Source organism: Carassius carassius, chromosome 24, assembly GCF_963082965.1.
Source record: "Carassius carassius chromosome 24, fCarCar2.1, whole genome shotgun sequence".
Classification (NCBI taxonomy): Eukaryota; Metazoa; Chordata; class Actinopteri; order Cypriniformes; family Cyprinidae; genus Carassius; species Carassius carassius.
Window position 1 is genome coordinate 31,611,129 of NC_081778.1, and position 58,859 is coordinate 31,669,987.

General features: G+C 33.0%; 1 protein-coding gene across 2 annotated transcripts; it reads left to right on the forward strand.

Annotated features, from left to right (window-relative positions):
- The first annotated feature begins 15,410 nt into the window (after positions 1-15,410).
- zgc:158766 (uncharacterized protein LOC100009641 homolog) lies at positions 15,411-58,641 on the forward strand. 2 transcript variants are annotated; one of them, XM_059508577.1, is made up of 22 exons: positions 15,420-15,830; positions 23,349-23,546; positions 25,575-26,733; positions 32,548-32,742; positions 34,509-34,632; positions 34,742-34,835; positions 37,364-37,450; positions 37,538-37,654; positions 40,503-40,601; positions 40,858-41,000; positions 41,159-41,297; positions 41,568-41,690; positions 42,409-42,564; positions 43,050-43,323; positions 44,268-44,768; positions 46,395-46,669; positions 47,663-47,752; positions 47,831-48,055; positions 49,371-49,541; positions 49,624-49,801; positions 52,987-53,098; positions 58,433-58,641. In XM_059508577.1, exons 1-22 carry the CDS (start codon positions 15,762-15,764, stop codon positions 58,488-58,490), a joined length of 4,587 nt encoding a protein of 1,528 aa, XP_059364560.1. In that variant the 5' UTR covers positions 15,420-15,761; the 3' UTR covers positions 58,491-58,641. The 2 variants fall into 2 exon arrangements, with proteins under 2 accessions (XP_059364561.1, XP_059364560.1); XM_059508578.1 differs by lacking the exons at positions 49,371-49,541; positions 49,624-49,801; positions 52,987-53,098; positions 58,433-58,641 and having other exon boundaries at positions 15,411-15,830; positions 47,663-47,762; positions 47,840-48,006.
- The last annotated feature ends 218 nt before the right edge of the window (positions 58,642-58,859 follow it).

Below are 58,859 nucleotides of genomic sequence, written 5' to 3' on the forward strand. Positions count from 1 at the left end.
TCTGTTTTAGTTTATATTTCCTGTTTTCATTTAAATTGTATCTTACATTTTGTAATTTTGTTCTGTTTTCGTCATCAAGTTAAATTTTATTTTTAAATACATTTTTGTTTCAGTTTTAGCTTAAATATTTTTTTTTCTTCATTTAAATTTTAGCCCTAATTTTTTGCAGTTTTCTTGAGTGTTTTTGTCAGTGTTTTTTATTAGCTTATTTATTTATTTAAAATATGTAGTTTTTATAAATTTTTATTTCAGTTTTAGTTTTATTTCGTCAAGTTAAACTAAATGAAAATTAGAAACTGCTTTTATTTTATATATATATATATATATATATATATAATTATATATATATATATATATATATAAATTATGTGTTATGGGTTTTCTATGAATTTTCTATGAATTTAAAATGTGTTTTTTTTAGGTTTGTATGCTTATTTTGATAACTTAACCATCTGTAAACATTGTTATGTATTTTGGAACCACATTTTACTGTACACAAAAGGAAATTGCTGTTTCACATTACAAGTTTAAAAAATTGCAGCTGATTCGAATGTATTAATTTGGGCTGCAATTAGTCTAACAAAAAATTCTCGTAGCATTGAGTACATACTCTTCATAGATGTTCATTTTGTGACCATGGACTGCGTTTACTGACCTTTAACCTCATCGTTTAGAGGCTTGAACTGTGTGTTTGGGTCAAGTTTTTCTTCTCCATGTGCTCAGCTGATATCACAGGAGTGTGTGTGTGTGTGTGTGTGTGTGTGTAACGCGAACCCTCGCTTCTCCAGCCACCTGTGCCTATAGAGAAGACAGCGGATTTGTGTTCACAGCTCTGTGTGTCTGAACACACACTCGACAGGTGCCAGTCAACTCTGGAGCGGAATCACTACCGTTTTTTTTTATACTGTTTTTGAAAGATGTTTCTTCTGCTCATCAAGGGTGCATTTATTTGATAAAAATATTAACAGTAAAATTGTGGAATATCTGATAATATGTAATTTATTTCTATGATCAAAGCTGAATTTTCAGCATCATTCCTCCAGTCTTCAGTGTCACATGTTCCTCAGAAATCATTCTAATATGATGATTTACTGCTCTTTTCTGATTATTATCAATGTTGGAAACAATTGTGTTGCTTTATATGTTTTTGGAAACTGTGACGCATTTTATTTTTCAGGATTCACAAATGAATAGAAAGTTTGAAAAATAATGATTTCTGAAGATCATGTGACAGAGAAGACTTGAAGACTGGATTAATGATGCTGAAAATTCAGCTGCGCATCACAGAAATAAATTACATTCGAATAGATATTCATGTAGAACTCGCTTATTTTTTAATTATAATAATATTTACTATTTTTTACTGTATTTACTGTATTTTTAATCAAATAAATGCAGCCTTGGTGAGCAAGAGACTTTCAAAAACATAAAAAAGTCTTGTGTATATATATCAAGGAGATCTATTCCTTTACATGGCAAATTTTGAAAAGCCATCAGATAAAATAAAAAAACACCGAATCACAGTTTGTTTTGTTTTTGTGCGTCGTTTAGGAGTGGGTTCATCTGAAATAGTTATTATCCCAATAATAGACTGGTGTGAACAAATACAAAACTATAAACAAAGCAGAATATAGAGATTTGCAGCCGGCTGCAATAAACCACTAAAGTTCAGAAACCCATTAGTGATAATACACACAATTAAGGTATTAAGATCTTTCCTAGCTTGAGCGGCTTGTTGTTGTTTACTTATTTACAAACAAGCGACAAGTCATTAAAATTAAGCAATGCTGTAACGAATAGTTGGCCATTTTTAACTAGATTTTGTCCTTTATTAGTTTCTAAACTAAACATTTGATTCAGTTTAGGAGTTTAAAATTATTTCATCCATTCAAAAAAAAAAATATTAGAGCAAATCTAGAAATACTGTGTAAATATCCTGATTTCTTCTGCCATGTGGTCCAGCTGCTCTGTTTTTAATGACCGTCAGTTAGCCGTTTTGTTTGGACTGAGATTGATGAATGTTTGAGTCTGTCCTCACCAAACACTGAAAGTGTGGTTAAATATAAAGCCTTGTCCATTATCTCCTTGTGCTTTAAACAGGGTTTGACCGAAAGGTCGAGTCGTTCCCGTAGAAGGACATACTGCGGCTCGTGTCTGTGTTTTCTGTGTGAATCTATACCCTCATCCTCGACATTTCTGCTTCCTAAAATACTCAATACACACTTGGAAATCTCCAATGCAGTCTCTAGTGTTTCCTAGAGAGATTAAACACAGCAAATGGAGTCTTCTCAGATGTTTCTGCTGCAAATCTCTCAAAATTGTCTTGCAACTGACTCCATTTATTTCTCATAAGGATTTAAGCTTCTGAGACGCCCAAAAGAAATCTGTTAAGTCCCTTGAGCTACAGAAGATCAACATTTAAGCAAGTCTTTTCTGATAGAAATGTGTTTAAATACAGCAAACTGAGTCTTCTCAGAAGAAAAAAAAGCTGTGGGAATGCCTCATTTACACTGTAAGAAATAGTTATTGGAGTATGTTTTACAAGAAAATACAGGCTTATTACTTTTAAATATCGCATTTGGTTCAACGTGTTATTTGCATTTCTTTGTAATTAATGAGTAATTAATTTCAGTTTCTGGAAATATCTCACCTGACTCTATTTGTTTCTGTTTTTATTTCTCCTAAGAATTTTGTAGGACGAACATATGAGACACTTAAATTAACTAATTAATTAAATGTTGTTGTTTACTTATTTACAAACATGCGACACAGTCATTAAAATTAAGCAATGCTGTAACGAATAGTTGGCCATTTTTAACTAGAATTTGTCATTTTTTAAGTAATAATTTTTTTCTGGTAGATATTCTGAGTCTCCTCCGGTTTTTCTCCTAAAAAGACAATTTAAAAAAAAATTATTATTAGTTTTATTAAGATTAGATTAGATACAATGTCAGTTTTTCTAATTCAGAATTTAACATTTAGTTCAATGTGTCCTTTTAATTTCTTGTGAAATTTCTGCATGATTTTCTTTTTCTTTCTTTCTGTGTGCAGTTTTAGGAAATATCTAACATTTTTCATGCAGTTGACTTAATTTGTTTCTATTTTTCTAAGTGTAGAATAAACATCTGAAACACTGAATTTATGCTGAACTCTATTTTAAGTGTTTCCCAAAAAACACACTCATATCTAGGAAAAATCACAAATGCAATCTAGAAATGTAGAAATGTGATTACATGCAGATGTAAAAAAATGCAGGGAAAAAAAGTCTCAGTAATCTCTAACGATTGCAGGAAATATCTCAACATTTTCATGCAGTTTACTTCATTGGTTTCTATTTTTATTTCTCCAAAGGAACTGTAGAATAAACATCGGAGACACTAAATTTATACTGAACTCTATTGTCTGTAATAATGAGTCTGTTTCCCAAAATACACTCGCATCAAGGAAGGAAACATCACCTTTTTATTTTTGATTTCTTATCTCATTTTTATTTCTCAGTAGTTGTAGGAGAAACATCAGACTCCATTAGCTATGGAAGAGCAACTTCTGAGCAATAATGATAATGATTGTTTACTGAGTCTGTTTTCCAAAATACACAATACCGTTATACTCATATCGTATAGTATCATATCGTATAGTATCATATTGCTTCTTATCATATAGTATAGTATAGTATAGTACCGTATCGTATAGTATTGTGACATTTCGCACAGTAACATTTTGTATAATATCTTATAGGATAGTATAGTATAGAATCAGAATCAGAATGAGCTTTATTGCCATCTATGTTTACACATACAAGGAATTTGTTTTCGTGATAGAAGCTCCACAGCACAACAGCATGACAGCGACAGAACATAAAACACATAATAAAAGAATAAAAAAGACAAAAAATACAAATAAGTAGGTAAGGAATGACAATATACAAATTGACAATTGTAGGCAGGTATATTACAAAAAGCAGTTATGTATGTACAGGTATATTATGTGCAAAAATTTAAGTGTACACTAAGAATGTGTCTTAGATAAATAATGAATGTGTATATAAATATAAAAGTGTAGTGTGTTCCACAGTTAATATGGTGTCGTATCGTATAGTATCATATAGTATCGTATCATATCATATTGTAAAGTATCGTATGGTATAGTATAGTATAGTATAGTATAGTATAGTATAATACCGTATCGTATAGTATTGTAACATTTTGTACAGTATCATATTGTATAGTATCGTATAGTATAGTACTGTATCGTATTGTATGATATCGTATCATATCATATTGTAAAGTATAGTATAGTATCGTATGGTATTGTAACATTTAGCACAGTAACATTTCATATAGTATAGTACAGTATAATACCATATTGTATCGTATGGTATTATAACATTTCGTACAGTATCATATTGTATAGTATCATATAGCATAGTATAGTATAGTACTGTGTCGTATCGTATAGTATCATATAGTATTGTATCATATTGTATAAAGTATTGTTTAGTATAGTATAGTACAATACCGTATCGTATAGTATTGTAACATTTCATTCAGTATCATATTGTATAGTATCGTATAGCATAGCATAGTATAGTATAGTACTAGTATAGTATAGTACTGGAGAGACACAGTCACACAATCACCCAATGTTGTTCTTTTGGGTTCTGACTAAGTGACAATGATGGCGCCTGTGTTTGGCGATGCGTCTGTCACTTCTGTCACTTCTCTGCTCTCACGTACATTTGTAATCCTCCTTGTAATATTACTTGTGTCAACCCTATCAACCACCAGCTATGTCTCTGCAATCATACGATACGATCGGGCCGCGTTGTTCCGCATTAAGGCACATATGCAGGACTTGTGTATTACCTGGGACAGATATTATGGAATACCTTCTGCTTACTCGGCGCCGTGGCAGGAGAAGGAAGCGGGGATCCAGGGCTGGGGTTCAAGTCTGGAGGAGAAAGTGGCGATCCCGTGGATTTTCTCCCGGGCCGAACGGATCCAGAGCCCCCGGGAGTGAGCGGTGCCTGAGGCCGGTTCCGGTCTGCGAGTCAGATCGGGACGCGATCTGTGCATCGTCACCTGTGTGGTGCACCTCTGACCGGATCTTCCCCACCCGTCCCGCTTGCCATCGTGCACGCCGTCAGCGTGCCCTGTGCCCGGTTACCTGTCGGACGGATCATGCCATCCAGCCTGCCCCAGGACAGCCCTTGTCATGCACGCGCACTACCAGGATTACACTTATCAACGCGCGCTCCATTGCGAACAAGGCTTTTACTTTGAATGACCATTTCACTAATGAGAACTTGGATTTTATGTTTATTACGGAGACTTGGCAGCGGGAGAACGAACACTTTCATCTTAAAGAACTATGCCCCCCGGACTGCTCCGTGTTTGGGACTCCTCGGCTCGCGCGACGTGGAGGCGGTCTTGCGCTGGTCTTTCGGGACTCTTTCTGCTGCAGCTTGACGGACACAGCTTCGTTCGACTCATTTGAGATGCAGATGTGTAAGGTTGGGAAAACACAGTCCTATTACTGTGTTTTAGTTTACCGACCTCCTGGTCCTGCACGCACATTTCTTGATGATTTCACTGAGTTTTTAACGTCTATCATAAAACTACATCGCGTTTTAGTCCTTGGGGACTTTAATTTGCATATTGATGATCCCACTTGTTTGAATGCAGCTGAATTGTTGACTACCATGGACTCGTTTAATTTTGTACAGCACGTTTCTGCCCCCACCCATAAAAAAGGTCACACATTAGATTTGGTCTTCTCTTGTGGCCTAACCATTGATAAACTGAGTGTGGAGGATTTTCTAATTAGTGACCATTGTTGTATATCTTTTAATTTGTCACTTATCACGATGCCTACTGTCTGCAATGTTGTAACACAAAAACGCATCATTAGTGAGACAACACTTAGTGATTTCTCTGCCTCCTTTGACTCTCGCTCCTTTGTTGATTGTGATGATGTTGATTCATTTGTGCAAAGTTTCAACAACCACTGTCTGTCGATTTTGGATATGGTAGCGCCTGTTAAAAACATTTCAGGGTCACATAAAAAAGCCCTCCCATGGATGAATGATAACATTTGTGGTTTTAGGAGAAAATGTCGTAAGACTGAGCGTCTGTGGAAAGCAACTAAATTGGAGGTACACAGACTCCATTTAAAAGATATGATACTGGATCTGAATGAACTGATAAGGCAGGCTCGCTCGGCTTATTTTTCCAATCTTATTTCAGGTAATAAGAAAAAACCTAAGGTCTTGTTTGACACCATCGAAAATCTAACTGCACCTTCAGCTCCTCTTGTGCCTGTGTACACTCACGAGGACTGTAACAACTTTTTGTCGTTTTTTGTGAACAAAGTACAAGACATTAGGGCCAGTGTTAAAGTTCCCATAATCACTGTGTGTTCTACTGAATTTTCAATGGTGTTGTCTTGGTCGTCCTTCACTCCTGTCAGCCTACAGGAGGTGAAGACCTTAATAGGAAATATGAAACCGTCTTCAAGCCCTGCTGATATTGTCCCAACACCTCTATTGTTGAAAATGTTTGATATTGTTGGCCCCTGTATGGTAAAAATAATTAACCTGTCACTTGCATCTGGCTCAGTCCCCAACTACTTCAAACACGCTGTGGTAAACCCGATCCTTAAAAAGCCGAATCTTGACCCCTCAGAACCTCATAACTATAGGCCCATATCAAAACTTCCATTTATTTCAAAAATTTTGGAAAAAGTGGTGGCAAGCCAGCTGACCTCCTTTATGGAGCAGCACAACTTGTTTGATATTTTTCAATCTGGTTTTAGAAAATTGCACTCCACTGAAACAGCTCTTATTAAAGTCTCTAGTGATGTGATGATGGCAGCGGACACTGGCCGCTACACTGTACTTGTACTTCTCGATTTGACTTCCGCTTTTGACACGGTAGATCACAGTATACTGATCAAACGGCTTCACAATGAGATGGGACTATCTGGATCTGTCCTCCAGTGGTTCTCTTCCTATATTCATGACAGAACCTTTAATGTCGCTATAAACAATGTACAGTCAGATGTGACCAATTTGACCTGCGGAGTGGCACAAGGGTCAGTTTTGGGCCCTATTTTGTTTTTACTGTACATTTTGCCACTTGGTCATATTATGGGTTGTTTTAAGGATGTTTCATATCATCTCTATGCCGACGATGTCCAGTTGTACTGTTCTTTCAATGATGCTGAGTTCCATCGTTTATCACTGTTTTTAGAGTGTGTGTCCTCCATCAAAGACTGGCTGGCCTCTAACTTTCTGCAGATAAATGCAAGTAAAACTGAAACACTGATCTTTGCTCCAGACCACAAGATCCCACTGATCAAACAGCACCTTGGCTCTCTTGGCTCTTCTGTTAAATCCAGCCTCAGAAACCTGGGGGTTGTGTTTGACCAGGCCATGTCTTTGGAGATACACTCAAAACAGCTTGTCCGAAACTGCTTTTATCACCTTAGGAATATCTCTAAAATACGCAAAATGTTGTCAAAGAAGGATCTGGAAATTATTATTCATGCTTTTATATCAACTAGACTTGATTATTGCAACTCTGTTTTTACCTTCTTGAATAAGTCAGCCTTGAACAAACTGCAAATGGTTCAAAATTCTGCTGCTAGACTTCTAACTGGTGCCCCCAGAAGGTCTCATATCACTCCCGTTTTATTAGCTCTCCATTGGCTCCCTGTAAAATTCAGGATTGATTTTAAGATTTTAGTGTTGACTTATAGGGCATTAAACAGTCAGGCCCCACAATACATCAAGGACCTTTTGACCCCGTACTCCTCAAGCCGCACTCTTCGGTCCTCTGGCCAGAACCTGCTTATGGTCCCAAAAACTCGCTATAAGACCCGAGGGGACCTGTCTTTTCAGTCTGTTGCCCCCAGACTGTGGAATGCCCTGCCTCTGTCTCTGCGTCTGGCAGACTCTGTTGTCTCTTTTAAAAAAGATTTGAAGACTTGTTTATTTAAGAAAGCTTTTGGTTGATGGGTTTTTTCAGTAGTGTTACTTTGATTTGACTTATGTATATACATTTTTATTGTTTTGTTCTACTTTTCTTGTGTACAGCACTTTGTGATTTTATCTGTGAAAAGCGCTTTAGAAATAAACTTTACTTACTTACTTACTTACTTACTGTATCGTATCGTATCATATCTTATCATAGCATATCGTATCATATCGTACAGTATCGTATAATGTAATATAATATTGTATCGTATAGTATAGTATAGTATAATACTGTATCGTATAGTATTGTAACATTTCGTACAGTATCATATCGTATAGTATAGTATCATATAGCATAGTATAGTTTAGTATAGTACTGTATCATATCTTATCGTATCATACCGTACAGTATCGTATCGTATCATATCATATCATACCGTATCGTATTGTATTGTATAGTATATTATAGTTTAGTATCATAGCGTATCGTATCATATTGTACAGTAGTATATCATACTGTATCGTATAGTATCGTATCGTATCTGTCTGATATCAGGCTTCTGTCTGTGCTTTACACTCCCACTGCCGAGGAGACTGGATTCCCAGACTGTGTGTGGGGGGGGTTTATGTGTGTGCGTGTGTGTTTTCTCAAGGCCATGTGAGCTGCTCAGAGCACTAATGTGGGTTTCTCTGCCTGACGTCTGCAGACTCACCTCCACAGGATCTAGAGAGGATTCACACTGACCGCTGGACCTAGAGATTCACCCTTGTGTAGTGAGTATTGTGCTTTATATTACAGAATCATTGCATAGGCTATAAGATCAGATATGGATTAAAATATTGTGTTTAAAATACAGAAGAGTAGTGTTCACCGTTGTTGTAAAATGCTCTGGATGACAATCGAGACCATAATGAACCAGTTTGCTGCATAACATAAATCTCATATGTGGCTAATGAGTTATGTATTTAGATTATTAATACTAATACTTTTAATGATTTTTTATTTGGACATTGGTGACATATTTGTCTCCTCTGTTGGTGTACAGAAAGAGTGTTGAGGTAAAAAAAAATTATGCTCATTTTTAATAATGTTTTAAAGTCTCTTCTGCTCTCCATTCAGTAAAATAATACAGTCAATAGTGAAATATTATTACAATTTAGAATAATGGTTTTCTATGTTAATATCTGTTAAAGTGAAATTTATTTCTGTGAAACGCAGCTGAATTTTCAGCATCATTCCTCCAGTCTTCAGTGTCACATGATCTTCAGAAATCATTCCAATATGATGATTTGCTGCTCATGAAACATATCTGATTATTATCAATGTTGAAAACATTGCATTTGGTGATGCATTTGATGATTCATGATGATTTTCATGATTTTCATGATTCACAGATGAACAAAAAGTTCAGAAGAACAGCATTTATTTGACATGGAATCTTCTGTAGCATTATAAATGTTTTACTGATCTCAAATTTGATCGATTTAACGAATCCTTACCGAAAACAAAAAACTAGCTTATACTTGGTCTCTATTTAAATTATATTGCATTTTAATAGAAAAAGCATCTCCTGTGAGCTGTGCTGCATTCAGACGCATGTAACTGTAGGATGATGACTGACAGCAGCTTCGAGTGTGGAAGCTCAGGAAGGGTGCAGTAAAGTGTGGGTGGCCCACAGTGAGATCAGGGCGTCACATTCCTCAGCTGGGTGAGCGTTTGTGTGTGGGACAGACCCTCCTCAGCACACACTGATGTCAGACTGACCCATACGTCAGCACACTCCACTCCTGTCAATCACACACTGTCTCATTCAGGTCCAAATATGTGACCGTGATGTTATGGTTATTTAATGCACGCTGCTGCAATTATGTTCTTTCAGTGTAGTTAGAGCAATTTTTATTTTTTACATTTATGCATTAAGCACATGCTTTTAAACATGCCTGTGTAAATGCATTTATGGTAATAGTAAACATAGTTATCAGCATTGGGCTTTAACTCTTTCTGTTAGCAGCAGAGCATCGGCAAACATGAGTTAAATTTGCAGCATTTTCTAGTTGGTAGTTCTGAATTTAAGAGATGCTGTTTCAATATGATGTATTGTAAGCGGAAAAAGGTTATTATCGTAAACTAAAACCTATTAAAAAATGTTAATTGATATACATTTGAAATTAGTGGAAAAAAACTTTAACTAAACAAAATGTTGAAATTTCGCCTTGGCTACATATGAAATATCATAAAATAAATTGAATTAATTAATAAACTAAACAAAAAAAAATGTTTCCTTGGCTACTAACTGAAATAAGTTTAATTTGAAGCACTAAAATTACTAATAAAAAAATTTAATGTATAAAAAACTAAATCTGAATTAAAAGTAAATTAAATCTAAATAGTAATATTTAAAAAAGACAAAACTAATAAAAATGACAAAAGTACATTCGAATATTTAGCTGTAAATTAAACTATAATGTAAACTTTAATTAAATAACTAAAAACTTAAAATACAAAAATATACCTAATTAAAAATGTTTTAAAGAATGCCAAAACTACACTGAAGCAGCAACCATACGTTTCATATGATTTTCTTTCATATAAATATTTTCTTTCATAGTCAACAGATTAAATTAAACAAAACAAATGATATTTAAAAATATATATGAAACAAAAATACATTTTTAAATTGCTACAACATTGCCTTTTGACCATTGATTATAAGTATAAAATAACACACATATTAATATATATATGCATGTTAATAGTCACATCTGACTGATTCTCTCGAGTTGTTTTAAAGATGATGTTGGACGGAGAGTTGTTTTCTGCTTCTGTAGGTCATGACTCATGATGATTATCACACACATGAGTTATGATTATGGGAAAGTGCGCAGGGCTGCTGTGGCTGTCATCTGACTTATTTATGTTAGATGTGTTATCAGATGCTGCTGTCACCGGGGAGGCCCTTATCTGTTTTTCTGCATCTCACAAAATGAGCTTTCTAAGTTTAAAGAACATACTTTGAGATATTTTCAGCAGCTCCTTTTGAAAATCAGGAAATAATGTGAACGATGTTGATGGCAGATGCCAATTAAATTAAAACTCGACTTTGTAAAATAGGAAGTTGATTTGTGAAGGTAATTTTGACTTTGCGAAGAACAGCCCTCTAGTGGAGAACAGGATGAATTATGGCTTTCGACTGGATTCCTGAAGAGATATGAGATCGGTGTTTATTAAAAACCTTAAATACCTCCATCAGATTACAGAGGCATTTCCTGTGTCCTGTTTTATTGTGTGTGTGTGTGTGTGTGTGTGTGTGTGTGTGTACATAAATTCAACTAGTGCCATGTAAAAATGGTGCTTTTCTCATTGCATTTACATTTATGCATTTGGCAAATACTTTCATTCAAAACAACTTGCATTGTATTCATAGACATCAGTTCATGCATTCCCTGGGAATCGAACCCATGACCTACTGTTTGTACTGGCCATTACTTAAAGGAATAGTTCACCATTATTTACTCAAACCTGAAATCTGTAAGTGTGCTCATGGAGGTCCTATAGCTCAAATAGTGGCACAAGGTTGTGATTTTGATACTAAAGTAATGCATGTAATGATAAATGCATGCATCAAATGCAATGTAAGTTGCTTCAGATAAAAGCATTCCAAATGCATGTATGTGTGTGAATGCTTTTTTTCTATGCAGTATATCAGCAGTTCATTGTGTCAGTTAATAAAAAAACAGAACATCATAACAGTTGACCATATCACTTGTGCACAATACAGCATTACTGTAGTTAATTAAACTGAAATTAAAATAAAAAAACGACTGAAACGATTCCTCGAGTAACTCGATTACAAAAAATGATCGAGGCAAATTCCTCTGCCTCGAAGCCTCTTTTAATTTATTTTAAATCTCACGTCAGGTTCTTTCGCAATTATTATTATATGAATCCTGCATGTTCTGCGTGTCTCTGTTAATGAATGGAGCAGAAGCACGTCTTCCTTTATTAACACACACTGAAGCGCGCGTGACGCTCCGGTGATTTCAGCGTCTTTCCTCTCACTCAATAAAGACGTAAACACATGAACAACATCTCCAGAACTGCTCTGACAGTCACTTCACGAGCATTTGACCGTTTGATTTGAGTAAAACTAGCGTCACATCACATACACAGAACTGTAAAGGTACGCCAACCCGTCAAAATAAAAGTCCTGTGTTACTAGTGTTCAGCAGAATATACAGTCTACTACAAAAAAAATTATAATAATAAAACATTATTTTTTAAAGGTTTAATCACACAACATTTCTTTCATGTTTTATTTTTAATAGTAAATCCCTTTTGTTTACCAATCATTCCTTGTATGTGCAAATCACCTTAATTTTCAATAATTAAAAGATAAATTAAATTAATGTTTTATGTGTTTAATGTGCATCTCAGAAAATGCTTTGTTTAAAACCCCAACTGAATGGCACTTAAATGCACTTAATTAATCTGTCAACTTTCTTGTCATTGTTCACAGTTCAAGTACTGACAGAGAAACAATGGGTAATAATTAAATGTTTATTTTTGATGTATGCATTGCATTCTATGCATTTAAAAAGTAAAAAAAGAAATATTTCTAAAAAAGGAAACTTAGTTGTTCATTTTAAGAGACCCAGGAGTCTTATTTTCTCTTGCATAATTAATATTGCACTTTAATTAAGCAAAAACACATTTTATCTGATTACTTTTGGTAGAATACTCGATTATTAAAATATTCGATAGCTACAGCCCTAATATAAACAAATAAAATAAACTATTAAAAATGTAATAAAATTAATTTAAATAAAATATAAAAACGTATTTTACTGTTGCTAAAACATAATATCACAGTTAGTTTAACTTTAAATACTAACAAAAACTAAAATAAAATAAAAAATATAAAAAAAAAATTGTCACTTTAAATAATATAAACAAATAAAATAAACTATTACAATTTTATAAAATTAACTGAAATAAAATATAAAAACGTATTTTATTTGTTGCTAAAACAACATTTCTCAGTTAGTTTAACTTTAAATACTAACTAAAACTGAAATAAAAATAAAAATATAAAACATTTTTTGTCACTTTAAATAATGTAAACAAATAAAGTTAACTATTAAAAAAAATTAACTGACAAAATATAAAAAACTTTTTTTTACTGAAATAAAATATAAAAACATTTTGTTGTTGCTAAAACAACATTTCTTCTCAGTTAGTTTAACTAAAACTAAAACATTAAATAATATAATATAATATAATATAATATAATATAATATAATATAATATAATATAATATAATATAATATAATATAATATAATATAATATAATATAATATAATATAATATAATATATTAAACAGATCTTTAGGGTTGTTTAGATTCAGATGACATCATGATGAACTGTGGCAAATATTTACAAAACATATTATGCTATCATCTGAATTAGGCTAATCTCAGGCTCAGTGTTGTCATGTGTCACGATCCCAGCTCTTCTAACATGATTAGGCTCAGCTCACTGACTGCTGTGTGCACATCCAGACGTTTAATGTGATTCTGTTGTGTAAGCGTGACCTGGGTGAGGTCTGGCGGCTCTTTAGGGTGCTAATGTTTGGAGTTACACATTCCATGGCAGTGTGTGGACATGTGCACGCTCTCCACGTGCTCGCCGCAGGAGTGCCACACGCACACAGACATGCAGATCCTCAGCATTCACACAAACTCTCTCCAGTCAAGACGACTGAGTTAACTCGCGCCGTTTATCATGCATGTGTACGTGAAAATCTAAATCTGAAGTTCTGCTGTTTGTTTGCTTTTTTAAGTTAGCGTAAATCATTTTATTGATTTATTAGTAGCCCTTTGATTCATGTCAGAGTTCATCTTGAGATCTTTATCTCTGAACACAGTTTGAGATGTTTTCTGAAACTCTGGAGGAGACAGACACACTGTGAGATTTATTTTTCTTTAAACAAACATTTTAAGATTTAAGAGCGCTCTCCATTTAAACTCAATGTTGTCAACGAGAAACAATCAACAAATTTTTTTTTTTTTTTTTACATATGTGACTCCGGAACACAAACCCCACTTAAGTGTCATTTTTTAAAATTGAGATGTATGCATCATCTGAAAGCTGAACAAATCATCTTTCCATTGATGTGTGGTTTGTTAGGATCAGACAACTATTTGGAAATCTGGAATCTGAAGGTGCAAAAAAATCTAAATATTGAGAGAATCATCTTTAAAGTTGTTTAAATGAATTCTTAGCAATGCATATTACTAATCAAAAATCAAGTTTTGATATATTTATGATAGGAAATTTACAAAATATCTTCATGGGACATGATCTTTACTTAATATCCTAATGATTTTTGGCATAAAAGAAAAAACGATAATTTTACCCATACAATGTATTTTTGGCTATTTCTACAAATATACCCCAGAGACTCAAGACACATATATCCAGGGTCACATATATCTCAATTGTTTCTCCTTGACAGCATTGAGAATAAATATAGAGAAAATGGAGACTCTTAAGGCTGAAATCTTTTTTGAAGATTTGTTTGATTTTTGTTTTGTATGTTAATATTTCGATTCGAATGAGAAATATTTAAGACTTAAGAATCTCAATTTCGTGAAAGCTTGTTTCCGCCACTTCCAAAAATAGGTATCTTAAAATGTAATTTAAAGGTGATTTATCTCAGAATTATGACTTTTTTTGTCTGAATTATGAGAAATAAACTCGGGATTGTGAGAAATGAGGTCAGAATTGCGTGTTATAATTGCTCTCAATAAATATCTTTCTCAGATTTGCAGGTTTGTGAAATCACAATTTGTAACTTTATTTTTGCATTTTATGTTTTTGACTTAATATCTCTCAATTCTGAATTGCTAGTTTTCTATCTCTCTGTTCTGACTTTCTTACTTGCATTTGTGAGTTTATACTTCAGAGCCTCGGTTTGCTCTCCGTTTATTCTCAAGGCTGTCAAGAAGTGTGAATCGAGATGTTTATTTGGGGATTTGGGCATTTAAATTCGGTGAAATTTATGCATAGTCCGTTATAAAGTAAAATTCATAATGCACGTTGTAATGCATTGCATCTTTTCATAAATAACTGCAACTGAATTTAAAACGCATTTGAAGATTCCTTGAAGATGCATGTGTTTTAATGCATCACACTTTCTAAATGTGTAACAATGCATTCAAACAATGATGTTGTTTGCTAGTTTTAATCGTTGGCTGTGTGTGTCAGCTCTAATTTTGGGATTTGCGAGATTGAGCGCAGCACTATTGTAGTCGAGTGACCCGAGCCGCCGATGGCATGCTGATGTCTTCTTTTTTCTTTTCTCCCTCCTTCTTTGACAAAAGCGACAGCAGAAGCTGAAACCCTAGTGCATTTGTTTGGTCAGGACAAAGAGGGGGAGGCTCGAGAGAGAGAAGGGGGTAGTAAAGGTTTGTTCCCCTGCAGGGCACTTGTGGACGGGGGTGTTGTTGTGCCTGTGTGCAGCTCAGATGGTGTGTTTTCTCAGTGCTAAAGGAAATTGCATCAGTATGCATTATCCAGCAGGGAGAGGCCAGAGGAGCCACGCTGGGAGGAGGGCCGAAACCAAGCGCTGCTCTCTCTCTCTCAAACCTCCCACTAGAGCAGAGACACACCGGCTGACCCAGTCATGGGCACAGAGGACCCCAAACAGACTTATACTGGATTAATCAACTTAACCTATTTATTTATTTGCATATTTATGGTGTATCTAGTTTCTTGAGCCCTGAATGCGGACGTGGAGCACAATGCACTCCAGAGTGAAGTCGCGGAGCTGTGATAATTACCTGAGTATAAAGGTAAGCGAGTTGCATTCGACATCGCTTGTGAATCGCATTGCACTTTAAACGAAGAAAGCGTTCAATGGGATTGTGATGGAACTGTGTTTTTTTATTCATGGATTCAGTTCTCTATAATAACCTAAAATTAACATGAAAGCACAAAAAAACAATCATTTACAAAAAAATACTGTGACTTTTAAGTGGTACATTTACATTGATTCATTTAGCAGATGCTTTTATCCAAAGTGACTTGCAAATGATTTAAATGCACCATCATAACCATATTTACATTAAAACACATTAAAACTGACACTATCAGATGAACCTGATCTGAATTGAGCTGAATAATGACACAGTTGCCTTCAGCTCTAAAGCTGAATCTAATTAGTTTATAATTGACAACATTGACATGGTTTTTGAATTGAGTTGAATCAACGCTAAACTGAATTGAGCTGAATAATGACACCATTGCTTTCTGTAGAGCCGGTTTATAGCATGATTGATTCGGTTTTATTTCCCATTTAATTCTGTGAAGCGGTTTTGAAACAAAGTCTCGACTGGAGTTTTCAGGAGTTATGTGAAATGGATATGTTAATGGATGTTGTAATGGATGTTTAGAGATATACTGATCCATGTTCTGAGGCAGATGGTCTCAGTTTGACTGGAACTGTTAGGTAATGAGTGACATTAGGACTCGGTTTAGTCTTTTGTGCTGGAATCCAAGACTTCATGGGAGCGGCGTCTTGAATTGATCACTTTAACTCGAGGTGTCTGTGTGAGCTGAGCTCTGGGTTTGCTCTGTGTGTTTGTGTTGTTGTGTCATTGCTCAGAGATTCACTACAGAACCTGTTTGAGAGCAGCTGCGTGTGGCTTTTGTTTTGAGTGAGTCAATGGACATTCCATCTGTAGACGTCAATCTGTTCGACATCAGGTGCGGCGTCACAGAACGCTTTCAGACGGATGGATTTAGCGAACGACGTCACCATTATTTGGCTGATAATATGCAAATAATTGCAGTTAATAATTGTAAGCTTAACACACCGACACAATTATTGCATGGGGTATAAAGATGTGAATAATAATAATATTCATTATTATTATGATTCATTATTATATGATTTTATATATCAAATAGCATAAAAATAAATGGTTTACAATTTTTTTAAATATTTAAAATAATTATTTTTTTCAATGTTTTTATACTGTAGTTTGTAGAGTAATAATAGATGCTTTTGATTATTGTTGTCATTTTGAATATTATTCTGAAAGATTGTATTATGTAATATGTAAATAAACAAATTTATTATTAATATGAATATATTTATGAATTCATTTCATTTACACACACACACAAATATATATAGCCTACTGTATATATATATATATATATATATATTTATATATTTATTTATTTACAGTTTATTATGACATTTTACAATGCAATCAAAATAATGGTAAACATATATTTTTTTATTTATTAAAAATTATATTTATATATATATATATATATATATATATATATATATACATGCATATTTACCCTTATTATGCATTTCAGGATTAATTGTAAATTCAATTAAACTGTAAATAATTTGTAACGTTTTACAAATAAAAGACAAAAAAAAAAAAACATATATATATATATTTTTTTTTAAACCTCCTTAAATAGCTTGTTACATTTCTAATTTCTAAGTCACTCGGATAAAACCTGCTAAATGGATAAACGCAAATATATATTCACTTATTTTTTTAGATAAACAGCAAGTCTGTAAACAGTAGGAAGTCTTCACAGATGTTTTTTAAATAGTCAGTTCAGTTCAGCATCACGTATCCGAGTCGTCAGACCCCTGTTTTTCCCTCTCCACAATCATGTATTTGTCCTCAGATGCTGTAGAGAGGCGTTAAAGCTGCTTTGACACATGCATGTATGATCCTCTCGCTCCTGATTCACTCCCACAGCTTCAGGCTTCATGCTCCGCTGGAGAGCTGGTGCGCGAGCCCTTTGTCTTCCTGACCCACAAAACACACCGGAGAAAGATGCCCTTCCCGTCAGACTGTCAGGGTCGTTTAGAGCGGCTTCGTTTGCATGTTTGCACTGCAGTAAAATGTGTTTGAGTGGAGCTCAGCTCTATTAGAGCATCAGTGATGGCAACCATTTGTTAAAACTGCATCTTCACAGTTCCCACGCTCTTGGAAAAGTTTAAATTGTGGAAATTAAATTCCACGCCTGTAAATATCATAGAAGCCATGCTTTAAATTCTAGTAATATTCCACATTACTGCTTACTCCTTCAATGTAAGTTTTTTGGAATTTTTGGTCACTTTAAAAAAGTAAACCTTTCCTTAACAAGCTGCATGATTTGGGTGCATATAATGCAATTCAGGTTATGAGTGTGAGCTGTAGGAATGGAGATGTTTTGACTGGTTTTGAAGCAGATGTCCGTCTGTTTTAATAGAGAGCAGAGCAGCAGAGAGGCACCTGGACTCCATGTCATTTAGATATAATTGCTCCTCCACCATCACCATAAACACCATCAAAGAGGGCAGATCCCACACACATCTCCTCTGAGCCACACTTGTGCTTTGGCTGCTATTAAAAGCTCTTTTACTGGCTTCAGCCAGGTGAAATAACTTCTTCAAGGTTATGGAAATGCATCAGAAGCTCTCGTCTGCCCAGTCTTATTTAATCTTTCATCTTCAAAGCCACACTTATCTCCAGCCTTCTTGAAGTCCTCCATCCAGCTGCATGTTTAGTCTTCTCGTGCTTTGAAAGAGGTGTTTTGGTTGGGTGCACGGAGGCTGATATGCAGGCCGTCCTGAATACAGCTTGTAGTTTAGACCAAACACTAAAGTTTTCATGTTAAAACATGTTGTTCAATAGATCTTCAAGCCCTGGGCGGTCTTCAGACCCCACGTGTGCCAGAACCCTTTCGAGGGGCATCAAACCACATTCTTTAATTTTTTAATATAATAAAAGGTTATTTAATAGGGGAGTCTTGATAATGTTTATATTCTATATACATTTGAATGTGTTGAATATGTATGTGAATCTATCTATCTATCTATCTATCTATCTATCTATCTATCTATCTATCTATCTATCTATCTATCTATCTATCTATCTATTAATTGCAAAAAATACATGCAAAGCACATGCAAAAAAATAATCATTACATAGATAATAAGATATTTATTTATTTATCTTGAAAAAACAGAATATAATAAAATATTTTTAATTGTTTTAATTAATGTATTTACATAAGCTTAAAAGATTTATATAATACAGTTTTAAATCAAATTTTAAATGTTATTACTATTTTATTAAATTAGAATTACATATATGTATGTGTATTTGACTCGCATATATAAACAAATATATAAATAAACAAATATGATTTTATATATATATATATATATATATATATATATATATATATATATATATATAATGTAATTTAATTTTAATATTAATAATATAAATTAAAAATAATACTGTTTTTATTCCACAGAATGTAATTTTAAGAGTTTTTTAGGTGATAATGTACTTGTTTAGACTTCAAATGTGCTGTTAGTTAATAAAGATGTCTATATGAATATTAGCTTATTTGTTCCAGAGCTAAATCTCATCACTTTATTTTCTATATTTTATATAATGCTGTATATCAGAGCACTGCCTTTATATGTTTGTTAGAATTGTCAAGCAACTTTTATATTATTATTAAATTATTGTACAATAAATATTTTATGAATAATAAATAATAATAGTATTTACTGTCGGGAAACAGTGTGTGTTCGTGATGGTGATTTTAGTGGCATTATTCCGCCATTAGATGTTGACAAGTCAGCGGTAAAGACTTTTATATTGAAAGAGACTTGCAAAGTGGGTTTTTTCATTCTATGGAAGTCAATGGGGACCAGCAACTGAAGGTGAACTATTCCTTTAATAAACACACTGATCAGCGCTGTCATCAGAAATCATAGTACGACAAAGATATCGCTTTCTTTAGCAGACATTCAAGCAAATGTTTTATTGTGAATATGAGATTGAGCTGAAGAATGAACGCTGTATCAGATGCAGGTAATCACTCCCTCAGTCCATCTCTCTCTCTCTCTCTCTCTCTACATACAGTGATCTTTAATCAAAGTCATTTTAAGATAAGTCATGTCTCTCGGCGGACACCTTTGAAATGCCTCTCAGGCATGCAAGTGCAGCTCCTATCTCTTTGAACGGGAAAAACAAAAAATTCTCCAAACCTATTCATCGAGCTTAAGCCATATTGAGTGTTGAATGAGTGACATGTCTACAGTCTTTTGCTTTAATACAGTGATACAATAAGCTTTCAATGAATCAACTCAACCTTTCTTCGTTACTAAAGTTCTAAAGTGACGTTTTCGAATTAGTAACTGATCTTGAGCTCAGATGTTAAACCAGAGATTTGCACTTTAAACTGCCCTGTCAATCATCTTGTCAAAGTTCATATTATCCATATTTTATTTTAATTAATTTCCTACCCTATTGGAGAGAAATGAAGAGGCACGTTAATCTGCTAGTCGCGGGTCTCTCATGCAGAGAACTCTGTTTATATTTTTGCATAATGATGCATTTAAAAGTTGATGACCAAATTTATCGTTATAAAGTTCACAGTGTTGCCACAGATCAAATATAACATGGATAACATTAAAGAAATATTTTTTTCAGGCCATGTTTGTAGTCTTTTAACACTTTTAATGCACGTTTGTAGTTCTAATCGAATCCTTGTCCACCGCACAATGTCTTGTGGGCAATATTAGCCATTAGTGTGTGTTCAATCTACACTTCGAATTTTATACCATCTGGGTACCTTTGAGTACCTTACAATTTGGGACATACTAGTTCTAATTTAAAATACTATTTATTACATATATTATGCGAATTGGGATGCAGCAATTGTCTTACTATAGGGAGATGAGAGGGTCTGTATTACTTATACTGTTGGAGAAAGCGAAACGGTCAAATTGGATCACGTGTGTTTTAATAACCAATCAGATTATAGACTTGACGTCATTGAATTTCATTCAGAGTTGTGCAGAGTTGTTTTTTCGAACTTAAAGGTTGTAGGGTTTGTGTCTCGATAACCAGCAGGGATTGTAGGTGAGGGGAGAATGGTGGGATAAATGCAGAGCACAAATTCCGAGTATGGGAAACCAAACTTGGCTACACATCACTTCACTTTTTTGCAGCATGCCACAGTAACCTAAAAAAGTACTGTTTAGTTAGAAATCATGTTGCCTTTCCTCCCATTGTTAGCCTTTCCTCCAAATGGTGGTTCTGCTCTTCCCTGCAGTCTGAGCGCTGAGATTATTCCTAAATAATTGAGTTTCCTAGAGCACCAATAAAGACTTTGCAGGAGAACGAAACAATGGCTGCCCTGTGGAGGAGTGACCGCATGTGGATGGCACATAGTCATTGTGTAATACAAGGCCAACAGAGCAGAACAAACAGGGAGGGTTAAAGTCAGAGCTTTGCTGGGGATTTTTTCTGGGCTTTTCCCCGTCTGCAACTCAACTCAAACAAAGTTAATTTCCATTTTCACCACCCCCCTGCCAATTTAAAGGGATAGTTCACCCAAATATTAAAATTTGCTGTTAATTTACTCGCCCTCAGCCTATCCAAGAAGTAGATGACTTTGTTCTTCAGTAGAACAGTGAAGATGATTTTTAGCTGAAACTGTGCTTCCTTGGTGATTCATAAAATGCAAGTCAATGGCTACCGGCACTTTAAGAGTCAAAAAAAGCACATCAGGCAACACAGAATGAATCCTGACGATATATTGATGTCTTATGAAGTGAAACGAAACTGATCATTGTTTACTGCATTATTACCTGTAATCCAGAGCTTCAGGCAAACAGTCCATAGTGATGTTTGGTTCACAAGCGAATCATTTCTTTGAACTGATTCTTTTTAGTGAGTTGAACCAGTTCTCCAAATCGGACTGAAGCGTATGAAACAGTTCAGGGCTTGAGCAGCACAGATCTTGCTGCTAAATCAAAATTCACTTTCAGATGCCTAACAGGAAATTAGGAAATTAGCCGAAATTACGGTGTATCTGATGCTGTGATGAATGAATCATTCAGTGCTCCAATTCCTCCAAAGACATCCACATTGCACATCATTACTGGGTGCTTTAATAATATAATTGCATATATGTTATATCATTGTGTGATTACGTACATGAACTAGTGAACGAACCAGTTCACAGAAAATGATTGTGTTTTCCTGTTTGCCTGAGGCTCTGGATTACAGGTGATGATGTAAATAATGTTCAGTTTCTTGCACAGTCTGATCGTTTCACTTCATAAGACCTCTATATATCGTCAGGGTTTCATTCTAGTGTTGCCTGATGTACTTTTTTGACTCTTAAAGTGACTTGCATTTTATAAATCACCAACAAGCACATCTTCAGCTAAAAATCTTCTTCACTTTTCAACTGAAAAAGAAAAGTTTTCTACATTTGGATGGGCTGATGGTGAGTAAATTAACAGTACATTTTAATTTTAGGGTGAACTGTCCCTTTAACCTAAAGCTGAGCGTCCCAGGTCACGGTTGTGTTAGTTTAGGATAGTGTGATACATATCCGGTTGGAAAGTCCTCTGCTCCACAGATATGATGTAGTTCTGCATTAGGGACAGGATTTTCCATCCCGCCTGTTATTGTCCAGTCGGTGACGCTACATTGACAGGTGTTTCCTGTCTCATCAGTGTCCCGCGACCTCCTGACATCCTGCTGTTTGTGTTTGTAACTGGGAACTGTGTGATTGAACTTGTGACCATCAAACCATCTCACGAACCAAACCAAAAACAACATGCTGCCATCGTTTACTCTATCGCACTGTGCACACTGTAATCATTGGTGTTTGATTCTCTCTATAAAGAAGGGAAGTGATGCTTCTTGTGTCTTACAATAAATTAGGGACAACGAAATTTCAGCAATTGAAAATTAATTTTAGGTATTGGCCAAAACAGTTTTGTAGCACTGAAATTGGCTTTTACAAATTTAATTTAATTTAATTTAATTTAATTTAATTTAATTTAATTTAATTTAATTTAATTTAATTTAATTTAATTTAATTTAATTTAATTTAATCTAATTTAATTTAATTTAATTTAATTTAATTTAATTTAATCTAATTATTTATAAATTATTAGTATTATTATTTATGTATTTGTTTATTGGATTGTTCATCATTGTTCATCATGCAATCTTTAAATTCGACATCGTGTACTAACGGGCTGGTAATTCAGCTGACATTTAATATTCCTGAAAAGGTTGAAATCATTTATTTAATTTTTTATTCTATCTATCTATCTTTATATTCACTAAACATTATTGGTAGCTCAACTTTTATCCAATATCTGCAATAAGATGTATTGCTTTTGATTTGAAACAAGGTTTAAGCTTTCAAATATGTAAATTTTATACCAAACTCAAACAAGGCACAGTCCTGTAAATGTTTGTGGTTAAAGCCGAGAATGACTCTGATCGTGAGATCTGTTGCAGGACTCGGAGTCGTTGGACCGCTGCATTCAGAGCGTGTTATCGGCTCTGTATCCTCCCTTCAGCGCGTCGGCTGCCACCGTCCTGTGGCAGCTCTTCAGTGTCGTGGAGAGACAGTACCGCGGAGACGGCCTGCGCTGCTTCATTGACTTCCTGCTGCCCGCCAAGAGAATCCTGCAGATAATAAAACAGGAGGCCTGTGTGAGTACCGTCACTTTCAGCAGATGCATTTTCACTGAAGCATTTCAATAAAAAGTCAATAAAAACACTGGGGAATATCTACTAATAGATCACATTATTTTAAATTTAGCAAATATATTATTATTTATAATAAAATATATTTTATATATCATATAATTATTCTACAATATTTTTTAATTTATGAATATATTAGTAAATGTCAACACAAAAACTAAGATTAATAAATGCTTTAGAAGTATATATATTTATTTATATTTATTCATTTAACAGACGCTTTTATCCGAAACAACTTATAAATAAGGAATACAACATGCAATCCATGATGGATGCAAATAACACAAGAAGTGCTTGTGATACAATGTTTCAGACATTGTGTAGAAAAATGTAAGCTAATATTTATTTCTTTTAGTATATGATTGCAAATGAAATGTACATAATGCAAATCAAAATATTATTTACATAAATGCATAATAAATGTATATGCATGTCTAAAATAAATCATACATATAAACTAATATATAATAAAATAAAATTAATATTATTTGAAAAGCATGTAAATATGTATTATATGTAGTGCATTTAAGTGCAAATACAAATAAATAAATATTTATTTGTTTAAATATGTATTTATGTATTTACATAATGCTTAATGTCCATGCTTGTTGAGCATGTTGGGAACAGCATAGTAATTCATCAAGCAATCTTTAAACTCAATATTATGTATCAGTGGCCTGGTAATGCGGTTCACCCAGGTTTGCTGAATGTTTTATTAATTTGTCAATTATTGTTGTTGACACCCATAATGCTGCAGCCAAATATGTTCAAGCCATTTAAATTCTCCCAGAGAGAAATCTTGCGAGAGTGGGGAACATGAGAGGGAGAAGGAATACTTCAGGCTGAAAGAGGGTTCAGTGTTGCTGTGATAAACAGCCCAAACAGAGTGTGTTGTGAGCTCACTGCAGTGAACTTGGCAAAGAGGATCAGGCTCAAATGAAAGACCTTCTCAGGGAGGCTTTGTATTTCTGCAGGTTAGCGCTGTGTGAGCGCATAGCTGAAACCTTACACTCCTGTATTCAGCGCTGCCATTGTTACTCTGAGACGAGGGCTCTCAGCTGCCTCATTTAACTCAGGCATGATCTTTGAGGGAGTCACAGCGTGCTGAAACTTACATGTTCCTGCTGCATCATCAGTATCATTATACAGCAGCGTCAGGGAGTCACTAACAACGCTACTAAATTAACAGATTTTTAAAAGCATTACAGTAGCTAAATAGTGAAGCTCTTTTTTTATGTACAGTACCATGATAAAATGCATTTTTTACACTGTATAACCTTTGCGGAAATCTCTCTAAAAAAATATTGTGCAGTCTGATTTATTGTAGGAAACTGGTCTGGTTTTTTCATTATGAAATTATTTATTTATTTGCTAAATATATGGAGTCTCTGCAAACTATTGTATTTTTTTATATAATTTGAATAATTTGTATTTGAATAATTTTCATTTTATTTTTTATTTTTGGTTAAAGTTTTAGTAATTTTGTTTTTGTCATTTTAGTTTAGTAATTCTGTTTATTTTTTAATATTTTTTAAAATGCATTTTTATTTCAGTTTTAATTTTAGTTAAAATGAGAAATGAACTAGCTAAAATAAAGTTATAGAGTTATAAAGTTTTTATATTGTATTTTATCCCAATTAACGAAAAAGTATAATTTTAGGTTAATTTGCTATAAAACCCCTAGTTCAAATGGTAAATTGCGGACACCCTAATTGGGAACCTTTATGTTACTGTGCCAATATGCATATGAATTTTTGCAATTCTGTTGGTTGACTCAAAAATTACACATTACACTTTAAAATATATATTTTACAATTGCATAATGTTTTAAATCATTGTAATTTTGTTTCTTGAAATCTATTAGACAGAAATAAATGAATGATTGCAAACTGCAAATAACTGCATACTGTTGCTTGTACCTGTATGAAAAGTGGCCTTTTTATCTGATAAATACATTATTTTTATTTTCCACAGCTGCGATTCAAAGGCCTGTTGCTGTACCATGAGGGATGGCCACTGTGTTTGAATGAGAAAGTGGTTCTGCAACTTGCACCCCTGCATAAAGTACGTCTAAGGCAGGGAGATTTCTACCTGCAAGTGGTTCCCTTGGGCCGCAAGGCTGCCAAATTGGTCATAAAATGCCTGTCAGGGAGCGGGCAAGCCATTGCAGAGATCCCTGTGGCCGAGAGCATGTACGGCAGCGTGTTCACGCCTGACTTCCTGCAGAATGTAATGCGTGAGCGCAACCTGCACCCTCTCCAGAACTGCCTCCTCAGTACCGGCGCCGTGGTTTACCGGACGCCCTGGAAGAACGTGGTCAATCCTTTGTTCGTGAGCAGCACTGCCGACGCAATCATGCAGGCACGGAGTGGCGGGGGGACCCTGTTGGGTCAGCTCAGCACCTGCAGCACGCACGGATCCACAGGAACGCTCAGTTCCCGAGACTCTTTAGGCGCTGAGTCTACCGTGTCGGAGCCAGTCCTAAGCCGGAGCCTCACAGATATGGGCATCAGCTCCCTGCACTCTGAGGATTCGCCCTTGCAAAAGAGTCCTAACTCCCTTCCCCAGACGCCAACCTTGGGCAGCCCAGATCAGGGATGCATGCGAGGCGGAATCGGCCACAAAATACTCTCGTTCAGCACGGACCTTAGCAATCCCGGCCTTCGCAAGAGGCATCCCAGAGACTCTGCGGCCTTCGAGTCGCGCAGGATTTTCCGCAAGTCCTACATGGAGGCACTGCAAAACCCCATGAACATCGGCTCCAGCTCAGAATCAATTCTGGAGGAAGGGACGGAGTCTGAGCCAGGAACGCGTCATGGCTCCGTCACAAAGGAGCCGATCCCTCGGAGAACCTCTATTCGTGGACTGGGAGGAGATGAATCTCACGATGTTTCTCCACCTGTCCATCCATCCAAGAACACCGAGTTCAGTCCGGGTGAGAGACGCTCCAAATCTCTTGAACGTACCAACAAGGCCTTGCAGGTTAAAGGCCACCGGGCTCGGTCGTCCTCCGGTGGATCCGGTAGCGGCCTTCCCAAGAAACTTATGAATGGTTATACATTCCGTTTTGGAAAATTGGATTTGGAGGCAGCCTTTCCTGGCATTGAGAAACGGAGCAACAAAGACAACTCAGGTAAATACACTTTGTCAACTCTTTTGAGGTTCGCCATTCCAGTGCCAAGGTCATGAGTTTGATTCCCAGGGAATGCATAAACTGATCAAATGTATACCTTGAATGCAATGTAAGTCTCAGGGGTGTCCAATCCTGCAGCTGGAGTTTAGCTCCAAACAGATCCAACACCCTTTTGTGGGAGTTTCTGATGAGTCTTGATTAGTTGGTTCAGTTGTGTTTAATTAGGGTTGGAGCTAATTTCTGCAAGACAGTGGCCCTCTAGGAACAAGTTTGGGCATCCTTGCTGTACATAAAGGACATGGCAGAGCATCTTGTTTGGGATTCTTTCCCAACTAGAACTAGACTAGAACAAGCTTCCCTTGTCAAAACATGGCACTAGTAATACTAAAATCATGATTTCGATTCCCAAGGACTGCATGAACTGATGAAATGCATACCTTCAAAATGTCACTTTGGATAAAAGCATCAGCCAAGTGCATAAATGTAAATGTCGCACCATATTGCACATCTGGTATGTCCAATCCTGCACCCGCTGGACAGTGCCCTTCCAGGAACAGGTTTAGATAACCCTGCTGTACATAAAAAAGGCTTGAGGGTGAGTAAATCATGGGGTAATTTTCATTTTTGGGTGAACTGTCCCTTTAAGAGCCAGGTCTGGTTCCAGACAGTTGTGGTCCAGTGGGTAATTATCACTTGCAGCAAACTCTGGGACCATCAACGAGCTTAGAGTTTCAGAAGAGATAGCTTGGCATTCCTCTGGCATGATTTTATGGCTTGCGACCGGCTGCATGTGAGGGCTAATAGCATGTGTGTTTTGGAATGCTTCAGCGGCCCTGCCCCGTTATAAAGGGTGCTTGTCTTTCTGAAGTGTTTGCTGTACCCCAAAGGCACGATACTGCACTGAATGGATTGCCAGCGAGACTGCGCTGTTTTATTTAGCTCTTCCTGCTATTGAGAACTAGAAAGAGAACATTTTGCCCTCCGTCTATGTGCTTCAGGCCAGGGGTGTGTTTGGGGTCTATCCGCAGGAAGTTCCATACTGTCCAGCATTCTTAAGATTTTCGGTTACTTTACATGTGAGTTGTTTCACTAACCCCGTGTCCTAACCGTGTACAGCTAGATACTGTACATTTATGAGCAAAACCCCTTTCTTTTCACATTAATCCAGTTAGTTGATCCAGCTGTGCCAAGTGACATTATACTTTTTTGTCAGTCACTTTATTTTCACTCACTTACTCACAATGATATTTAATTGGTCCCCAAAATGAGGTATTATACAGCTGTACATAAAAAAAATACAAATAAAATAATATTAAAAAAATATTAAAATATAGATTTTTTTATTATATATATATATATATATATATATATATATGCATAATTATTATTATTATTTTAATTTGTATTCATATATAAAATATAATTATTTACTTATTAAATGTTATGTTTTATATATTAATTTTTAAATATTTATTTAACTACATTAAGTTACTGTTGATGTTTTAATGTTTTATATATTTTTTAATTCAATATACATTTAATTTAATAATATTAAATATTAATTAAAATTTGAATATATATATACATTCATATAATAAAATTATATTATGCAATAATAATAATAATAATAATATTACAATTATTTTAGATAAATATAACTTTATTTGATTTAATAAATTGTTTTTTTAAATAGCTATTATAATTATTATTATTACTATTATTATTTTAATTTACAGATCTTTAAATGGCTAATTATCATCTGAATAATCTGCTTGAATTATATAATGATCTTTAATTACTTTGCACAGTATTTTTGTGTCTCGTCACGACAAGCCTAGTTAGGACATGGTGTTTGGTGAATTCATACTCTAAGGCTGTCGTTTTACTTTTGTTCTCTGTTTGACATACACACACGGAGTGGTTTAGGTAAATTCCCATCTGGGATTCTGCAGAGACCTTCTGTTCTATGGCTTTCTTTCCCACACATGAAAATCAGAGCCATTGAGTTTGGGCAGGAAGCCACAGCGGATCCGATGACCCACCTGAGGGAGGATCTCTGTCCCGCTTACCTGCTCGACTCCCAGCGCTGTTAAGCTCCCATCCAGATGGTTTGCCTCCGTCATAATGGAGACCATTGTGTCCCTTTGGGCTGGTGAGGATGCTCTAGAGAGGCTTAGAGAGTAAAGCCCATCTCCACGTAATATCTGTCCTGTTACAAAGCCCGAGCGAAGCAGGGGTCACTCAGACTTTGCTCAGAACACAAATGCCATTGACTTTGAGGCTGGGTCAGATTACAGCTGATGTGGTTTTGCTTGGTCTTTATGATTGCATTATGTTCTTTGTGATTTGAACTGGTTCCCATGATACCCTAGAGCTTGGTCTCGCTCTGAGAGACGTATGCAAAGTCAACCAAATATTGCCTAGCTGCTTTTTGAAAAGTGTTGGTTAGTGACTAACTAAAAGCAACGACACTATTAACTTGCTTTATCTTTCCCAGTAATAACCTACGTTTTCCAACTGGTAGTCGTGTACAGCTTTACAACCCTGCAAACTGATAAGAAACTCATATTTAGCATTGGAAATTCAGATTTTTTTTCTAGTGAATCGGTTCATTCAGATGATTCATGTAAATTTACTGATTCAAAAAAGTCTGTTTACGACATTTTGTAGCATTGGAAATCCATATTCATTCAAGTTAAATCAACTCTTTCAGATGATTCGTATAAATCAACTGATCCAAAAAAAATAGTTTGCAACATTTTTGTAGCATTGGAAATCCATTCTCATTCAAGTGAATCACTTCATTCAGATGATTCATTCAAATCAACTGATTCAAAAAACATTGCAACATTTTTGTAGCCTTGGAAATCCATATTCATTCAAGATGAATCAACTCTTTCAGATGATTCGTATAAATCAACTGATTCAAAAAAGTCTGTTTACAACATTTTTATAGAACTGGAAATTCTGATTTTTTCCTAGTGAATCTGTTTATTCAGATGATTCATGAAAATTAACTGATTCAAAAAGTCTTTTTGTGACATTTTATAGCATTGGAAATCCATTCTCATCTAAGTGAATCAATTCATTTGAACGATTCATGCACATCAACTGATCCAAAAAAAATAGTTTGCAACATTTTTGTAGCATTGGAAATCCATATTCATTCAAGTTGAAACAACTCATTCAGATGATTCGTGTAAATCAACTGATTCCAAAAAGTTTGCAACATTTTTATAGAACTGGAAATTCTGATTTGTTCTTGTGAACCAGTTCATTCAGATGATTCATGTAAATTAACAAGCATCATACATTAATTGCATTTTTAGTTAAATTCTGCATGTTTATGAATTATTATTATTTTTTTAATCACAGTAAGTATAATTAGATCTGGTAAAGTTGAACAAATCCACTCTAACTGAGATTAGTTCATTCAGAAAATGACACTGTTTTATTTGTTTGTTTGTTTGTTTGTTTGTTTACTGGTGGTGCTGTGTTTGTTTGTGTTGTTATGGGTTTTGTTGGTTAGAGTATTGTTGAGTATTGTTGCTCGTTGAGGAAGTGCATCACAAACAAGAGCAGAGCTCAGATGCACACAGGAAATGAAGTCAAGAGAAAGACAATATAGTGCAGGAGCTGACAGAAGTCTGAAACTTCACAAACATGACATGACATTGTTTATTTGTGAATGTGCTTATATATGCACAATATATCACTAGTCCTGTCCAGTCACATTAAAGATATTCATATAAACACAAGTTCAACATTCTTTCAGGACAAGGACAGGCTTATTTTCCTCAATATATAGGAGTTATAAAGGGGTCGGGAACAGATAATCAGAATAGAGAACAGATAATTGATGTTAATTTATTTTGTTTTTTATTTTATTATTCACTGAATCACTGAATTTATTCAGATGATTTTTGTAAATGAACTGATTAAAAAAAGTCTGATTTGATTTTAATTAAATTTAACAATATTTTATTTTAAATGCATTTAGTTAATTTATTTATTTTTCATTGAAAATTTATTGAGGTGATTCATGCAAATGAACTGATTTTATTTTATTCTATTGTTAATTTAATTATATTTTATTTAAAATGTATTTAATTAATTAATTTATTTATTTTAAATGTATTATTACTGTGATCTGTCTTTATTGCTTTAAGTATATTTATATGTTAAAGTTTAATGATGGCACCCTAACTGAGAATCATTCATTCAGAAGATTTTATTTTATTTTATTTTATTTTATTTTATTTTATTTTATTTTATTTTATTTTATTTTATTTTAGGGAATCAGTTTATTCAGGTGAATCGTGACTGAACTGATTTTATTTTTAATATAATTCTATATTATTTTAAATGTATTTAACTAATTAATTAATTTTAAATGTATTATTTGTGTGATCTTTATTTTATTGGTTGATATTCAGATGTTCTTCCTCAGGGCCATAAAATGTTAAAATGTTATAACATTTTTAGCAAAGTGTGTTAATGGTGTTTAGCCACTCCAAAAAATATTTGGCTCATTTTAAATGTGTTATTTGGACAATTTAATTCTTGAAGGATGGTAGTTAAATGTAGTGTTTGTTTGAGATGTTGAACTCCTCTCTTCAGCCGCAGTCTTGTGTTGTATTGTTTGGGTTGCTGGGTTGGAAGAAACAGCCCGAGGCTTTGGATTCGGGAGGAATTACACAAACATCTGCTTCAGCTGGGAATGTCAGCCGCAGCATTCCTCAAACCAGAGCCCGAGGGCACAGAAACTCAGCAGTGTGTGTGTGTGTGTGTGTGTGTGTGTGTGTGTGCCTCAAACACCTGGTCTCCGTCGTGCCTCAACATTGACTAGTTTTGGTCACACCTGAACCCGATCTTCCTTCCCTCCAGACAGTCTGTTTTTGCACCATTAACACTACTGTTGCAAGGTTTGGAATCACTAAGTGTTTTTGAAAGAAGTCTCTTCTGTTCACTCATTTATTTGATTAAAAATACAGTAAAAATATGAAATATTATTATAATCTAAAAAATCCTGTTTTCTATGTGAATCTCTGTTAAAGTGTAATGTATTTCTGTGATGCTCCGCTGTATTTTCAGCATCATTCCTCCAGTCTTCAGTGTCACGTGATCTTCAGAAATCATGAAAATATGATTTACTGCTCAAGAAACATTTCTGATTATCATCAATGTTGAAAACAGTCGTGCTGCATCATATTATTGTGGAAACGGTGATGCATTTTATTTTTCACGATTCACAGATGAATAAAAAGTTCAAAAGAAAAGCATTTATTGGAAATCGAAATCATTTGTAACATTATAAATGTCACTCTTGATTAATTTAATGCATCCTAAATTAATTAAATGATTACTTTCTTTAAAAAAAGTAAAAGTTTCTTTAAAACAGTATATTGTAGTTCAGTTCAGGTTATGAAACGTGTTTGATTTTACAGTAAAATGAACTGATGGTTTGCATATCTGCCATTTAAATTTGTTTTTGTTTTGTTTTTTACATATCAAATCCTGTAAATACGCCATCATTTACATTTTCTATTCTGAATGCATCTGCCAAATAAATCTAGTTACTGCCACTTTAAATCACAGTTTTGAATGAATGCATTTAAAAATGATTCACATAAACGAAGCAGACTGACCAGCTCTTACTCTCTTTTTACTGCTGAAGTTTAAAACATCTCTAAATGCTCTCATGCGAGACAAAAGAAACTGAAACTGGTCTGACACAATCTTTAGGAGACTAAAGCGTGCAGTATATGGTCATCATGAAGTCTTTGTGACTCAGATCTGTGTTTGTGTGTCCAGGTCTCTCTGATGACGGTCTGCACTCGAGCTCCAGGAGGAACAGTAACAGCACTGATGACATTGTTCATCCTAAGCCCCACAGCAGAGCAGCGGTGTCTCCTGGCCCGTCCACAGCGCCCCCTGCTGTCTGTCCTCCAGCGCTGCCTTCACTCATCAACCAGGAGCTCCTGACCTCCGGTGCTCTGACGCTTCCTGGTACGAGACCGGCTCGAAAACCTACAAGAACACAGAAACAGATACTTAGAATGCATCTAAATATTATATTCCTTACAAAAAAAATGTAAAGTTCATTGCAACCCAAATCATAAGGCTGCATGAAGCGAGGCACTGTGTTCTTTTACACGCTTGAGGCTCATAGTGTCTCAGGCGTCTTGATGAAAAATGAATATGAACAAATTAAGAAGAAATTAGGCTAATTTAAAAACTAAGAAATTGTAATATACTATTGTAATTTTACTGTAAAATAAAATTATTATTATTATTATTATTATTACAATATAATTTTTCTTAAATACCAAACGTCTTATTTTACTTAATTTCATCTTTTATTTAATTTTTGAATTTCAATATTTTTATTGAATAATTCTAATAAGCATTAATAATCATAATCATTATAAAATTGTATTCAACTATTATGTTAAATTATATACTAATAAAAGTTTTATTGCTATTTTGTATTACTATTATTATTTTAATTATTATTATTATTATCAAATTCATATTAATATTATTTGTTTTTCACCATAATGTTTTATGTTGTAATTCTAATAATCATTAATAACAAGAATTATTATCATATTACATAAACATTATTGTTATTAATAATAATTATCTATATGGTAGTAGTATGTAATAATAATAATACAATGTATTTTACATTTTTTATATCAATAATTTTACAGTAATATTGATGTACATAGTGTTTTTAAAAAAAATTCTATATAATAATTATAATAATCATTAATAATATTTAATTTTATATTAAATGAGTGCATTATATTAGATACAATTTTATAACTATTATTTTTAATATTATTATTATTATCTCTTTGAAAGTCACTTTGGATAAAAGTGTCTATTAAATGTATATTATTATTATTCGTTTTTTACCATATTGTTTTTTAATGTAGTAATTCTAGTATCATTAATAACAAGAATGATCATGTTATATTAAATTACATAATTATAATTCTCATTAATAATAATTATTCATAGTAGCAGTAGTATTAATAATGATAATATACTTATAATATGTATCGTTATTAATCTTTTTATTACTGTATCTCCTCTTTGTAAATCCTTGGGATTAAAGCATCTGCTAAATACATAAATGTAAAATATAATTAGTCATATTAATGTATAGTGTTTTTATATAGTAATTATAATAATCATTATTTTTTATACTTTATTAAATTATATAACTATTATTAATATGTCCTATTTGAAAGTCGCTTTGGATAAAAGCCTCTATTAAATTCATAAATGCAAATATAATTATAATTATAAAACGGAATGTTCGGCTCCTTGATTCTGATTGGCTGAGCCACGTTCAAAGCTGTTCTAAAGCACTCTACAAACATACACCTTTGTTTACTTCTGTGTGTTGCTCGGCAACCGCTTTTTTGGAACCTTAAGCAGATACATTGTTTGGTGGAAGAAACAGTTTTTGTTTATAATACCATTACAGTTTTTTTGCTCTGTTTTAATTCTGTGAAACTTTACTAGGTTTATGGAATAACCGTTTTATAAATAAAATAACCCCCGTGAAGCAGTGGTTTACAGTGAATTTATAACAGCTAATGGAGTTTTTAGATTCTCAGCTGTTATAAATTCACGATAAACCACAACTTTTTGGGGCTTATTGCTTATAGCTTCATGTTTTAAATGGCAATTGCAGATTGTATCATTAAAATCAGGTTCAGTTTGGTTAATCAGGTCATGATCTCACCATGGTGCTGCAGGTAACCAGGACCGCGGTGGCAGAGCGGTGCTGCAGGTGTGCACCAGGAACCAGGTGTGGATCAAAGCGCGCTTCACCACAGACCAGATCAGCCAGCTGCTCTGCTTCTACTGCCACAGACTGCGGTGAGAAGCGGCCCGAATCACTGACACGCTTTACTGAATCAACACGGAAACTGTGCGCTGTCACACAGCAGCTCAGGCTTTCCACTGAGTGTCTTGTGTTTGTTTTCAGGAGGGAGAGGCGAGAGCTGGGTTTGACGGTTCTCGTTGACGCTCGCAGGCAGTCGGTCGCGTCTGCGCTCTTCTCGGCTCTGTCTGAGTTTCAGGTCAGACCAGACACAGTTCACGTCTCAAGCCCTCCACCCCCATGTCAGGGACCAATGTTTCACTGATCTAAAAGAGCCCGAAGGGAAAGTCTCGAGAAAAAGAAAGCCGTTTGCATATAATGCATTTATTAAAAACCTTTTTCATGCTTTGAAATATTCATCATATATAAAGTATTTGAATGTCTATTCATTATCAAATCGGAAAATATTTTTATTTTAAAATATGCACGTTGATCCTTGTTCGTAAGACTAATATGTTGAAAACACACACAAAAAAAAGCTTCTTGTCTCTTCACATTCAATTATGAATTACATGAATCATGTAAATGACAGCCTGCTTTAAATAATAATAATAATAATAATAATAAAATAAAATAAAAATTATATATTTTGTTATAGTTTGTTATAAATCTATTATTTTAATGTTTTGGATCCATTTTTATTTTTGTATTTTCCTTTTTTTATTTTCCATTTTTTTGTGTGCATTTGTAATTTTTTATTGTTTTAGGTTTATATATATATAAAAAAATGTGTGTGTGTGTGTGTTTCTACATAGTTTTTATTACATCATATTTTAGTTAAAAAATTTTTACTAAATTAAAATGAGAATTTTAATTCTCTTTCTTTTCAAGTAATGTTTTTTTAACGGTTTGAATTTTAGTTTCAGTTTTAGTTTGAATTATGTGCGTCAGTGTCTGGTTTGGTCGTTAGTCACTCCAGTTAATCACATAAAATTGGTGTAGAGTTTGACAGCTGTGTAAAATCAGCACTGACTCACATATTCTGTCACATAGTTTCTCACTAAAGCCAGAAACACAGCAAGCTGACAGCACTGCACTGAACCGTGCTCTTACATTACCATGCTGCGATCAAACCTCTGACACGCTTTAGGACGCAGTGATGGAAGAAAAGCGTCTGTGTTCACACACGCGTCGAGAGGGTTCTGAGTGTAAAGTTGAGGCTCTTTTCAGCACGCTAACAGTTGAATGCATGGTTCACGCCAAATATCTGAAAGAAAGTCTGTCCTCAGGGTTTGAAATGAGGCCTTGTGCGAGCATGTCTCAAAAACACTCGGAGACAAATGATCGGCCCCAGCATGCAAAATATGAGAGAAGAGGGAGTGTTTCTTCACTTAAATATGTTCTTAATAGCACTGGTACATGCAATAACTGATCTAAACTCTCTAGTCTTTGTGATTGTTTTTGTTTGACTTTTTTCTCCAATGTTAAGTCTGCACAATAAATGATCCAAACCAGGGTTTCCCAAACTGAAAGCAAAACGCAAAAAATGTATTAAATCATAAAAATGCTAAATAAATATTAATAATATATGTTTTAAATAAACAACAATCAAAATAAAATACTAACAAATAATTAATTCGATTATAAAAATGTTAAATAAAAATAAATCTTTTAAAGTAAAAAACATTGAAATAAAATATTTGCTAAAATTGAATTAAATCACAAAAATGCTATATTAATATAATTGATTTTTAAATAAAAAACAATCAGAATAAATTACTAGCTAATAATTAATTCAATCATAAAAATGCTAAATTAAAATAAATAATTTAAAATAAAAACACAATCAAAATAAAATATTAACTAATAATATTAATATTAAATATTCAATCACAAAAATGGCAAATCAAAATAAACGATTTCAAATAAAAATCATCAAAATTAGATATTTGCTAAAATGAATTAAATCCCCAAAATGCTGAATTAAAATAAATAATTGATTTAAAAAAACAATCGAAATAAAATACTAAATAATAATTAATTAAATCACAAAAATGCAAATCAAAATAAATAATTTCAAATAAAAATCATCAAAATAAAATATTTGCAAAAACATTATTAAATCCCAAAAATAATTAATAATCGATTTTTAAATAAAAAACAACCAAAATAAATAACTAACTAATAATAAATTAAATCACAAAAATGCTAAATCAAAATAAATATTTTCAAATTAAAATCATCAAAATAAAATATTTGCTAAAAGGTAGTTAAATTATAAAAATATTAAATTAAAATAAATACATAACTAAAATAAAAAGAATCAACATTGAACACTTAGTAAAAAAAAGATTCAATAATTTGTTTACCTGCTTATCATTATCACAATTACCGTAACCCTCATTAGAGAACCATATGTGAATGTTTTGTTAAATTATTGACATATTAATTTAAGTAACTCAGACAACATTATGGCAAAAAAGGGAACCCCTAATTTAATGTTTGGTCTTTGTAATTATCCTTATTTTTTATTTGTATTTATTTATTTATTTATTTATTTATTTATTTATATTTTACAATATGAGTTTATGAGTTGATAAAAATCAACTAAGTATAAAAATGCTAAATTTAAATCATATCAAAACACAAAAAATACCTGGTTTACCTGCATGTAATGTGACCATTAACCAACATTAGAGAACCATAAACATGCAATTGTGTTGTTAAATAATTGATATAGAAAGTTTTTGATTTATTAACACTTATTGATTTCCTCTGTCCCGCCAGACTCTTGTCCCCAATGCACTTTACTCAGTTTTGATTCTGATGGACCGAGATGCAGCAGTGAAAGTGGAGAGAGACGTCTCAGTTCCTGTGAGTAAATGACTGTCTGTCGTTCTCTAGGCTTCAGTTTGAGTCAGTTGGTGTTTATGTGAACTGCTCCTCTCTGTTCTTGTGCAGTGTGAAGTCCTGACGTCTCTGAAAGCTCTGCAGAAGCACATCGACTCGTCACAGCTCACCAGAGACTTTGAGGGCACCTTCCCATATGACCACAGCCACTACATTCAATTCAGACAGGTGCACAAAACAGGGTTTCATGAATGTTTTTATCAGCCGAAACACTTTGACATGTAATGTTCACCATTAAGCCCCCACCCTGAGGTTTTAATCTGATATTTCAATAATTTAACCACACACACCCAACCACCCATGGAAAAAAAAAATATTTTTTTAAACATACATTACTGTTGTCAAATTCATTAATATTGCATCCAAAATAAGTTTGTGTTTACATAATATATGTGTGTTAAGGTCCCAGCACAATTTAGATTTTATGATATTACTATTGTTATTAATATTATTATTATTATTATTAATTTGTATTTATTTTTCTGCCCTAAAACTAATAGGACAGACCAAAAAAAAAGTAATAATAATACTTTTGCAAACTAGTCCTAGCTTTTTCATCAGTGTCAGCAAAACCAAATCTAATATGCTAATCTCAATGCTAATCTTTGATAATAATAATTATATTATATATATAATATAATTAATATATAATATAATATATAATAAAATATAATATTATATATATATATATATATATATATATATAATATTATATATATATATATATATAATATTATATTATATATATATATATATATATATATATATATATATATATATATATATTTATATATATATATATATATATATAAAAGACGCTTCCTGAAGAAGCATACAAACATTTATAAAAATAATTAGCTATCACTATAAAGGTTATAAAGTTTAAAAATTTTATATTTTTATGGTAAATTACCTAAAATGGTATATTTCATCCCCGATTTTGGTGTTTAGAGGCTTGCTAAATAATATCTAATATCGTTTTAACCCTGATTTGAACCCTGATATTTATTTTACGTTTTTAAGATTTAATTATTAGCTTGTTTTCAGCTCACAAAGTCCAGTTTGGCAAACCCTGAGCTACTTTAAAAATTTTGCATTTGTGAGGAAGAAAATATTCATGATTCAAGCGCTTTATTGTCATATGTACTAGTACAAGGAAAATCTGACTTTGTTTGCTCCTCACGAGATTGACTGGGCAGAAAGGGAACAAACAAAACTTAACATAAAAAATAAAGGATATACAGTAAAGTAAAAACCAGAAAGAATAAGAAAAATAAACAAAAATAGCACAAAAAAAGAAACCACTGCAAGAAAAAGAAAAAAGAGCCTGTATGCAAATTAGAATAATTTATACACTTTAAAAATATGCTTAAATTACACTTTATACACTTGCCTAAACTTTGAAATTACACTTAAATTACACTTTACACACTTACATAAACTTTAAAAAGACACTTAAATTACACTTTAAACAATTACATAAACTTTAAAAAAAGACACTTAAATTACACTTAAAATACACTTTACACACTTACATACAGTTTAAAATTACACTTAAATTACAATTTATACACTTAGCTAAACTTTGAAAAGACACTTAAAGTACACTTTATACACTTTAATAAACTTTAAAAAGACACTTAAATTACACTTTAAACAATTACATAAACTTTAAAAAAACACTTAAATTACACTTTAAACAATTACATAAACTTTAAAAAAGACACTTAAATTACACTTAAATTACACTTTACACACTTACATAAACTTTAAAAAGACACTTAAATTACACTTTAAACTATTACATAAACTTTAAAAAATACTTAAATTACACTTTAAACAATTACATAACCTTTAAAAAGACACTTAATTTACACTTAAAATACACTTTACACACTTACATAAACTTTTAAAAGATACTTAAATTAAACTTTATACACTTGCCTAAACTTTGAAATTACACTTAAATTACACTTTACACACTTACATACAGTTTAAAATTACACTTAAATTACAATTTATACACTTTAATAAACTTTAAAAAGACACTTAAATTACACTTTAAACAATTACATAAACTTTAAAAAGACACTTAAATTACACTTTAAACAATTACATAACCTTTAAAAAAGACACTTAAATTACACTTAAAATACACTTTACACACTTACATAAACTTTTAAAAGACACTTAAATTACACTTTATACACTTGCCTAAACTTTAAAATTACACTTAAATTACACTTTACACACTTACATAAACTTTAAAAAGACACTTAAATTACACTTTAATCAATTACATAAACTTTAAAAAGACACTTAAATTACACTTTAAACAATTACATAAACTTTAAAAAAGACACTTAAATTACACTTAAAATACACTTTACACACTTACATACAGTTTAAAAAGACACTTAAATTACACTTTAATCAATTACATAAACTTTAAAAAGACACTTAAATTACACTTTAAACAATTACATAAACTTTAAAAAGACACTTAAATTACACTTTATACACTTACCTAAACTTTAAAATTACATTAAATTACAATGTATACACTTACATACAATTTAAAATTACATTAAATTACAATTTATACACTTACATACACTTTACAATTACTCTTAAATTACAATGTATACACTTACACTAAAAAAATACTTAAATTGCACTTTACACACTTACATAAACTTTAAAAAGACACTTAAATTACACTTCATACACTTATGCAAACTTTAAAATTACACTTAAATTACACTTTATAAACTTACATACACTTTTAAAAATACACTTAAATTACACTTTACACACTTACGTAAACTTTTCAACACTTAAATTACACTTAAATTAAATTGTAAACACCTACATAGACTTTAAAATTACACTTAAATTACACTTTATAAACTTACATACACTTTTAAAAATACACTTAAAATACACAGAAAATTAAAAAACACTTAAAAAGCAAAAACAATTGTGTCGAACTTAGTGTTTTTTTATCCGCTAACAGAAAATCGAACCGTTTGCTGTGAGCTGCAGCGCTGCGATCGGTTCTCTTCAAAGCTCCATCAAGACGCTGAACAGCATCGGCAGTCTGGAGACATCGGAGGTAATATTGTTGAGAGAAACTGTTTGATTTTAGGTCATTTTCTGCAGCACAATTGAAAATTATTTAAATTGTCTTGTTTACTGGTGTTCTCTTTGCTAAGCCCCAACTTTAAACATGTCACTGACCAATCCAAGCTTAGCAAATGTTGCCTTTTGTTTTTGTTACTTTGTAATGTTTTTTTTAAATGTAACACAATGCAAGTTCAGCAGAGGGGTGGAGCTTCACACAGGCTGATTTGAATATTGATCTTCTGTAGGAGGTGTCAGAGGTCATCAGCCAGCAGAAGAGTCTCATGAAGAGCGTTCTGGACGACAGCAAACTCAACCGCCTGCGACTGGAGGGTGGCACCTTTCTGGCCCGCATCAGGAAAGAGGAGATGTGTGAAAATGAGAACTACAGGTACTGCCTTCATCAGAGGACTGATAGATCCTTACATTGGGTAGAAAAGCTTTAATAGGATACTGGCCTATCAGGATTCCTCTTAAAAAGCTGCATAACACTGCCATTAGTTTATTTACTTCCAGTGCTGTTTTATTAATTACACGAGTCTTGTGTAGGGACGCTGTGGATTTGGTCAGTGCACTGTATAACCAGGTGGATGAAGAGGTCCATAAACTCGTCATTCTGTCGAATAAATCCCTGCAGCAGCTGAAAACGCTCCTGGAGCTGCGTGTCTTACAGGAGAGACATCAGGAGGTCAGAGACAGGATTTTTCCCATTCATTTTCCCCACAGGCATATCTGATCATTAGAAATCTCTGAATGTGAAAAAAAATAAGACATTGTGGATTATGCAAGCAAATCACTCAGGGGTTTGTGTTTTTTTACAAAATCCCACATTAACTATTAAAAATCTGCTTGTCTGTGGAGTAAATGAATGTACCTTGATTGTCACAGTTCTATTTAAATATTAGTTGATTATTGGAAAGACTATGTGCTGATAGTGTTTGTCTGTATCTGTCCTCAGGTTAAGAGGTGGTTTTATGTGGAGAGCGAGAAACATTTGGCTCCTCTGGACTCCTATAGTCTCTCTCTGAGCTCCATTCAGGACATGAGACAGGGTCTGGCCCAATTCATGGAGGAGTCCACCGTAAGAGCTTCATGTGCCGAATGCTTTGATGAATCACAGAAAGTTTTTTTTATCTGTATATTTTATATATATATATATATATATATATATATATATATATATATATATATAAAAATAAAAAAATATACAGATAAAAAAAAAACTGAACTGAAAAAAAAAATATATATAAATATATAGTTATTTTATGAATCACAGAAAGATAAAAGAGAGCTGGCATTTTAGGTTCAGATTGCTCTTGGTGAATTTAAATGAGTTCAAGAACATGTTTCAGTTTTAACAACAACCAGAAAATTAAAAATAGATACCTAATTTATGAATCCTGAACGTAACAAACAATTATGTATTCTTTAAATTATAATTGCATCTTGTATTTTTTTATTTATTTTGTAATTTATTTTAATTTTAATTTTAATTTTAATTTTATTTAATAATTTAATTTAATTTAATTTAATTTAATTTAATTTTAGTATTAATTAAAACTAAAGCACACACACACACACACACACACACACACACACACAAATCTCTTATAAATAACAGTGTTTGCATTTCATTGATTACTTTTTATTATTTATTATGTCTGTATTATATATATATATATATAGAGAGAGAGAGAGAGAAAGAGTTTTTTTTTTTTTTCGTGCCATAGAGGTCACTGAGGCGAATTAGTGGGTCATTTGACTAATTAGTTCTCTTGGTCTTTAATTTGCTCCTGTAGGAACAGCAGAAGAAAGCCGCAGAGTTACTGAGGGAATCTAAAGCCAGTTCAACGTTTCTGGAGTTCAAAGAGCACATCAGCACCATCCTGCAGCGCAGCGAAACACGCAAGAATGAACTGGACGTCCTGCTCAAACTCTATGAGTTCTACGAATCGGTAAAGAGATGTTTCTGGATTGTATTATGTTTAGTTAGCTGGATCATGTCAGCTGTTGTGAGGATAAGTATTGGTCGACTGATATAGGGTGTATCACTTCTGCATGGAATTTTATATCTGTTGCATATAAAATTTTTTATTGCATTAGGCTTCGGGGGTTTCAGAGCTCAGTGAGGTTTGCTTAGGGACAGCTCAGAAGAATCTGAACCCTTCAGAGCAAAGCCTGCCATCAAAATAATGAAATAGATAAATAAAAATGACAAAAGCAAAACGTGGAAAAGGGAAAAGACAGTTACAAAAAAATTTACTAAAATCAGAACGAACTGAAAATATACAAATAAATCCTAACTGATCATTTAAAAAAAAAATTCAAAATAAAAGTCCCAACCCACGGCACTTATCAGCCAAACAGAAAAATGATACAATAATTTAAAATGCCAAATCTTGAGCACTTCTGATCATGTGTTAAACTGTGTGTCACGCAGGCGGACCAGTGGTTGCTCCACTGTCAGGAGTATTTTTCCCAGCTAAAGCGGGATGATAACGCGGTCGGTTTGACACCGGCCGTGCTGCAGGTCCTCCAGGACTATCACAGCGAGGCCACGAAGTTCTCATTGGAAAACTTCAGCTCGCTCAACCAGATGGTGCTGAAGCTCAAGAGCGAGCAGGAGCTGCATCACTGGAGCAGCGTCTGGCAGCAGTGCCAACAAACCAAACAGCAGCTGGAGGAAATGCTGGCCGAAGCGCAAACCGCTGACGGTAAAACATCAGCACAGCCCGAGACATTCGTAATGCTAGAAATAATCAGACAAAAATAAACCACACTAATCTGTATTTTACTGTTGTTCTGTACAATAAAATAATAATTATTAACATAGCTGTGACCCTGGAGCACAACACCAGTCATAAAGGTCGATTATTTTAAATTGAGATTTTTACTGTGCATAATCTTTCCATTGATGTGTGGTTTGTTAGGTTTCGGACAATATTTGGCCAAGATACAACTATTTGAAAATCTGGAATATATAATATACCTGTTCTACTTATGACCGCTTTTGTGCTCCATGGTCAAAAAAGTTGTTTTAGTTTTTATTATTATTACTATTATTATATTTTACCACCATTTTAAAATTTTACTGTATTGTGTTATTTTGTATTAATATTTCTACATTGATGATGATGATTATCATTATTATTAAATACTCTGTTTTTTTATGGAATCATATTATATTAGTAATATATTTCTTCATTGATTATTATTATTATTATTATTACTATTTTTATTAAATCTCAGTTGTTTATTTCACAATATAGTATTATATATTAGTAATATAATTTTTATTTTACAGTAAAGTACTATTATTACACGTATATATTAATAATATATTTCTTAATTAAATATTATAATTATTACATGTTTTTATTTTGCAGTATAGTATTATTAGATATTCATTGTTTATTATTATTGTAAATAAATACTTATTTTTATTTTACAGTTCTGTCCATCGCATATATATAAACATATTTCTGCATTTTATTGTATTATATTCACATTTTATTGTTTGTTTTTTATTATTGTGTTTTATTAAATTTTCTTGCACTTTTCCTCTATGTCTGTACTTTTGCGATGGAGGCTTCTGTCACTAAGACAAACTGTGTGTGTGTGTGTGTGTGTTTCTGATTGTGTCCGTCTGTGCTCACAGAGATGTTACCAAACCCTTCAGAGACCCAGAATGGACTGGACTCCTCTGATGTTCCCGCTCGGAGCTCTTCTTCACCGTCGTGTTTTGAGGATGAAGATGAGAAGCCACATTCAGCAGGTCCGTTTTCCAGAAGCCAGTTCCCGTTCCCCTTTCCCCCGGAGAGCGGCAAGCCGTCGTCGTCTGTGTTTGAGGACACCGACAGCGACTGCACCGTCGACTCGTCCATCTCGTGCCACTCTGAGCCCCTGATGCGCCTCCGCAAACACCCACTCAAGAAGATCATGAAGAAGACCCTGAGCTATGAGCTGCCGGCGCGGGACAAAGCTCATGGCTACACCGGCGTCTACATCCGAGGACTACAGGTCACCAATAACGTTTGCGTGGAGACGAAGCTACAACGGCCAGCCGTCATGAGCCCAGCGCTGGGCCGCAGCCGCAGCATGTCGACCCCGTCACGCGTTCAGTCCAGACTCAGCGACGGAGACGTCAAGAGACACAGCGGGTGAGCAAACACAATTAAGACGGACATAGATGTGCCCTTGGTGGACAAATCCAGTAATAAGGGTCAATTTCTGGAAATTGAGAGTTATACATCATCTGCAAGCTGAATAAATCATCTTTCAATTGATGTGAGGTTTGTTAGGATCAGACAATATTTGGCCAAGAAAATCTGGAATTTGAGGGTGCAAAAAAAATCACATTTAAAGTTGTCCAAATTCTTAGCAATGCATATTACTAATAAAAAAAAATTAGATGTATATAAATTTTTACTGTAGAAAATTTACTAAATATCTTCATGGAACATAATCTTTACTTAATATCCTACTGATTTTTTGCATGAAAGAAACATAATAAATAATTTGGCCCATAAAATGTATTTTTGGCTATTGCTACAAATATACCCCAGAGACTTAAGACTGATTTAAAATAATGATAAATCAAACATTAATAATAATAACAATATTTGTATTTTTACTGTTAATCTATGAAACATAATTTTGTATTATTATTAATACTACTAATAATAACCATAATAATAGTTGTTATTATTATTATGTTGATTTTTATATTATAATGTCATCATTACTATACTGTAACATGTATTTATTTATTTATTTATTTAAATTTTAGAATTAAATAAATAGTTATTTTATGAAATAAAATAAAAGACAGCTTTAAATATTGGTAATGATAGTAAATAATGGAGATGATTAAATATTAATAATAGTAGTAGTACTTATTTGTATTTTTACTGTTGTTCTGTTTAAAAAACTAATAAAATCAAATACTAGATTTTTTTATTTTACAGTTTAGTATTATTAGTGTAGAAATATATTTCTTTATTGATTTGTTTAAATGTTATAACTAAATGAAATAATAAGTAACCATAAAGTTGTTATTATTAAATTAAATAATAAAATAACCATAAAAATATTATTTTATTGCTATTATTATTAATTGTTCAGTTAAATTTTACAGTATAGTATTATTACTTTAGTAAAACTATTAATATTAATTTAAAATAATTATATTTAATATAATATTAATATAAATTAATATTCATATTCATTTATTTTATTACATTTTATGAAAATGCTTAATTAATAATTATAATATAATAATAATAAAGACATATTTGTGTATAATTTAATTAATTAATGTTTAATAATAAATAATAATTACATTTTTAAAATGATGATGGTGACGATAATAATAATAATAATAAAGACAGTCAATACTATTAGTAATAACAGTTAATAATAGAGTTTTTAATTAAAAATAAATAGAAATAATTATTTGTATTTTTACTGTTCTTCTGTCAAAAAATTCTAATAATTCAATTTTGTTTAAATGAACTCTCATTTTTGATTTTACAGTATAGTATTACTATTGATATTATTATTATTGATTTGTTCAATTTTAATAATTTTACTAAAAACTGTGAAAGCTTTCGGCTGAAATAATGAGATTTTTATATAGTCTTGTGTACGTTTTTTTCTATATCCTCATGCTAAAATTGACTAAATCCACATTTTAAAGCTGATTTTAAAAAGTCTCATGTCTAGAGACTCATGACTGCACAGCTCCCTGTGATTCTCCGTCAGTATTTATCGCTGTATTCATGCTGCATCGCTGCTGTCGTCTGTTCCAGTAAAATCCAGCACATCATGGACGAGATGATCTCCACTGAGAGAGAATACGTCAGATCCCTCAGATACATCATCCAGCACTACTTCCCAGAGATGGAGCGACTGGACCTTCCTCAGGACCTCCGAGGGAAGCGCAGCATCATTTTTGGGAATCTGGAGAAGTTGTGTGATTTTCACAGCCAGTATTTCCTGACGGATCTGGAGAGCTGCGCTCATTCACCGCTGTCTATCAGCAGCTGCTTCCTCAAACACGTCAGTCCAAGTGATGTTCACTTCTTCTGTTCACTGCTGCATTTAATTGATCAAAAATACAGTAAAAATTTTAAATATTATCATAAGTTATAATAGCTGTTTTCTATGTGAATATCTGTTCAAATGTAATTTATTCTTGTACATTTTCAGCATCATTACTTCAGTCTTCAGTGTCACATGATCTTCAGAAATCATTTTAATATGATGATTTGCTGCTCAAGAAACATTTCTGATTATTATCAGTGTTGAACACAGTTTGTGGAAATGGTGACATTTTTATTTGGGATTCTTTGATGAACAGAAAATTGGATGAAAGAACTGAAAGCTTTATTTGAATTGGAAAAAGTCTCTTTTCTGTCGCTTTTGATCAGTTTAATTAATTTATAATTTTTATGAATTTATTACTAACTCCAGTTTTTTTAAATAATGTATACAATTTAAAAAAATAATATAATTATTTATTTATAAGACAAAAAAGCACAAAAAATTGTTGCTGAGGTGAAAAACTGTGATAATCATGATAATTATTTATTTATTTGAATGAAGAACATTAAATGTAAATAAAACATAATAACTTTTTGATTAAATAAATAATTATTATTTAAATAATTATTATATATTTTTTATATTTTTAGTATTATTATTACACTAATTACTATTAGAATTGTATTTTTATATTTGTATTTGAATTATTTAATTAACCTAAAAAATATAAAAAACATTTAATGTTAATAAAATAAATTTTAATTAACAATTAAATTAATTAATTGTTTGTTTAATAATTAAGTAAAATAAATATTTGTTATTTAAAAATTGAAATACAATTTTTTATGCAATAATTTGAATAATACTTTTAAATGATAATGTGTGCAATGGTAGATATTTTGCTCTTAGTTGCTCTTGATAAATACTGTTAAAATACTTACAGTCTTATGAGATTTTGTCCATAGTGTCCACCTCCATGTGAGATATAAATGTGTTTTGCATGGTTAGGAGGAACAGTTCGGGATGTACGCCCTGTACAGCAAAAACAAGCCATGCTCAGACGCCCTGCTAACGAGTCACGGAAACAGTTTTTTCAAGGTAAGTGCTGGTGTTTTTCCTCCGTAACGTTATTAATCCAAGCTGCAGATGTTTCTGAACATTACCTGTGCTCTGAAGAACAAGCAGGTGGAGCTGGGAGATAAGATGGACCTGGCGTCATACCTGCTGAAGCCCATCCAGAGGATGAGTAAATACGCTCTGCTCCTGAAGGATCTGATCAAGGAGTGCGGTCAGTCTGAAGAGCAGGAGCTCACTGACCTCAGAACAGCCGAGGAGATGGTCAAGTTCCAGCTGCGCCATGGAAACGACCTGCTGGCCATGGATGCCATCCGGGGATGTGATGTAAGCGGAGTTTAATTTCAGTAAAATACAATTTTTATTATTTACAAATATACTTATCCATGTATTTGAATACATTTTATAAAAAAAAAATATATATATAGATTTATTTGTTTATTTGAGAAAATTACATTTAATGTATTAAAATAAATATTTATAATTAAATAAAAATTATATTTTTATTCAAAAAAATTTAAATTAAAATAAATAATTGTTTGTTTGTTTCATTATTTATTTATTTGATTAAAAAACATTAAAAGTAAATTAAAGAAATGTTGTTTATAATTATATTAGTAAATAATAGTTTTATTAAATAATATAAAAAGAGAATTATTTATTTTACTAAATTTTATTCAAATAAATAATTGTATTATATATGTATTTAAATAACAATGTAAATAAATCATAATAATTATTAATAATAATACAAATAAAGAATTGTGTTTGTATATAAATTTGAGTAACTCAAATTAAATTAAATTAAATTTAAAATAGTTATTTAATAATGAAATAAAATAAATAATTGCTTTCTGAAATATTAATTGAATAAATGTTATTCAAATAAATAAATGTATTATTTATTTGTTTCTTTCTTTGATTTAAATTTAAAAAATATAATACGTTATTATTTAATATTTAAATAAGTGAAATTAATTTTCAATAAAAATGTTTAATTATTTATAAATACTATTTAAAAATATAATTATTTATTTATTATTTGTATTATTTATTTCTTAAAAATAAAATGTAAATAAAATACTTTTTATTTAAAAATATAAATATATATGAAAAAATATAATATCTTAACAAATAAATACATTTTACTCAAATAAATAATTGTGTCTGCTTTTATATGTGAGTATTTAATGTAAATTAAATAAATCATTGCTTTATAAAATATTATTTTAAAATATAAATATTTTTGAGTAAATGTTATTCAAATAAATAAATGTATCATTTATTTGCTTTAAATAAAATAATTAAATGAATAAATATTTAATAATTAAATAATAAATAATTAAAAATAGAAAAAAATTTAAATAAATTTGAACATTTTAGGTATCTAAATAACATTTAAAGTGAATAAGTAAAAATAATTAAAATAAATTATTTTAAGTTTTATTTATTTATTTACTCATTTTTATCATAAAATCATATCTATTGTTTTTAATGCTGATTTTTACTGTAATAAAATAATTTTTTACTGTATTTCACAAAAAAATAAATACTGAGTGAATATGAATTAGCTTCTATTATAAATTTGATTGTCTGTTGACATGATTTGACAGAGATTTATACACAGTGTTGTGTTTCTCAGGTCAATCTGAAGGAGCAGGGTCAGCTTCGCTGTCAGGAAGAGTTCATCGTTTGGTGCGGACGCAAAAAATACCTGCGCCACGTTTTCCTATTCGAGGATCTCATCCTCTTCAGCAAGACCAAGAAGATTGAAGGAGGATACGACATCTACATCTACAAACAGTCCTTCAAGGTACACAATACGAGTCTGATGTCAGGCTGCAGAGTTTCTTCTGTGAGTTTTGTGTGATGAAGAGTGTTTGGTCTGGTCTCAGACGGCTGAGATCGGGATGACGGAGAGCGTGGGAGACAGCGGCCTGCGCTTCGAGATCTGGTTTCGCCGGAGGAAGTCACAGGACACCTTCATCCTGCAGGCCTCTTCTGGAGAAGTGAAGAACGTCTGGACCTCCGTCATCGGCAAGATCCTCTGGAGACAAGCTTTACGAAACCGAGGTCAGACTGTGACACTGCATACATTACGCTACACAAAAGAGAAAAATCAAGTCAAATATAAATATATAAATAACTGTTCATCCGAGCCGTTTCGAGACTATACACTAAACAAAACAATATAACTTTTTTCTAACATATTCTGCTTTTTACTAAGTCATGAAAATACAGGTAATAATACAATTTGAGTCTTTTAAGTGTTCCTGTAGCTCAAGTGGTAGAGCATCGCGCTATCAAGCGCAAGGTTGTGGGTTCGAAAAATTGATAGCCTGAATGCACTGTAAGTCGCTTTGGATAAAAGTGTCTGCAAAATTTAATTTAATTTTAAAGGCTGTGAGTTTTTCGTCTCTTCAGCAGCACCAGGCTAAATATAAATAAAATAATATATAGATTTTAGATTATATTATAATATGGATAATTAGATTGAAATGTTAAAAATAATAATGATATTTTTTATGTGTAAAATAAATTATAAAATAATTTAAATTAATAAAATACTAATAATATATTAATTTAAATAACAATTATACTATATAGAAAAATAATATTCATATCATTAAATTTAATCAATATTATTATAATATAAAATATAGATATTATTATCCAAAATCCCCTTGTATAATATAGAAAAATAATATTACAAATTATTTATATAATTTTATATTTATATTCATTATGTTGGTATTACCGGAGTAATGCACGGTGAAACATAATTTACGAGATTTATGAGATTATAAAAAGAGAATGTAAAGATGTTCTATGCAAATTAGTGCATGTTTCGTTATATAATGCCTCATTTGCATATTTAAACACCAAACACTGTGAATCTTTAACTATATAAAGATCCAGTCAGTCAATAACACTCTCATAAATTCTGTACTTCAGAGTCTATTTGACCAATTAATTTAAAAGAACAATGTAACGATAAAAACTCCATGATCACGGGAAGAAGGAGGCGGGAGCCGGCGGACAATCAAATCAAACTTTAATTACAAAATAAAGACAAAACAGCTCGTCAGCCCCTCACGGACGACTGACACGCACAAATAAAAAGCTTGTAAGAGTCATTTGTTTGTGAATCAGAAAGAATTGGTTCATAAGAGTCATTAGTTTGTGAATCTGAAAGAATCGGCTCATAAGAGTCATATGTTTGTAAATTAGAAAAAATCAGCTCATAAGAGTCATTAGTTTGTGAATCAGAAAGAATTGGTTCATAAGAGTCATTAGTTTGTGAATCAGAAAGAATTGGTTCATAAGAGTCATTAGTTTGTGAATCAGAAAGAATTGCTTCATAAGAGTCATAAGTTTCTGAATCTGAAAGAATCGGCTCATAAGAGTCATATGTTTGTAAATTAGAAAGAATCAGCTCATAAGAGTCATTAGTTTGTGAATCAGAAAGAATTGGTTCATAAGAGTCATTAGTTTGTGAATCAGAAAGAATTGCTTCATAAGAGTCATTAGTTTGTGAATCAGAAAGAATTGGTTCATAAGAGTCATATATTTGTAAATTAGAAAGAATCAGCTCATAAGAGTCATTAGTTTGTGAATCAGAAAGAATTGGTTCATAAGAGTCATTAGTTTGTGAATCTGAAAGAATCGGCTCATAAGAGTCATATGTTTGTAAATCAGAAAGAATCAGCTCATAAGAGTCATTCGTTTGTGAATCAGAAAGAATTGGTCCATAAGAGTCATTAGTTTGTGAATCAGAAAGAATTGGTTCATAAGAGTCATTAGTTTCTGAATCTGAAAGAATCAGCTCATAAGAGTCATTAGTTTGTGAATCAGAAAGAATTGGTTCATAAGAGTCATTAGTTTGTGAATCGGAAAGAATTGCTTCATAAGAGTCATTACTTTGTGAATCAGAAAGAATCAGCTCATAAAAGTCATATGTTTGTAAATTAGAAAGAATCTACTCATAAGAGTCATTAGTTTGTGAATATGCATGCTCATGCTCATATGAGCAATTTGTTTGCAAATCAGAAAGAATTGTTTGTTTTATAAGAGTCATATGTTTGTGAATCAGAAAGAATCTGCTCATAAGAGTCATTTGTTTGTGAATCACAAAGAATCAAAGTTTTCAAGAGTCATATATTTGTGAATCTGAAAGAACCTGTTCATAAGAGTCATAGGTTTGTGAATCAAAAAGAATTGGCTCATGAGAGTAATTTGTTTGAGAATCGCAAATATTCGGATCATAATAATCATATGTTTGAGAATCGGAAAGAATCAGCTCGAAAGAGTCATTTGTTTGTGAAACTGAAAGAATCGGCTCATAAGAGTCATATGTTTGTGAATCTGAAAGAACCTGTTCATAAGAGTCATAGGTTTGTGAATAAAAAAGAATTGGCTCATGAGAGTAATTTGTTTGAGAATCGCAAATATTCGGATCATAATAATCATATGTTTGAGAATCGGAAAGAATCAGCTCGAAAGAGTCATTTGTTTGTGAAACTGAAAGAATCGGCTCATAAGAGTCATATGTTTGTGAATCAGAAGGAATCGGTTCGTAAGAGTCATTTGTTTGAGAATCACAAAGAATCGGCTCAAACGAGTCATATATTTTTGAATCTGAAAGAACCTGTTCATAAGAGTCATAGGTTTGTGAATCAAAAAGAATTGGCTCATGAGAGTAATTTGTTTGAGAATCGCAAATATTCGGATCATAATAATCATATGTGAAACTGAAAGAATCGGCTCATAAGAGTCATATGTTTGTGAATCAGAAGGAATCGGTTCGTAAGAGTCATTTGTTTGAGAATCACAAAGAATCGGCTCAAACGAGTCATATATTTTTGAATCTGAAAGAATCTGTTCATAAGAGTCATTTGTTTCAGAAACACAAAGAATCGGCTCATAAGAGTCATGTGTTTGTGTATCAGAAAGAATTGCCTCATAAGATTCATTAGGTAGTGAATCTCGAGAGTCATTTGTTTGTGAACCAGACTACGCTTGTTCTGTTTATTTGTCGTGAAAACATCATCTTTGTATTTCATTGTGTTTAATCAAGCTAAAAGCTCACAACTCTTTTAAATGTCACGTGTTGTGTTGCAGTGTGGCGGCGTCTCAGCGCTGCAGGAAACACTGCTGTCTGTCGGTCACAGCCTGTTGCATTAGTCACTCTAGCTTGTGTTAATGGTTTTATATTGTGTGTGTGTGTGTGTGTGTGTGTGTGTGTGTTTGATCATTAGAGTTGCGGATGCAGGAGATGGTCTCGATGGGAATTGGAAACAAGCCGTTCATGGACATCAAACCCAGCGACTCTGCCATCAGCGATCGAGCCGTCGACTACATCATGAAAGGGTCAGGTAAGATGTCTGCATCAGCAAGACATTAACATCATCATCTTCATCATCTTCATCATCTTCATCTTTCGCCTCATTCTGTTTCTCTGGCAGTCTGTCAAACAAATGATGCAGTGGCACAGAAATGATGCACTTTCCCTTTAAAGAAAATAACACACACATACATATACAAACACACTGATGTTCAAAAATTTGGGAGCAGTAAGATTTTAATGTGTTTTAAAGAAGTATCTTCTGTTCATCAAGTCTTCATTTATTTGATCAAAAATACAGTGAGTATCTGTGATACTTTTTCTGGATTATTTGATGAATGAAGTTAAAAAGAATAGCATTTATTTAAAATATAAATATTTTCTAACAGTATATTTAATTATTACTATATACTATATTACTTTATTAATACTTAATATATATATATTTAAAATTAATAATCATTTATAGTATTTAAAAATTTGTAGAATTGTTTTTATCATGATATATGTTTATTTATATCATGTTATATATTTTTATACGAAATACAATTTTTAAATCCATTATGATTATTTATAAGTAATTTAAAACTCATATGAAAAGTATTGTTTTTCCTTAAAAATACAAATAATTATGTAAAAAAATAATAATAATAATAATAATTATAATTATTTATAAAAAATATAATAATAACAAATAATGTTGTTTTTACAAAGAATCTTTTGTATAAAAAATATTTATAGCTTATATGTATATATACACACACATATATATATATTAGAATTATTTATATCATTATAAATTATCTTAAATTAAAACCGAAATAAAACTAAAACTAAAACTAAATGCAAATATTAAAAAAGAACAAAAAATATTAACTTAATCATAAACTTAATTTATTAAAAGTTATTTATATCATTATAGAAAATATATTTAATGATATTATATGTATAATATATATATTTTATATATGATAAACTATTTATCAATAATTATTTTATTTACCCTAAACCTAATGGACAGAAGACACAGACTCGTAAGAGAATTATTTATTAAACACAGTCCATATTCCCGTCCTGAATGAAGACAAATTAGAATCAGAGTGAAGCACAGCGTTTCAGAGCTGTGTGTGATCGGGAGAAGTTAGTGTTAGTGTGTGTTTATTAACTTCACTGTCTCACAGTCAAGGAAGTGTGTGTGTGTGTGTGTGTGTGTGTGTGTGTGTGTGTGTGTGTGTGAGATACGTCCACGCCTGTACACAGAGTGCGGTGTGGTGTGTGCTCATTAACTTTAAGCATGTTTGGATTCGAGGTCAAAATATTGTATTTGTGGTATCAGCGCCCTGCAAACACGTCTTGTGTGAAGCACAACCTGCTGCTTCTGCACCACATGAACTGCAGACGCTGTGTGTGTGTGTGTGCAAGTGAAGCAGGTGTAAACAACACATCAAATGAATGATGAATATATGTGTGTAGATTGACAGAGACACACACACAGCCGATGTGCGCTTCACACACATCAAAACACAACAACACTCTTCATTTGTTACAGCATACGTTCATCTGGTGCATATCCTGTGCATGAATATTAAATCATCTATGCTTAATGTTTAATATTGAAATTATCCTGCAATGAGACAGAAACAACACATTATCAAATATACATTTTCAAATCCACATTAAAACTAATATATATCAAAACCATATATATATATATATATTAAATTAAAAATTAAATTAAATGTATGCTTTTAGCAAACGCTTTTATGCATTCAGGCTATCAATTTGTACCTATCATGTGTTCCCGGGGAATCGAACTCACAACCTTGTGCTTGACAAGCAATGCTCTACCACCTGAGCTACAGGAACACAATATATATATATATATATATATATATATATATATATATATATATATAGCATCTCTGATGTTTACTTCACCCTATACACTACAGACCAAAAGTTTGGAAACATTACTATTTTTAATGTTTTTGAAAGAAGTTTCTTTTGCTCATCAAGCCTGCATTTATTTGATCAAAAATACAGAAAAAAATTTAATATTGTGATATATTATTACAATTTAAAATAATTGTTTTTTTCATTTATTATACTTTAAATTATCATTTATTTCTGTGATGCAAAGCTGAATTTTTAGGATCATTATCACATGATCCTTTAGAAATCATTCTAATATGATGATTCATTATCAAAGCTGGAAACAGTTCTGCTGCTTAATATTTGTTCAGAACATGTGATACTTTTTTAGGATACTTTGATGAATAAAAAGTAAAAAAAAAAGAAGAAGCTATGTTTTTAAAATATAAATATTTAGTAATAACAATATACACTACTGCTCAGTAATTTGGGGTCAGTAATTTTTTTTCTTTCTTATTTTTAAATAAAATCAATACTTTTATTCAGCAAGGATGTGTTAAATTGATAAAAAGTGATAGTAAAGAAAATATATTATTAGAATATATATTATTAGAATTTTTTTTTTTGAATAAATGCAGTTCTTTTTAACCTTTTATTGATCAAATATATGAGACAGCAGAACTGTTTCAACACTCATAATAATCAGAATATTAGAATGATTTGTAAATGATCATGTGATCGACTGATGTTACATGTGACACTGAAGGCTGGAGGAATGATGCTGAAAATTCAGCTTTGCATCACAGGAATAAATTATTTTTTTAAAGTATTTTCAAATAGAAAACTATTATTTTAAGTTGTAATAATATTTCACAATATTACAGTTTTTTCTGTATTTTTTGATCAAATAAATGCAGGCTTGATGAGCAGAAGAAACTTCTTTAAAAAACATTAAAAATAGTAATGTTTCCAAACTTTTGGTCTGTGCTGTATATATATTATTTTATTATTATTGATTATTATTATTATTATTATTGTTATATTATATATTAAATATATGTATAATGATATAAGTATAAACATTAATGATTATATTAAAATGTCTTATTTTTAAGAGAGGACAATATTTTTCTCATGATTTTTCATCTATTTTATTATTATTCAAGTTCAAGTTCAAGTTCAAGTCTGCTTTATTGTCCCACATGTACAGTACATACATACAGAGAATCAAAATTGCGTTACTCTCAGACCCCCCGGCGCACACAGATAACGTTAACATTAAAGCCTAAAAATCTAGATCAAAATATAAAATGTAGAATGTTAAAAAAGACATATAATAAAATTAAAAATAAAGTTAAATAAAGCAGCGCATGGCAAGATAGAGTGCAAATCGGTGAAGTGAACAACAGTGCAGATAAAAGGTTTTTTAGTGCAAAAACAAAAGCTTATTAAGTCTGATTAAAGTGACAAAGGGCTCAAGAGCAGTTATTTTATTTAACTGACTGATGAGGTAGTGGAATGATGTCAGTTCCATGGAGAATGAGGTAGTGAGCAGACCAATGCTGCACAAAGTGACTGGTGCATGTCATCGTATATTAGTGGAGGGGGATCTGGGGGGGTTCAGAGTTCAGTGGTGCCTGGGGCAGAAGAGGAAGGGGGGGGGGGGCAAGTTCGGGAGTGAGTTCAGCTTCCTGACAGCCTGATGGATGAAGCTGTCCTTCAGTCTGCTGGTCCTGGCCTGGAGTCTCCGCAGTCTCCTCCCTGATGGCGTCAGGCTGAAGAAGCTGTGTGATGGGTGGGTGGGATCACCTGTGATGCAGAGGGCTTTGCGTGTGAGACGTGTTCCGTAAATGTGCTAGAGGGAGGGGAGAGAGACACCAATGATCTTCTCAGCTGCTCTCACTATGCGTTGCAGAGTCTCTCGATGGTGCCTCTGTAGAAGGTGTACATGATGGGGGCCGGGGCTCTGGCTTTCCTCAGTTTGCGGAGGAAGTAGAGACGTTGTTGTGATTTCTTGGCCAGTGCTGCGGTGTTGTCGGTCCCGGAGAGGTCCTCTGTGATGTGCACACCCAGGAACTTGGTGCTCCTCACTCTCTCCACAGTCGCACTGTTGATGGTCAGAGGAACGTGCTGAGTGTGCGCTCTCCTGAAGTCAACAACAATCTCCTTTGTCTTCTCCACGTTCAGAGAGAAATTGTTGTCACTGCACCACTTGGCCAGGCGGCTCACCTCACTCCTGTAGTTTGTCTCATCTTTGTTGCTAATGAGACCCACCACAGTCGTGTCATCTGCAAACTTAATAAAGAGGTTGGAGTTGTGTGAAGGTGTGCAGTCATGGGTCAGCAGAGTGAAGAGGAGGGGGCTCAGCACACATCCTTGGGGGGCCCCAGTGTTCAGTGTGATGGTGCTGGATGTGTTGCTGCCGACCCGTACTGCCTGAGGTCTTCCAGTCAGAAAGTCCAACAGCCAGTTGCACAGCGAAGTGTTGAGCCCCAGTTGGATCAGTTTGTAAATAAGCTGTTGAGGGATGATTGTGTTGAATGCTGAACTGAAGTCAATGAACAGCATTCTGACATATGAGTCCTTTTTGTCCAGATGTGTGAGTGCTGAGTGGAGGGTAGTGGCGATGGCATCATCGGTCCACCGGTTGGACCGAAATGCAAACTGGAAGGGGTCCAGGGAGGGGGGGGGGATACTTGATGTGGTGCATGACTAGCCGTTCAAAGCACTTCATGAGGATGTGCAACAGGATGGTACTCATTGAAGAAGGATGGAGATGGCTTCTTCAGAACTGGAATGATGGTGGTAGTTTTGAAACATGTGGGAACAACAGCCTGACTCAGTGAGATGTTGAAAATGTCTGTGAAGACATCAGTGAGTTCTGCTGCACAGTCTCTCAGTACACGCCCAGGGATGTTGTCAGGGCCCGGAGCTTTGCGTGCATTGATCCTGCTGAAGGATCTCCTCACGCTGTCTGGGGTCAGCATCATCACCTGGTCACCGGGAGGAGGTGGAGTCTTCTGTGCAGTGGTGCTGTTTTGTTGCTCAAAGCGAGTGAAGAAGGTGTTCAGCTCATTTAGTAGAGAGATGTTGTTGTCACAGGTCCGTGGTGGGGTTCCCTGCCACAGGTTCCTAGTGTCTCCGCTGTTGCTGAATTGATGAGCTATCCTCCTGGAGTGCTGTCTCTTAGCCTCTTCTTTCTTTCTTTCTTTCTTGACAATTTCTTTTGATGACAATTAACGGAGATGCCCACAAACTAATCAGTGCTGACGCGTAACACACAGACTTCACCAACAAAGTGCAAAACCCAGAGATCACATTTGCTAACAGTACCCACTATGTGTTACCATAAACAGCTTTATTTCACTTAAAGCAAAAGTTCGTTCTTCAGTAGTTTTAGTTCTAAGGTCATCACTTCTGTATTGTTTCTGTGCAGCTTCACTGATTCTCTCCTGCAGCTGATTGTTGTCCATGTTCGGTCTCTGCAGAGTCGCGGATGCGGGCGTCCATCGCGGTGTCCTCGTTCGATCACTCCACGCCGTTTAAGAGACCTCACTCCACCATCTCCAACAGCAGCTCGTCCTCGTCCGGCAGCCAGTCCTCGTCCTCTCTTCTGGGGTCTCTGAACCTGCACCTCTCTCCGTCTCACCCGTCCCATCCGTCTCTGAGCCACTGGCCCTACGACTGCATCGAGGAGGACGAGCTCGAGCACGACTCCACGCTCCAGTCCTCCATCAGTGAGTCACCAGACACTGAAAGATCACAGGAATAAATTACATCGGAACAGAGATTCACATACAAAACAGTTATTTTACAATCAAATAATATTTCTAAATTTTACTGTATTTTTAATCAACTATATGCAGCCTTGGTAAACAGAAAATAGTTTTTTCGAAGAAAAATTAAAATCTGTAA

Excerpts from the sequence above, each read along its gene's own strand:
- zgc:158766 (XM_059508577.1), top strand. The coding sequence starts at position 15,762 with ATGCGGACGTGGAGCACAATGCACTCCAGAGTGAAGTCGCGGAGCTGT. Across the intron at positions 37,655-40,502 it reads ACTACATTCAATTCAGACAG|AAAATCGAACCGTTTGCTGT; the intron begins GTGCACAAAACA and ends ATCCGCTAACAG. Across the intron at positions 47,753-47,830 it reads ACGGAAACAGTTTTTTCAAG|AACAAGCAGGTGGAGCTGGG; the intron begins GTAAGTGCTGGT and ends TGTGCTCTGAAG.